Consider the following 56,698-nt stretch of genomic DNA (forward strand, 5'->3'; position numbering starts at 1 on the left):
GTGGTTGAGAAATCACCCCACCTCCCTCTGTGGTGTGCGTAGGTGTGGTAATCTTTTCAGGTGGAGGGAGTTGGTTCTGCCCGAAGGTGAAGTCTGTTCCGCCGCAGCACTGCTCTTCCCTGCAAGTATTGATGATGTGAGACCTTGGAGTAATCCATTATTTTCAGACAACTTGACTCTTTTTGAATGCAATGCACACACATTAACTTCACATACAAATAAAAGGTAAGAGTCTACTTTTTTATTAAAGCTAATAACAAAATTGTTATGAAAGTGAATTATTCTCTTCTTTTTTGTTACAATCTGCTGTGTATAGCGACTGTTGGTGTGACCCGAAGATGCAGAGAAGGTAGGCAAAGTGCAGGCAAGAGGATATTTTTATTAGGAACAAGACATGTGAAATAGCACAGAAGAAATACAGTATGCAGAACTGAAGCAAAATTATCCTCCCCCTCCTCTTGAAGCCTCCTGATTAGTGATCAATATGCGGGGGAGTCTTCTGATCAATAATCAGCACAGAAGGGGACGTGGCAGAAGAAGAACATAGGTAGTAAAAATCACACACAACTTTTGTTTTTGTTCCCATTTTTTCAGGAGTTGAAACTTTTACTGTATACACAAAAGACATATTCCTAAATATTGTTCACAAATCTGTCTAAATCTGTGTTAGTGAGCATTCCTTCTTTGCCAAAATAATCCTTCCCGCCCCTCACAGGTACGGAATATCAAGATGCTGATGAATCAGCATGATTATTGCAAAAATGTGCCTTAGGCTGGCAATAATCATGTTTTTACCATTTAGCTCACAATTAAGACATATTTTTTAGAGCCGATCCAAAGCGATTCTGTCAGCTGGCAGCAAACGTATATGAGAGTGACCGCGTTGTTTACAGCAATTTAATGTTCATATGTGACACAATCATGAAGTAAGAGCGCAGCAAAACGATGAAAGACACATACATCCATCCATTTTCTACCGCTTGTCCCTTTTGGGGTCGCGGGGGGTGCTGGGGCCTATCTCAGCTGCATACAAATAGAAATAGGTGTATTCATGTAGACTGCATACCTCGGTGTAAGAATCAATTCCATTCATTGTCAAACGCGGAAATGCAGCGTCGACGTGTTTGAGTGTCTAATTGTCTCAACACACCATCCACACTCACAAGTTTGAAGCTAACATTTCTTAACAATATGCAACTTTATTGGCATTATTTGTCATAAAGCATCTGTCATGTTTTCCTTCTACCGCAGTAAGAAAGGTGTAGGAGTGTCTGCACTGAGAGGCAGAGATATGGGTGCTGTTTTTGGCTGAGAGGCGTGGGATTAGTGGAATTTTGACATCCTATTAAATATTCATCGTTACACTTGGCGAGAGATTGAGCGCTCACATTTAGATTGAGATTTAAGACTTAGGTTTAGATTTAACATTTAGTGCTCACATTTAAGATTCATAAACATTTAGGTTTATACTTAAGATTTAGATTTAACATTTAGATATACCATATTTTTCAGAGTATAAGTCGCACCTGCCGAAAATGCATAATAAAGAAGGAAAAAAACATATATAAGTCGCACTGGAGTATAAGTCTCATTTTTGGGGGAAATTTATTTGATAAAAGCCAACACCAAGAATAGACATTTGAAAGGCAAATTAAAATAAATAGAGAATAGTGAACAACAGGCTGAATAAGTATACGTTATATGACGCATAAATAACCAACTGAGAACGTGCCTGGTATGTTAACGTAACATATTATGGTAAGAGTCGTTCAAATAACTATAACATATAGAACATGCTATACGTTTACCAAACAATCTGTCACTCCTAATCGCTAAATCCCATGAAATCTTATACGTCTAGTCTCTTACGTGAATGAGCTAAATAATATTATTTGATATTTTACGGTAATGTGATAATAATTTCACACATAAGTCGCTCCTGAGTATAAGTCCCACCCCCGGCCAAACTATGAAAAAAAACTGCGACTTATAGTCCGAAAAATACAGTAGTCAACATTTAATTTAAACTCAAATGTGATGAAAATTAGCTAAATCTGGGAAAAGTGAGTTAGGTATCTGCTAGAAAAGTGTGACTGAACTTTAACGTTCGACACCCCATTGGTGGATGGTGTTAAAGGAACTGGACAACATGCTCCTCCCACCATCCAGGTGAGATTGAGCACGATGCAGCAGGTAGTCGACAGTATCATCCACCCCAATATGAGGCTGATAGGCAAACTGTGGAGGGTCCAGAGAAGGGCCACAACGGTCTCACCTGAGCCAGCCAAAGTCGCTCTGGGCCCTTCTTGACGTAGTAAGCCAGGTCAACCGGTCTGTACTCATAAAAGCAAGTAGGTTTTTTTTTTTGATTGATTGAAACTTTTATTAGTAGATTGCACAGTTCAGTACATATTCTGTATAATTAACCACTAAATGGTAACACCCGAATAAGTTTTTCAACTTGTTTAAGTCAGGGTCCATGTATTCAATTCATGGTAAGGGATGGGCTTCTTCAGCACAGGCATTATGCAGGGTTTTATTTTGTGTTTGGGGTATTTGAATTCTCCTCTCTGAGATGCCAACTTGTTGTGGTCTGCGTGTCCCAATGATCCTAAGAGTTAAGTGGCAGGGTTTCCCAAGATAAACAAACCCATAGGAGTCAAGAAAACATGACACAGGTTTCCTTACCCTGTGGTGGTCACCAGGGGCCCCGCATGGAATAGTTCAAGTACCTTGGGGTTTTGCTCACGAGTGAGGGAAGAGTGGATCGTAGGATCGACAGGTGGAACGGCAGTGATGCGGACTCTGCACCGGTCCATCGTGGTGAGGAGGGAGCTAACCCTGAGGGCAAAACTCTCAATGTACCGGTCAAACTGTGTTCCTTTTATCACCTGTATCACAAGCTTTGGGTTGAGAAGCTCCGTCATTCGGAAGGGGCTCCGAGTAAAGTCGCTGCTCCTCTACATCAACAAGAGCCACACAAGGTGGCTCTTGTATCTCATTATGATGATGCCCCAAAGACACCTCCCTGTGTAGGTGTTCAGGGCACGCCTGACCGGTTGGAGGCCACGGGGAAGACACTTTGGGAGAGGCCGTCTCCCAGCTGGCCTGAGAACGCCCGGGTGGAGCTGGATGAAGTAGCTGGGGAGAGGGAAGACTAGGCTTCTTGCTTAGGCTGCTGCCTCCACAACCAGACCACAGATAAGCGGGATAAAATTAATGGATGGGTATTTATACGTTTTTCAAATGATGTCTTCTTTTTAATTAGTTCAGCATGTTAGTATACAAAATTAAAAGCAATATACTATACAAACCTAACCCAAACATACCTCCAAAAGTTGACCCCTAACTATTTTTAACAAGCTGAGCTTTAAAATGACTTAAATTGTACTGAACAGCTGTAGGAGATGCTCTAACGTGAGCATCCTAAGGTTGAGTGCTCTTGATTTGCTCAACCCTAGTCCATTGATCATAGATACGTATGCATTGTACCAGCAAGATGCCATCTTAGCAGGGGCCACTTTCTCATTTATGCACACTTTGTGTCCACATTGTATATTCTAAATAATTCACAACTTGGTTAGTTTGACTGATTTTCATACAGTTTACTTTATTGTCAAGTCGTGGGTCTTTAATACACATTTGATTAAAAAGAAACAAAGTGCCAGTGTCCTTTGACTGTACATCATATTTTGCAAGCGTATGCAGCACAATGTTGTCTTGTCTTCATTTCTGTGTTGTTTACAAAACAAAATACATTGCCACCTGACCTCTGCTTGCTTACTCACAGCCCAAAGGGGTGTGTCGTATCTTGGATTTATATCTGACACTAACCCACCTACTGCAGAGTACAGGTGATCTCACCTCTTCGGAGCGTTTTTTTTGTCATCCGATTTAACAGGCTGATATAGTACTTTTGTTGCCAGTTTAGACATACATGGATGTGGGGACTTATTTTGAGAACACATTTACAGTTATACAAGGTATATACTGACTACATTGTCTTCAAGTGTCATTCAATAACTTGTCCAATGAAAATATAGCGATGTCAGATTACAAATTGCCACATTAGTTACAAAGCAAACTTGGTTCAAATACTCAAACTTATATATTTTATTACAAAAGACAACAGAAATCGCAGCCATCAAAAATTCTCCCCATCGCTCTCTCACATACACCCCCACACACACACTGTCTCACACACACTCTCTCTCTTTCATATACATACACGCTGTCTCTCTCACACATACAAACTGTCTCTCTCACACACGCTCTCTCACAAACAGAATCAGCGACAAGAACCATTACTGCTGGTCTTCCTTCTTCCCACTGTCCGAGCTGCTGCTGCTGCTGCTGCTGCTACTACTACTACTACTACTGTCCCGTTCTGCTGCCATCTGCAGAAAGTGAGGAGAACATAACATTTTTCATTCTGGACATTTACATGTTCTATCCTACTTCAAGCCCTAAAAGTTGGCATCAAATAGTCCATTTAAAAGGGACTTAACAGTCATGAATTTCAGAAATTCTGTAATAATTTAGTCGCTCCAGAACTTCGCAGGGTTGCGACCTAAAATGTCTCCATTCACGACAGCTTTTTAAAAAAGTTTCAAGAAAAGTCGCAATGTTTGATAAAAATGTTCCAATAACTGTAATGTATTAAGTATACCTTGTAACCTCAAAAAGTACAAGATTTCAACACAAATTCTGTACTGACGTTTTACTCGTTTTTTACCATACACACTTAAGACACTAAATGGAAGCAAAAGCAGATACTCAGAGCTCATTGTCAAATTGCTGTACTGTTTTAATTCTTTATAACTAACAGTAATAATTCATTATAACAAAGATACATCACCAAAAGGTTTCCTTATTGTCCTCTGTCTGCTCTGTTGCAGATATTCTGTGTATGTTTTATGCTTGTCCATCTTAAACATTTATCTTTAAACACCTTTCACCCCGCACATTAAGTACATTTGTGAACTGTTGAATGATTTATAGCGCAAATTTTTGTTGGTAAATGAGACTATCATTGCCCATCAACATCTCAAACATGTAAATGCTGCCTCTTTGGTCGGACAGCATTGCAAATTATATGATAAATGGGTTGTACTTGTATAGCGCTTTTCTACCTTCAAGGTACTCAAAGCGCTTTGACACTACTTCCACATTTACCCATTCACACACACATTCACACACTGATGGAGGGAGCTGCCATGCAAGGCACTAACCAGCACCCATCAGGAGCAAGGGTGAAGTGTCTTGCTCAGGACACAACAGACATGACGAGGTTGGTACTAGGTGGGGATTGAACCAGGGACCCTTGGGTCGCGCACGGCCATTCCTCCACTGCGCCACGCCGTCCCCCAAATTAAATTTAAGTTCTTAATAGTCTTAATTTGGATAAACAAATTTAAGAAAAATTTAGAAATACATGTAAACTAGAAAGTAAACGTTTGTATACTACATTACCCAGAAGGCTTAGCGCTGTTGACAGGAACAGGAAGTAGGTCTGAGCTATGCGGGATCAAGACAATTGTGTCGTTTGAGCAATAAAAAGTTGATATTGCTACACGTAGTTCCTGCTTCATCTACACAAGAAACAAGTCTAAGTTTTAAATAGACAATGTGCACGTTGATGCGTCGCTCAGAGAAATTTGATTGGCCAAAATGACTCTGATTGGACAAAATGTGTGGACATGTGGGCATTGGACAAGTAACAAAGCCATGCATAATTAACGGGGATTAATTGTATTTGTGCGAGTTGGCAACATCACAAATTCCTGGAGGGACTAATTATAGTAGAATTCCTAATAACTATCTACTGTATCTAAACTAACTAAAAGTGTCAGTTGTGTAGCGGTGACGTCATCACACACACCTTCTTGTATGCCATTTCAAAGAGTTTGAGTGACGCCTGTTGCAGATTAGTGGCTGCCTGCTTGAGGTTCTCTCCTGTCTCTGAGTCCTTGTTGGCAAGAAGATCTCTGACCTTGGTGATTTCCTCTTTCAGCTTGGCACACTGCAAGTACAGGAAGGAGGTTTTTAAGTTGGCTCATGTAAGTTCACTAAGGCTATGTTATAACTGCAGGTCAATTCCATTTTGTGCCCATATGTCAGTGTAAACAAGAACAATTTCATTGCTTTCGAATCCAACACAGACCTCTTATGAAGGCATACATTTGATATGAATCCATAACTATTAGTGGCAAAAAGATGTTTTAAAACTCATCAATTCTTGCCCTCTTTTCTTGATGTCCTACGCTAAATAGTGTTAAAATGTTGATTCCAGTTGTACAAAATCCTTGAAATTGCCACAAATACACCAGGACTGAAACTAACTAGAATCAGAGCCATGTTAACTTCTGGAAACACACTGCAGCGTGTTTGACGTCATGCTTCGTAACTTCAAACAAGTTCTGTTCACATGAGACGTAAGATAATTTTTGTAAATGTGAACGACTACATAAAAAGATTGGATTTAAGAAAAATATGAATTGGGCATTATGCCCTGCAGTGTAACATAGTCAGTGCCCTTGAAAGTCAAGTAATTGGTTCATGGGTTAAATGCAAAAACGACTGCTTTTTGAGATAATCTTAGAGAGCTGTGGAGCAACAGAAGGTCAATTATGTTGACACTAATGACTGAACCAAGTCAGATGTGAAAGTACGGTAGTAATCATATTTGTGACCACACCTGAAATAAACAAAATGTGACTATACCTCATCAGCAGGAAGCTGTTCCTTAAATTCCTCCATCTTTGATTCAGTGTCATGAACAATGCCCTCTGCCATATTTACAGCCTCCACACGTTCCTAAAGGACACAGACACAGAAAGTACAGAAGTATGAAAAGCAGGACCTACAGACTAAAAAAAACCCGTTCTCCCCTTTGCCGTCAGACTCCGAAATAACTGGAGTGTTATAATCATGGACGTGTACTCTCACTACACCATTATAATATACTTGAGCCCAATGTTCCCTCTAATGTTTCATGTGGGTGAGCAAACGCACAAACACCCTGAGCATTCAGTGGAATACAGACGTGCACACTGTGGTCATACCAGCAGCACATTTGTCTCAAACCTGACATAACAATTTAAATGTCTTATTATTATAATCAAGTGACAGTAGTCAATTTCAAGAGATTATTTTCTAATATATGTGATTTGGCTCACTTAGATATTGTTTTTTTTAATCAGCTATGCACTATAGTATTTTATGCCTGGGTGGAGGTCCTGCTTTGGAAAGATTGTGTACCCTTTTCAGAGATCACATTTAGTTCCCCATAAAACATTCACATGTTGCATGAGATGAAGTGTTTATTAACTTTGTCCGTAAAATAAATAATTGTATTAGCAATTATGTAGTCCTGTAACATCATTTCATGATTAATATCCAAAAAATAACATTCTTAACAAATGACAGTAGAATAAGCACACTGATTGAGGAGTCATAGTAAAACGACCTGAAATTTACACTTTACGTGTAGTGTTGGAGTTGTCCAACTTTTTGTGTGGCCATAAACGCACAAGTGGCTAATTGCCATAGTGTATGTGTTGGTGCAGGTGAGAGAGAGAGCAAGCGGCTGCTGTTGATATAACAGATGACAAAGAGTTGCTTTTGGCTTGGTTTGTACAGACAACGACCAGTTTTGCTAGATAAAAGTATTTTACACATTGTTTTGGTGTGGTTATGGCCGACAAACAATTTCGCTAAATAAAGGGACCGATGGAATTCCTATCCTCCTTTAAGTGTCTCCACAGACGTTACAATAATTTAACAGTGTTGACAAACATTGTTTTATCTGTTGTGGCCGCCTTTTGTCACCTATTACTCACAGTTGCATTGCAAAATCATACAAAACAAACTATTTGTTTATTTTGTTTAGAGTGGGATTTGATTTTTTGCGCGGCATAGATTTGCTGTGCGCAAAGGACGCTTGAGCAGTACGCAATTGCGCAGGTGAGCACCTTAGAGGGAACGTTGCTTGAGCCATACTGCAATTTTGCACATGTTGAGTTTGCCCATTCAATTCTGTTCACATTTACACAATAAGCCCGTTGTCACATTATCCGCATATTTTTAGTACATAATATTTTTACAGTAATTTTATATACCTAACATGTTTCTTTTTCATTATAATATTACCTTCTTGCCTGTTTGAAAGTATAGGTTACTAATATACATTAACGGTCCTGAGATCTGTATGATTCCTGCTGATTTCGAATAGGATCGGTACCAGCCAATACTCAAAGCTCCAATACTGAAGATGAAGGGAAAAAGTTGTATTGGGAAACCCCTTTAATTTAGTAGTAAATTGTAATCATCAGTTGCAAGAAATTTAACAATCACTAGATCACATTTATTCATATATATATATATATATATATATATATTCATTCCATCCGTATCTCTAGCTACATAAAAAAACAATTTTGAAGCCCTCACCTTTTTCCTCCTGTCCTCCTCTGCATACTTCTCAGCATTTTTTATCATGTTCTCTATTTCATCCTTACTGAGACCTCCAGATGACTGGATGACGACTGCACACAAATGAGTACATATTGTGAATGCGGAGAAGTTAACTCCAATATTTCTGTAGGTAAATGCTCAACAAATTGAGCTGACAAACTAGCAGGGGAAGAAATACTTGTACATGGAATAAAAGCTTATACATGAACATGAACAATTGACACAGAACACACAGAAAAAAAAACAAAAAAAAACTTACTCTGCTGCTCCCGGCCTGTCCCTTTGTCCCGAGCAGACACGTGAACAATACCATTGGCATCAATGTCAAAAGCAACTTCGATCTGTGGAACACCTCGGGGGGCTGGGGGGATTCCCACCAAGGAGAACTGACCCAGCACCGTATTGTCTACTGCCATCTCTCTCTCCCCCTGACACACTTTGATCTCCACTTGAGTCTGCCCATCAGCTGCTGTAGAGAACACCTGCAGGGGGCATCCAGATACATTTAGTCACAGTAACAAGAAATGCATGTCAGAGACGAACATGCTGTACCTGGCTCTTCTTGGTTGGAATAGTTGTGTTCCTGTTGATGAGCTTGGTGAAAACTCCGCCCAGAGTCTCAATTCCCAGAGACAGTGGCGTTACATCCAATAGCAGCACATCAGTGACGTCTCCTGCCAGAACACCACCCTGGATGGCTGCTCCTATGGCAACAGCCTCATCTGGGTTGACGGACTTGCTGGGAGCACGACCAAACAGGTCCTGGACAGTCAGTTGGACCTACAGAGTGTACATTAGCTTAACGGTACTTTGACCACAGCATTGCAGGGATCAGGATAACCTAAAGTTGTATGGCACACTTTGTACCTTCGGCATGCGAGACATCCCTCCGACAAGAAGCACCTCTCCAATGTCTCCCTTGGACACCCCGGCGTCCTGCATGGCCTTCTGACAGGGAGCCACTGTGCGTCGTATCAAGTCGGCCACAATGTCTTCAAACTGAGCACGAGTTAGTTTTATGTTAAGATGCTTGGGACCAGAGGCGTCCATGGTCAGGTACGGAAGATTGATGTCTGTCTATAAAATAAAAAAACATTAATTCACCTGAGTCACTTCTGACAACAAAAGGATTTATTCATTTGTTTCCAAAATAGAGGCTGCAGAAACCTCATTCTTAAGCACTTCAAAGCTAACTGTTTATACCTGCAGTGCGGATGATAGCTCACACTTGGCCTTCTCAGCAGCCTCTCGGACCCTTTGAATGGCCATGTTGTCTTTCATCAGATCCACACCAGACTGGGTAGGCAACATAGAACACACATGAACACCTGGCAACAAAATCCAGAATGAGTCCGCCAATATGAACAGATTGTTAACCTCTCTTTTGAACTCCTTGACAAGGTATTTGAGGAGGTGTTGGTCAAAGTCCTCCCCTCCCAGAAAGGTGTCGCCGTTGGTGGATTTCACTTCAAAAACTCCCTTCTGTATCTCCAAGATGGAGACATCAAACGTGCCTCCACCAAGATCATACACTGCAATACTGAAAAATACAAGCATAGAATAAGTTGGCTTGGCTGAAGATGCTCAATTACAGATAAATAGATTTAAAACAGCTACCGTATTTTCCGCACTATTAGTCGCACCTAAAAACCACAAATTTACTCAAAAGCTGACAGTGCGGCTTTTAACCCGGTGCGCTTTATATATGGATTAATATTACGATTCATTTTCATAAAGTTTCGATCTCGCAACTTCGGTAAACAGCCGCCATCTTTTTTCCCGGTAGAACAGGAAGCGCTTCTTCTTCTACGCAAGCAACCGCCAAGGTAAGCACCCGCCCCCATAGAACAGGAAGCGCTTCTTCTTCTACTGTAAGCAACCACCCGCCCGCGTAGAAGAAGAAAAAGCGCGCGGATATCACCGTACGTTTCATTTCCTTTGTGTGTTTACATCTGTAAAGACCACAAAATGGCTCCTACTAAGCGTCAGGGATCCGGTTCATGAAAAGACGCAATCTCTCCATCCACACACGGATTACTATTTCACAGCAACTGATATTCCTGTGAAACGCACTGTGGATACAACGGGAGCACGTACGGTGAATATTCGCACCACAGGGAATGAGAAGTCATCCTTCACTGTGGTTCTAGCTTGCCATGCTAATGGCCAGAAACTTCCACCCATGGTGATATTCAAAAGGAAGACCTTGCCAAAAGAGACCTTTCCAGCCGGCGTCATCATAAAAAGCTAACTCGAAGGGATGGATGAAGAAAAGATGAGCGAGTGGTTAAGGTAAGTTTAAGTTTACGCGAAGAGGCCGGGTGGCTTTTTTCACGCAGCTCTGTCCATGTTGATATACATATGTTTGTGATTGCACATTTGCGTACATTTTGGGAGTGAACAGAGTTGTTAGAACGCTGGTTTTTAATATATTATTAAAGTTTGACTGACCTATCTGACTGTTTTTTTGACATTCCTTTAGCGCAGTTAGATGCGGCTTACAACACCGGGCGGCTTATAGGTGGACAAAGTTTTGAAATATGCCGTTCATTGAAGGCGCGGCTTTTAACCCAGGGCGCCTTATGGTGCGGAAAATACGGTATTAATGCTACTACATCTTATTTAGTGTTTTCTATACTTTTATTACATTGCATCCGAAAAGTATTGACAGCGCTACACTTTTTATTTCTGATTCAACATTTTGTATCATTGCAGCCTTATTCCAAAATTGAATAAATTGATATTCGTCCTCAAAATCTCACACACACAGAAAAAAAGGATTCATAGATGTTTGCAAACGCTTTTACAATTAAAATAAAAAAAATAAGAAATCACATGCACACAAGGATTCACAGCCTTTGCCCTGGAAATCCTTTTTCAACTGAACATCTTGAGATGTTCCTATAGCTTAATTTGAGTCCACCAGTGGTAAATTCAGTTGATTGGACATGATTTGGAAATGTACACACCTGTCTATATATAAAAAGGTCCCACACTTGACAGTGCATGGTAGAGCACAAACCAAGAATGAAGTCCAAGGAATTTAGTGAAGTTATTAATGATCTTGTTATTATAAGCGCTAATGCAGACAAACTATAGCGACGCTGTGATCACTAGTTTGGATGCATGTGTTGACAACTGGAGAGCTGGCGAGAACAACGCAAAAAGACGTTTGGTTCCACCCCCTTTTCTTGGCTAGGATTTTGAGTCATTAAATGGTAAATGGATTATACGCTACAGTCAAGGTACTCAAAGCGCTTTGACACTATTTCCACATTCACTCATTAATACACCCATTCACACACTGATGGTAGGAGCTGCCATGCAAGGCCTTGACCACGACCCATCAGGAGCGAGGGTGACCCTTCTACCTTCTAACCCAACGGTCATGAAATTTGATTACCGGTACCGTATTTTACAGACCAGAAGGGGCACGCACCGTATTAGAAGGCGTACGGCAGGCCGATTAAGGTCTATTTTCATATAAAAGGCGCACCGGACTAAAAAGAGCATTGAAAGGGGTCATATTATGATTTTTTTCTAAATTTAAAACCCTTCCTTGTGGTCTACATCAGTGGTTCCCAACCACCCGTCCGGGGGACTGGTACCGGTCCGTGACCGGGCCGCAGAGAAACAAATAATTTTTAAACGACTGCATTTTCTCCGACTTAATTTTTGCCTGTCCCACTAGACACACCAATAAGCTTGTTTATAGATGTACAATAAAACTCCTCATAGGAAGTTACCATTTGTTCTAGGGCTGGGCGATATGGCCTTTTTAATATCTTGATATTTTTAGGCCATATTGCGATACACGATATATATCTCGATATTTTGCCTTAGCCTTGAATTAACACTTGATACATATAATCACACCAGTATGATGATTCTATGTGTCTACATTAAAACATTCTTGTTCATACTGCATTAATATATGCTAATTTTAAACTTTTAGGCAGAGAAGGAAATCACAACTAAGTCAATTTACCAAAACTGTATCTATTAAACTGTTTTTAAGCAGTGGCACAAACAATGTAATTTCCAAAACAGAAAGTGCAAGATTGTCAGAGACATTTTAAAACAAGCTATTAGTGCACTTTTGTGCATGGTGTCACTAAGATGACTTATCAAAGCAACACTAAATTAAAGTGCACTTTTTGTACAGAAAGCCACTACAATAGTTTAAAAACATGATGTCACACAAGTTATTTCAATAAGTGTCAAATAAAAATGAGCTGCATAATAGGAAATCAAAAAGGTGTTTGTCCTTCGCTAAGTGGTAGGTTCCTGCAGACATTATCTCCTTTTGTTGTCGACTCTTTTTTTCATAAGATGTTGATGTGGAAATGTTTGCCTCGGCATTTTGATGGTGTGGCACTGAATGGAGATGTTGACATGCAGAGTAAGCACTCTTCATTCTCTAGCAGGTGACTTTTCAAACGATGCTACATATTAGCAGTAATGCTAATGCTACAACCGCTTTTAATGTCGGTTGCTGTATAAACTTGGAGAAAAGATTAGGCATGAGAAGCTGACCTGAAATTATTGGAACAAATAATAGACATAATATAAGAGAATTATGTTTTGTTTTTTATAGTTTTACTGCGGAGTACACTACTAGCACAGAGAAATGAGCGTGTGCTTACTTTATGTAATAGTATGATTTCACTACTAAACATCTCATATTGATCTCCGTCTGCAATTGGCGCCACTTAAACCACATAACACTCCTTTGGGGGCACTACGTTTATCTTTGTAAAGTTGTGCAAGTGTTTGTGGCATTTCAGAATCTTTTGACAGACTTATCCTGGCTTTTTGACTTTTACATTATTATTCCATTCACTTTTACCGCCATGTATGCAAACGCTTCCCTCCTCGATGGCTCCACATATGGGTAATAAACACTTTAAACGTTTCCATCCACTAGCATGCACTAAATTGATCGTTCAGGAGACAAATCGTTGAACTTTTACTTACCCATCTTATGCAAGTAATTTGGCTTTGCTGTGTGCTTTTGTTAAGTTTTCTCCGCTGCTATGCTAACTAAACTGTCAACAAAGCTGCACGCGCACAGCAATAGCTGGTGGTGTCCGAGCACAAAATCTTATTTAAGACCTTTTAGGAGAATTTTAGACATTATAAGGCCATAAATTGTAATTATTGGATTTAAGACTTTTTTTTTTTTTTAAAGACTTTTTAAGACCCCGCGGATACCCTGCCTGACAGATATAATCTTTTTGCATGTGTTTTACACTTTTCTCAACTATTTCTTTTTTAAAAAGCCTAACCAGGGACAAGGGTTGCAAATTAGCCTGTGGCTAGAAGTCCTATGTACTTTGACATCGGTTACCTATGGGTAACAATGTTTAATTGTACTGTCCCTGTCAAATACATAAATTTAAAAAAATAAACCATAAGTTAGAACTTTGCGCTACTTTAAATTAGAAATGGCAACAGCGGCAGAGGAATGCCCCATAACAAGAAGATAGAGGAAAAAGTAGAAGCTTATCGACTATGTCGTCGGCACAAACTACAATGGCGGACGGGCGCAACATTTTCAGGACTTATGCAGATCTCAAACACACATCAACAGGTACCAGAAGGTAAGAAAAGTTGGTTTTGAATATGTCTGCTAATAGGTGACACACACACACACACACACTTGCTTGCTTATGGTTGTCCATCGATTCGATGATGACCATCTTCTTTTATTTATGAGTCTGCTGATGTTTGAAAAGTCCGATCCTGGATCCACAGATGCGGTTACAGACCGGGCATGTGAAGGAGGTGCTGGGGGGAGCAGGGGTGACTTGGCGAGCATGCCTCTTCACGCGCTTTGCTGCACGGTGTTGTGTGCGCTGTTCCTCTATATAATCCACTCCCTGTGAGGAGTGGGAGCGCCAGAGGTCTCGGCAGGAAGCAAGTTCCTCCAGTGAAGAGGGGTTTATCTGGCATCTCTTCAGTGTGGTCTTCATTTGGTCTTTGAACCGCTTCTTCTGCCCACCAGCACTGCGTTGGCCTAGGTGTAACTGACCATAGAGGATTCTGCGTGGGAGTCTATGGCTGGGCATTCGGATGACATGCCCCAACCACCTGAGTTGATGTTGGGTCATGATGGACTCCACGCTGCAGGTGCCTGCCCTCTCCAGCACTTCTGTGTGCGGCACTCTGTCCTTCCATGTGATGCCAAGGATCTTCTGCAGACATCTTACATGGAAGGTCTCCAGGCTTCTCAGACGGCGGCTGTAGATAGTCCATGCCTCACATCCGTACAGTAATGCAGTGATGCATACTGCTCTGTAGACCAGCACTTTGGTGTGGAGTTTGAGGTTGCTGTTCTGAAAAACCCTTCTCCTTAGAAGACCAAAAGATGCTGATGCTTGCTTGAGGCGGTTCTGGATCTCGTCATCCATTGAGCAGGTGTCAGACATTATGCTCCCCAGGTATTTGAAGGTGGGCACCGTGAGCAGCTGTTGCCCTGCTGCTGTGAGGGTTATTGTGGGGTTTTGTGGGAGGTCAGCACTGGACTGACAAAGTACCTCCTCTGTCTTCTGGGTGTCGATCATCAGTCCCATTCTGGTATATGCAGTTACAGCTGCCGAGAGGATGTTTTGCAGAGCCTCTGGTGTATGGGAAACCAGGGCACAGTCATCGGCGTATTGCAGCTCAATGATGGTCTCCGAGGTCAGCTTGGTAGTTGCCTGTAGCCTCCTGATGTTAAACAGGTTACCATCAAGCATGAAGTCTATGGTAACTCCAGCCTGCTCCTCCATCCCCCTACGTAGCAGTGTTGTGACACAGACGAGGAAGATGTTGAAGAGAACTGGAGCCAGCACACAGCCCTGCCTCACTCCAGTTTTCACACCAAAGGGCTCTGAGTTGTGTCTTCCCACTACCACTCGGGCCATCATCCCAGAATGGAACTGTGCAAGGATGGTGAGAAACTTGGGTGGACATCCAAATCTCTTCAGGACTTGCCACAGTAGGTCCCTGCTCACTGTGTCAAATGCCTTTGAAAGGTCGACAAAGGCAATGTACAAGTCCTTGTGCTGCTCCCGGCATTTCTCTTGGAGCTGACGTGTCACAAAGATCATGTCAACTGTCCCCGTTCTTCCGAAAACCACACTGCGACTCTGGGGTGACCCGTTCTGATATTGCGGGGATGAGTCTGCGGACCTTTCCAGCAATGGCCAACAGAGAGATACCCCTACTATTGGAGCAGATGGATCTGTCTCCTTTGTTCTTGTAGATGGTCACAATGTTGGCATCTTTCCACTGTTGCGGGACACACTCTCGTCTCCACACCTCTGAAATGTAGAGATGCAGTGTCCGTGTACAGAGGTAGCCTCCTTCCTTGAGAAGTTCAGCCGGGATGCTGTCAGGTCCTGGGGATTTATTGTTTTTCAGGGTTTTGACTGCATGCAGGATTTCTTTGAAGGTTGGGGGGAGGTCGAGATCTGGCAAGCTAGGATGTTCAGGGAGCTCTGCAAGGACAGTTGGGTCCACTGGGGTGGGCTGGTTGAGCACGGTTTTAAAATGCTCAGCCCACCGCTCCACTATCATAGCCTGATCCTTGATTAAAGATGTTCCATCAGCAGATCTAACAGGTGCCAGGGAGCAGTTTCTGGGGCCGTAGATGGTTTTCACTGCATCATAGAAACTGTGCATATCATTTCTATCAGCGTGAGACTGGATTTCATTGGCCTTTGAGATCCACCACTCATCTTGCAGTTTTCTGAGAGTTGTTTGGGCCTCAGAACGAAGGGTTTGCCATTGCTTTTTATGGAATTGAGATTGTGGGTTGTTCAGGGTGGCTCTGTGTGCCTTGTGCATTCTGTACAGTAGGGTGGCGATCTCTCCAGCATTCTGGTCAAACCAGTCCTGGTGTTTGTTGGATTTGAAACCAATGACTTGGGCTGCAGTGTCAAAGAGGATGGTGGATAGAGAGGCCCACTTCTCATCCATCCCAGACTCTGAGGTGATCAGCAGCTCAATGTCTGCCAGCTTCTCAGCTAGGGAGCGACGGAAGTTGTCACGGGTGTCGCTGCTGGAGAGTCTGGCACAGTTGAGTGCTTTCCTCTTTGGTGCACCGTGACGTGTTAGGGGCCGAACATGCATTCTGACCATTCTTCACAGCTTACCAAAGGTGTACTAAAACATATTGTTAGATTTTTAAGCGCAGTGTGTAATGTTAAATATTCTCAATTGAACATTTAAAGTTTTGGTGTTGTATACTAGTGTCATCTTGCAGTCTACACGTATCTCTTGTGTGACTGCCATCTACTGGTCACACTTATTACACCATGTACCAAATAAAATAGCTTCTAAGTCGGTAAGCACAACAGGAATTATTCTGTCCATTGGGCGCACCAGGTTAAAAGGCGCACTGTCCATTTTTGAGAAAATGAAAGGATTTTAAGTGTGCCTTATAGATTTTAAGTGCGCCTTACAGTACGAACAATACAGTATAAAACATTGATAACCATTATGCCACATATAGAACAAATCTGATTAAAATATCGCATCACTTATTTTAGCAATATATTTTCCTTAAATTGTACAGAGACCATGTCCTGATGGTGTTTTGTGAAAAAAAGAGATCTTTAAATATTTCAACAAGAATAGGAACTGATGACACAAAATTAAAACATTTTTACTCACATCTTATCCTGGGTTTTGTCCAGGCCATAGGCCAGAGCAGCGGCCGTGGGCTCATTTATCACACGCAACACGTTCAAACCAGAAATTTGACCAGCATCTTTGGTTGCCTGAATTCAAAATGATAGAGAAATTAAAGGACTAGGTTTACAAACAACAAGTCAAAAACAATACATTATTAAAACATGCATGTTATCTGCTAGAATGTCAAACAATTTGACTGTTGATTGCATTACGTCAAAACAATACATAAATTAGACCTGGATGAAAAGACCTTAACGCCCTTGTCCAGTCTTCAGCTGACTGGTGATACAAAATGTATATAAAGTCAAGACAACATGTAAAATGTAAGAAATACTTATTTCGATTCAACTACCCCTACTGCCATTCCAATAAACTATTAATTTGATTGAGACAAATCCACAAACGTGCTGTGATGCACTAAATACTGACCAGTAGGGGTAAATACTTATGCAGTCATTCACTTTACATATTTTTGGATTGCATGACACCAGTTTGTAAAACGAGTTTTCTTTTTTACTTGAAAAGAAGTGAATTTAGCAAATTCTTGTCAAAATGTCAAACAACAATGACCATGATTTAATTTTTTAAAAAAGCAATGAACATTACAATTGGATTACCGGTAATACTTTTTACAGGTATTGTATACCTGTCTCTGAGAGTCGTTGAAGTAAGCCGGGACTGTGATTACAGCATTCTTCACTTTAGTTCCCAGGTAGTTCTCTGCAGAACACAAATCAGCACAATGTCAACATTTGTGTCTGTAACACACACACGCACTCGTCATACCTGCAGCCTCCTTCATCTTTATCAAGACAAAGGCACCAACTTGGCTGGGTGAGTACATTTTTCCATGAGCCTCCACCCAGGCATCACCATTGGAAGCACGCACAATATTGAAGGGCACATTCTTCCTGTTGAAAAACATTATGATCTTTCATCATGACAATAATTAAATTTCGCAACACGTTTTCATGATCTTAGTGCAGTTGTGCTTTTTAAAAATAGGCCACTATAGAAAGTTCAATTATTAGTGACATAGCGCAATGCCACTGTCTTTTTACAAGTGATGAGGGATACAATAGGCATACTCTTGGATTTATGGTATGAGCAGGTGTGTTATGGACAAAGTATACAAATACATTTTATTGATTACATTTTGATAGCACAGTAATACCATGACCAGATCCGGAAACCCATTCATCCAAGGCCGTAACGCACAGCCCTATATTACAGCATGGTAACGCATGACCTCTTGCTGCAGTGCGGTAATGCAATGCCCTATGTTGCAAGTATCTGTACACGATACCTGGAAGCTAAAAAACATCCAAGGTCTTGCGTGTCCAGCATCCTCAACACACGTCACCGGTGTAGCATGTTTTTAAGGCTTTGGATCGACGCATACGATATACAGTGCGAGGCAAATGGTGATCATACCAGATACTGACTATTTTCAGACACCGCTAGCCCACACCGTTAATTGTTGCATTCTGATTTTGCTTGAATGTATGCCAAATCCCTTCACTCACATGTCTTTCTGGACTTCTGGATCATCAAAGCGACGGCCGATTAGCCTCTTTGTGGCGTACAGTGTGTTCTGAGGATTGATGACGGCCTGGCGTTTAGCCGGAATGCCAACTAGACGCTCTCCATCACCAGAAAAGGCTACAACTGAAGGTGTCGTTCTGGCTCCCTCTGTGTTTTCCAACACCTGCAAAACCAAATCAACAGATGGATTCAAGGCCCTGATAATACAAGAACCTGGATAAATGAGAATAGACACAGGCTATGTTCCTGTAACATGCAGCAATGCCAGCACACTAGGAAAGTCTTGTATCACTGTATGTAATAGTATGATGTAACAGTAAATGGTATAAAGAAATGCCAGACGGTTAGTAAAGTTAAAAAGTTAAAGTACTAATGATTGTCACACACACACTAGGTGTGGCGAAATTATTCTCTGCATTTGACCCATCACCCTTGATCACCCCCTGGGAGGTGAGGGGAGCAGTGGGCAGCAGCGGTGGCTGCGCCCGGGAATCATTTTGGTGATTTAACCCCCAATTCCAACCCTTGATGCTGAGTGCCAAGCAGGGAGGTAATGGGTCCCATTTTTATAGTCTTTGGTATGACTCGGCCGGGATTTGAACTCCCAACCTACCGATCTCAGGACGGACACTCTAACCACTAGGCCACTGAGTAGGTCAAAAATAGTAATACCGTTTAAAAACGTTAAATATTGAAAAACTGTAATTGATTAATGCAGTTTAGGCAACACTGCTTATTTCCTGAATACGGAGTTGGTTGCTGCAGCCTAATAAATGTGGTGACATTTCAGCTCAAACTCTTAATAGATCTGTCCTAATACTGCATGTATATGTCAATATACATAACTTTTAAAAATACCTCTCTAAGTGTAAAAAAAATAGAGATAAAGGTATCATGTAATGAGAAAAAGCTGACAATTTGATACTATTAATGGACAAAAACAAATATTTGTCTTTAAATATATTGATAACGCTTATCTATAGCCTTTTTATTAGACATTACAAATTACACGATGGCGTCACGTTCACACCCCAACTCTGTTTTACATATCATGATTATTAATCATGATTTCAATCAGGATTATTATTTTGACCATAATCGTGCAGCCCTATGTGTAAGACTAGATATCATATATGAACACTGTTTTTAGCTATATGGACAAAAAGTGCAGTTACGTCTTATGGCCATCAGGTGCCATCTTGTAAAATTCTTACATTTGTTTTTATTTGTTTATCTCTTATGTCTATAAGGTGCTATCTTGCAAAATGTTCACATTCATTTATCTTATGTTTATTATTTTGTTTCTGCCATATTACTTTCTAGGGCTGGAGGATTATGACAAAAATAATAATCACAATTATTTTGATCACGATTAATTACACGATTATTCATTAAAAAACATGGGTATTTATTGTAAACCCAAAACTCAACTTTAACTGTAGTTTAAAAAACTTGGATATAAATTAGTAAGGAATAAACCACAACAAGTAAAATAACAGCAATAGCAATAACAATAAATTAAAAAAAACAATATCAATATAAAAAACAAAATTCAGTTTTTCCAGATTTTTTTTTAATTCCATTTTTTTTTTTACCTTTTACACTTATTTTACCACCATAGTGTGTGTGCTTTTTTGTGTCAAATAAAATGTTTGTTATTTAAATGCAAAAATCCTCACATTTATGGTGCAATACATCTTTGGACAATTTTGACCAGTATTTAGGTAAAAGCATAATTGTGTAAATGTATTAATAGGTACATTTTGCTTGTGTAAGGTACTTTTTTGAAACCTTTATTTTGTTAGCGCAGTCAGACAATTGTGATGGGGGAAATGTGCCGTGCTGTTCTCAGCTTGAGTAAAGAGGCGACTTGAGGCTGTTAAAAATTTAAAAAAATAAAATAAACAAAAAAAAGTGAGCCTCTCAAGTTGCGACCATTGTTTGTAGATTATTGTAACATCGATGCTGTCGTTACAACAACATAAGCAGATGAAATGTGTTGTAGGTGTATGGATTGTTTCTGCTAGTTTTAAGCTTCGTACATTAAAGCTGTTTCAAGTGGCTGTCTCCACATTGTTTAGATCAGGACGGCTGGCGTTTGAGTGTGTCAGGGATAAATGAGCATTTACGGACTGATTATTTTCCCAAATAATTGTCTCTTCTCCTAACAATGACAATATTTCACTTACCTTTATGTCAATTTCCCTGATATTACTATGCTTTTATCAGCGGATTCCATTGTATCTGCCAAGTATGTACTCTGTCCGCAGTTACGTGAACCCGGAAATCATCTGCCTTACTTTTTCTATTGAGTTTGATTATGCATACTAGCGCTGTGTCAAATAAAAATAGCAACCATGGTGAGATCTTAAACGTCTAGTAGACATGCTCTTTTTTTCACTCATTCGCTCCTCATCCGTTTCAGTCACAAGCTTCGTTCCTTGCATGCACATTGCACGGCCCATTAATTGTTGTTTTTCCCACTTATATTTTCATGATATGATCGTGACAAGCCATAATTGAAATCGACAAAAAATTAATTATTGTGCAGGCCTGTTACTTTGTTTATAATGCTTGAGTTGCTTTCATATAGACATTAAATTTATACTTGAGATACATGAAACAGTGTTCTTATGTTTTTTCAACAAAAGGAAATGTTTTTAAATGTGGGTTTTTTTTGTTTTTTTTAAATAATAACTTGGTTAAAAGATTTCAGTAAAAGTACTTTTTCAAAATGTTGAACAAATTTTAAAATACCGCAATAAAACCGTGATAGGAAATTTTCATACCGTGACATTACTAATTGTAACATGATATAAATGACACATTGTGTTATCACCTTTGCTTGTTTACCCTCCATTACAGCAACACACGAGTTGGTGGTTCCCAGGTCAATTCCAACGACCGCACCCTTGACAGCTTCTGACCTACAAAAGGAACAGTTATTACTTAACGAAAATATGGCATATCCCGAATTAGGCCCTGCTTACACAAAACAGAAAAAACATTTCAATATGAGTTAACATTTGTTTTGTACAGAAAATAAGTGAGGGACTTTACATAATATAATAAAAACCATTGCGAATTTTGTTGGCAAAGATTTATGGCTGCACATGCCAAAGCATACTAACGATCATGCAACATTAACATCTGACTAAAACGGTTATTTTCATTCTATTTTGATGTTATGGTATGGTCTTTATTGTCATTGCACAAGTACAACAACATTGTTTTCAGCACGAACCCGTTCAAGATTAGACAAACAGTGTACAGGGTTACAGAACAAGAACGCTGATGGGTCGCTATCAGGCGCTCCATAAAAGATGTGAAAAAAGTAGATGCTGGGGGAGGATGAGTAAAAAAAAAAAAAGACTGGGCTACTAAGGGGCCCAGTCTGGAGTGGGAAAAAACTCCAAAGCAAAGCACATACATATTACAACATACAACTCGAGACTTGCAACAGAGGGGAGGGAGTGAGGGCTACGGAGGCAGGCTGCCGCTACAGAGTTTTGTAGTCACTGCTGAAGAAAGAACAGCAGCTGTACTTGGGATGTACTTTTGTGTACATATTCATCTCCAACTCACAGCTGTGTCAAGTGCGCCAGAAAAACTAAGCGCACACCATTTTCTTTCACTACAAAATTGCTGTACGCTGCACCCTTTCTCACTGTGCTAACAAAAAAAAGACTCACATTAAAAAGGCCTACACATTTATTGTTAATATTTTGCACTTAAACATAAAATGAGTGCAATTTGCAGAGATGGAATTTTGCAATACAATTAAGACTTTTTCACATAATATATTTTTCAAATCAGCACCTCTGAGACTTGAGTAAAAACCAAATGTCCAGTTTTTATGGGGAAGAGTAAAACAAAGTACATTTGTATTTTGAAAATATTTAAGTGTAGATCGGATTCAATTGTGATTAATTGATTTATAGCTTTATGAAAGGGACAAGCGCTAGAAAATGAAAGCTTGGAATTGAATTCAAATGATTTGGGAAATTAGCCATGACACCTGCCCTAATAGCAACTGTGCTTCTCATTGATTGACACAAAGATACTTACGCATAGTGTCTTCTGGACAAGGCTCTGTGAACGTCAGACTGGAGGCCGCTCCAGCAAGCCTGTGGACAGATCACAATCACGTTACCAAGACCTGTGAGGACAATAGCTCCTTTATAGTGGGGAAAAAAACACATTAAAAACATTACAGCGAAATATTGTTTTTCTTAAACCACACTTTCCGTATGTTTTGGGTAGAGGAACATTTTCACCAAAATTTCGCCATGGTTTTTGGAAGCAATCTCGGTTATTGTACATCCAAATAACTTATCAGTTTGCCTGCCTAACATTCAGCAGAATCGAGTTCACAAAGTGTTGATAACTCCGTTTATTTGCTTTTTGTGGGGCAGTACAACTGCAACAAAAGCTACAATGGGCCTAAAGATAATTGTGAGTACAAGCACTTTGAAGGTGAGAAACACTATTCATACCAGGTGCAAAAAGGGTGTAAGTGTGGCTTCCCCCACACCACCGTGGTCACCAAATGTGTTCAATAAGAAGATGAAAACCTATAATTTTTTGTGCGTTATTAGTTTAAGCAGACTGTATTTGTCTATTGCTGTGGCTTCGATGAAGATCACAACATGTATGCATATATACATACATAAATACATACATTCAGTTTAACGGCATGATGTATGTGTGTGATATAAATATATACACATTCATGTACAATGCTTTAGTCTTTGAAGGTTTTTCAGTCATTTCATCAGTTAAGACTAGACTTCCTTTTTATTGTCATTCAAATTTGAACTTTACAGTACAGATACGAACGAAATTTCGTTGCATTAGCTCATGTAGTGCAGGATAAAAAAAGCAATAAGGTGCATATATAAATAAATAGATTACTGTACAGATAAATATATTGCACTTTTTCATATGCATCCACGTATATGGATGCATGGTATATTGTCTTTTTATTCCAGCGAGTTAATCCATTTTGGGGGGGAATTGAGGGGATAGTTCAAGAGTCTTACGGCCAGATGGAAGAAGCTGTTACAGAACCTGGAGGTTCTGCTTCGGAGGCTGCGAAACCTCTTTCTAATTAAAGGTTACTCTGTCCCGTTTGTATTGTATCAATCAATCAATTAAAGTTTATTTATACAGCCCTCAATCACAAGTGTCTCAAAGGGCTGCACAAGCTACAACGACATCCTCAGCTCAGATCCCACATCAGGGCAATAAAAAAACTCAAAACAATGGGCAACAGGTGCAATGGATGCCAAGTAGATTCAGTTAATGTGAGAGTGACACAAAAGAATGGCATCTGTCAAGTTGGGTCTTTTCCTTTTCATACCTGCTATGGATATGAACTGTGCCTTTTGAGATGCTCGACCTTCTCAAATAAATCTAAGACAGACAATTTTGTTTGACTTTTTGAAAGAAAATGTTAAATTTATTCTTATGTGTCACACCTTTGGGGGGGGGTTTCGGCTGGCAAAGCGGCCGTGCCAGCAAAGTTGCGGGTTCTAGGATCGATCTCCGCTTCCGGCATCTTAGTCACTGCCGCTGTGTCCTTGAGCAATTCACTTTATTCACCTGCTCCCAGTGCCACCCACACTGGTTTAAATGTAGCTTTAAGATGTAGATAATGGGTTTCACGTAAAGTGCTTTGAATCTCTAGAGAAAAGCGCTATATAAATATAATTAATACACCTTGAGACAAAAAATAAGGTGACTGACAGTCTAAAAGCAATATGTCTTCCATCACTAGTTATGTTGCAGTTATATCCATTTTTATCTACAATGTATAAAAATATCAAGTTATTTTGGAGTGAAAAATCTCAATTAGGTTTTTCTCAAAATCGTGCAACCCTCGGTAGGAGTATATATGGTTTGTTGTCATTACAGGCTACGCTCACAGGATATACTCCACATGTTGGTTCCTAGAGCCAACACAGAACTTGGAAAAAATAATTAAGTTATGCTGCTCCCTGGTCATGGAATGTTCTATTCTATATAACAGAATTCTATTCTGTGGTATGTGTTTTATGTTGCACGATTGCGCCAAGTAAAATTCCTAGTTTGTGAACCCGTTCTCAAACAATGGCAATAAAAACTATTCTGATTCTGACATCCAGAAAGATCTGAGGCTACCAGAATTATTCACTGTGGGGGAGTTTATGTCCATTTTAAAAGATCAAGGAACCAGTTCTCTTGGGAAATGTACTTGCTTTTAAATTGATATATTACTTACCGCATATTTCGGACTATAAGTCGCAGTTTTTTTTTCATAGTTTGGCCGAGGGTGCGACTTATACTCAGGAGCGACTTATGTGTGAAATTAACACATTACCGTAAAATATCAAATAATATTATTTAGCTCATTCACATCAGAGACTAGACATAAGATTTCATGGGATTTAGCAATTAGGAGTGACAGATTGTTTGGTAAACGTATAGCATGTTCTATATGTTATAGTTATGTGTGTGAATGTGAGTGTGAATGTTGTCTGTCTATCTGTGTTGGCCCTGTGATGAGGTGGCGACTTGTCCAGGGTGTACCCCGCCTTCCGCCTGATTGTAGCTGAGATAGGCTCCAGCGCCCCCCGCGACCCCGAAGGGAATAAGCAGTAGAAAATGGATGGATGGACATAAGAGACTAGACGTATAAGATTTCATGGGATTTAGCGATTAGGAGTGACAGATTGTTTGGTATACGTATAACATGTTCTATGTTATAGTTATTTGAATGACTCTTACCATAATATGTTACGTTAACATACCAGGCACGTTCTTAGTTGGTTATTTATGCGTCATATAACGTACACTTATTCAGCCTGTTGTTCACTATTCTTTATTTATTTTAAATTGCCTTTCACATGTCTATTCTTGGTGTTGGGTTTTATCAAATAAATTTCCCCCAAAAAATGCGACTTATACTCCAGTGTGACTTATATATGTTTTTTTCCTTCATTATTATGCATTTTCGGCCGGTGCGACTTATACCCAGAAAAATACGGTAATCGTTTTAAATTATTTTTGACCTGTTGTGGTATGACTGCTGCTGTTCTGTTGTATTGTCTTTTTGTAATTATTATTGTAACTTTGCTTGTGCCACCCTCTTTGTCAGGTCCCTCTTGAAAGACGTTTTGTCTCAGTGAGTCTTTACCTGGTTAAATAAAGGAAATTGATTGATGTGTTCACAACACATTTATGGAATGAAACTATCAGAAAGCATGCATTTGATGTTTAGTGTTACCGTATTTTCCGCACTATAAGGCGCACCTAAAAACCACAATTTTTCTCAAAAGCTGACAGTGCGCCTTATAACCCGGTGCGCTTTATTACGATTCATTTTCATAAAGTTTCGATCTCGCAACTTCGGTAAACAGCCGCCATCTTTTTTCCCGGTAGAACAGGAAGCGCTTCTTCTTCTACGCAAGCAACCGCCAAGGAAAGCACCCGCCCCCATAGAACAGGAAGCGCTTCTTCTTCTACTGTAAGCAACCACCCGCCCCCGGAAGAAGAAGAAAAAACGCGCGGATATCACCGTACGTTTCATTTCCTGTTTACATCTGTAAAGACCACAAAATGGCTCCTACTAAGCGATCCGGTTCATAAAAAGACGCAATCTCTCCATCCGCACACGGATTACTACCGTATTTCACAGCAACTGATATTCCTGTGAACCGCACTGTGGAACGGGAGCACGTACGGTGAATATTCGCACCACAGGGAATGAGAAGTCATCCTTCACTGTGGTTCTAGCTTGCCATGCTAACTTCCACCCATGGTGATATTCAAAAGGAAGACCTTGCCAAAAGAGACCTTTCCAGCCGGCGTCATCATAAAAGCTAACTCGAAGGGATGGATGGATGAAGAAAAGATGAGCGAGTGGTTAAGGGAAGTTTACGCGAAGAGGCCGGGTGGCTTTTTTCACACAGCTCCGAAGGCGAACACACCTTCACTAAGACGGGCAGACAGCGCCGGACGACATACGCCAACATCTGCCAGTGGATCGTAAATGCCTGGGCAGATATTTCGGTCACAACTGTGGTCCGAGCTTTCCGGAAGGCAGGATTCACAGAACTGCTGGACAACAGTGACACTGACTCCGGTGACTTCGACGAGACGGAACCGGCCATTTTGGATCCCGTATTCGCCCAACTTTTCAATTCGGACACCGAAGACGAAGAATTTACGAATGAAGAATAACTTCAGAAGGTGAGCGCTATGTTTATTTTGTGTGTTGTGACATTAACGTTCGAGCAACATTATGTTGCTATTGTTCTACACCATTTTGAATTTTACTATGTTTGTGATTGCACATTTGCGTACATTTTGGGACAGAGTTGTTAGAACGCTGGTTTTCAATATATTATTAAAGTTTGACTGAACTATCTGACTGTTTTTTTGACATTCCCTTTAGCGCAGCGTAGGCGCGGCTTATAATCCGGGGCGGCTTATTGGTGGACAAAGTTATGAAATATGTAATTCATTGAAGGTGCGGCTAATAATCCGGTGCGCCTTATAGTGCGGAAAATACGGTAGGTTAAAATATACAATGAAGACGTGAGCAGAATCATGACACATCTGAGTTATGTAGCAGCATCGAGGGGGAAGGACATCAGTTTGAAGGTCACATCAACGACATTATTGTGAAGAAACCCCATCACACACATGCCACATACTTAGGGCACACAAGTACGTTTATTAGGCGACTACGCAACAAATTAATTTGTCATGCGTTAGCATTTAAACTGCTAGCCCATTCGAAGAAAGCCCTACTCAAAACATGAATTGGTTTCATTTCACTTGAGTACAAGCGAACTTCATGAAGACAAATCTCTTGTATTTCTTCCAAGAGTCACGTGACAGCGCAAAGGAGAAATTGCGTAGTAAGTCACGACTGATTAAGTTAGCTACAAGCTAACCGCTACCACCCCGTGTGCTCATACCGTGTACCGCATTCGACAATGACGCATGCTCATGTATATGTGTAACAAAGGTGTAAAGCATATGAGAATGATTTATTTCATTTAAATGTGCGACAAACCAACCTTTGTGAGCCGGGACGACACATTCCGTGTACCGTTGTTTGTCCAGAGAGTCCTTGAAACGCTGCTAGCAAAGCTTAACATTCTGACAGCTCGGCTAATAGAATCTAATCAAACGAGTGGAATTATCTTGAAGTCAGGAACCAATTCGTGCTTCGAATGTCCCAGATAGCGAGTCCTCGGTTGGAATTAAGACTTGAGTGCGGCGACGCTCCCCGGAGTTCGACAGTAGATAAAGTGCGACGCTGCTTCTGGAATGATCCAACACATGTTACACCATGCAGCACCGAAGGACCCCTGAAATAGGTTGCACACGCAGTGCCTGACTCTTGCTTTACAGTTTAGGGAAGGCAAACAAGGTTTTTAAAAGAAGAAACAAAATGTTGCATTAATTTGGAGTTTATAGTATGGTATAAATGTTTTGAAAGAAAATGTATTAACAACTTGCGTTATTTTAAGGGTGTTTATGATTAGGATTAGAACTGGGCACCTACACGTTGTGGCAATGTGAAGGTCATGATGTAAGGAGTACCTGTGACGGTTTCACTTGTGTTACATCAGGGATGCATTTTAGAGGGGGATCACTTACGGTTAACAACTGCTCTGTTTGTAATGTTGACATAGAAAATGCGAATAATGTATTTTTGGAATGTAACAGTAAACAAAATAAATTAACAAATTAAAAAGATGGTTTCACAAAAACAGACTATCTTTGAATCTCAGTAGGGGTGTGGGAAAAAATCTATTTGAATTCGAATCGCGATTCTCACGATTCTAATTTTTTAAAAATCCACCCATCCATCCATCCATTTTCTACCGCTTATTCCCTTTGGGTCGTGGGGGTGCTGGAGCCTATCTCAGCTACAATCGGGCGGAAGGCGGGGTACACCCTGGACAAGTCGCCACCTCATCACAGGGCCAACACAGATAGACAGACATCATTCACACTCACATTAACACACTAGGGCCAATTTAGTTTTGCCAATTAACCTATCCCCAGGTGCATGTCTTTGGAGGTGGGAGGAAGCCGGACTACCCAGAGGGAACCCACGCAGTCACGGGGAGAACATGCAAACTCCACACAGAAAGATCCCGAGCCCGAGATTGAAGTCAGGACTACTCAGGACCTTCATTTTGTGAGGCAGACGCACTAACCCCTCTTCCACCGTGCTGCCCTTTTTTTTTTCTTTTTTTTCTTTTTTTAATGAATCAATCCAACAAAACAATACACAACAATACCATAACAATGCAATCCAATTCCAAAACCAAACCTGACCCAGCAACACTCAGAACTGCAATAAACAGAGCAATTGAGAGGAGACACACACACGACACAGAACAAACCAAAAGTAGTGAAACAAAAATGAATATTATCAACAACAGTATCAATATTAGTTACAATTTCAACATAGCAGTGATTAAAAATTCCTCATTGATAATATCATTAGACATTTATAAAAAACAAACAAAAAAAACAATAGTGTCACAGTGGCTTACACTTGCATCACATCTCATAAGCTTGACAACACACTATGTCCAATATTTTCACAAAAATAAAATAAGTAATATTTTTGGTTCATTTAATAGTTAAAACCAATTTACATTATTGCAATCAGTTGATAAAACATTGTCCTTTACAATTATAAAAGCTTTTTACAAAAATCTTCTACTCTGCTTGCATGTCAGCAGACTGGGGTAGATCCTGCTGAAATCCTATGTATTGAATGAAAAGAGAATCGTTTTGAATCGGGGAAAAATCATTTTTGAATCGAGAATCGTGTTGAATTGAAAAAAAACAAAACTATTTTGAATCGAATCGAATCGTGACCCCAAGAATCGATATTGAATCGAATCGTGGGACACCCAAAGATTCACAGCCCTAAATCTCAGTAAAGCAAAAATAATGCTATTTAGTAACAGTAGAAAAGAGCATCATACACAAATACAAATAGACGGAGTGGACATTGAAAGGGTAAAAGAAACAAGATTTTTGAGAGTATTAACAGATGATCAAATGAACTGGAAATCTCATATACAAAACATACAACATAAGGTGGCAAAAAACATTTCAATAATGAATAAAGAAAAATACGTCCTGGGCCAAAAATCACTTCATATTCTCTACTGCTCGCTAGTGTTACCATATCTGAGTTATTATGTAGAAATATGGAAAAATAACTACAAATGTGCACTACATTCGCTAACCGTGTTACAAAAAAGATCAGTTAGAATAATACATAATGTTGGATATAGAGAACATACAAACCCTTTGTTTATTGAGTCAAAAATATTAAGTTTGGTGATTTGGTAAAATTGCAAACAGCTAAAATGATGTACAAAGCAAACTATAACCTCCTACCAAAGAATGTACAACAATTCTTCTCAACTAAAGAGGAGAAATATAACCTTAGAGGAAAAAATAATTTGAAACATTTGTATGCACGTACAACACTTAGAACCTTTAGCATATCAGTATGTGGAATTAAATTATGGAATGGATTAAGTAAAGAAGTTAAACATTGTACTGATATGATCCAGTTTAAGATGTTGTTCAAAATAATAGTGCTTACAAAGTACAAAGAAGAAGAATTATGAGAAATACTTTCAACCTTATTGAAAATAAGATATTCTTCATTTCAGTATGTTAATAATGACTGAATTAATTAATTACATATTACAAAACTGTTGTGTATACTAATTCACAGATGTTATTTTATTATATAAAAAGGTCAGTAAATTATTCTATATTTGTAAACGCTCTGAAGTGGGAAAGGGGTAGGATTAAATAAGCTTTGCTTCTTCCTACTCCTTTTCGGACATGATGTAAACTGAAATGATATGAAATTGTGTGATGTATTATACTGTAAGTGTGTTCATGTTCAAAATAAATGAAAGAAAGAAAGAAACGTATTTTGGAAGGAGCAAAGAGGCATATTTGTAAAAGATAGCCACATAGAAATAGTTGTTAATATTAAAAAAAACAATTATAAATAAAATATTTTTTTTAAGTGACATGCATTCTTCTCATTGGATTTAGAATTTTAAAATATTAGTTAAAACTTGAAACATGTGTAATGATAGGAGAGCCCTAAGTTATTGTCTTGTTTTGGATAAATGTAATTAATTTTAGATAATGTTGCGTTTTGGACCAGTTGTTCCTCCCAGGGAATTCAAGTCATTATTCGCTCCCAAGTTCTTTCCGACACTTAAAGCTGAGTTGAAAAACCACCAGAGACAGAATAGTTATTTTGTTGTATATTCTCAAAGCTTTGCCAATATACATTTTTATTGAGACCAGTCTAACCCTAGAACATTCTATTGTGCCTCTCCAAAATGCAAAAAGCTTTGAGAATATACAACAAAATACCTATTCTGTCTCTGGTGGTTTTTCAACTCAGCTTTAAGTGTCGGAAAGAACTTGGGAGCGAATTGTGACTTGAATTCCCTGGGAGGAACAACTGGTCCAAAACGCAACAATAACCCCAGTTAGTTTTTTTTGCCTCTTTTATTTTGTACAGTCTCTATCAGTTTTACTTTTATTTTCTGATTATTTTTGTATGTTGATTGTGTTTGTTTTGTTTTGATGTGTAAATTGCTCAACCTGTTGTTAATCGATTAATTGGATTGGAAGTGCTTTATTTTATTTGTTTGTTCAAATAAAAAAATATATATCGGGGATGTAGTGGAAATAGCTACCGAATACCTTATCCTTATTTAAAAGTCGGAATGCAGTGATTGAGATTATAAATATATAAACAGCTTGGCGATGACCAGTATGTTTTCATTTTTTTTGTTCAGTAAAAATGTATATGTAAGACATTTACAATGGAATTGTTCCATTTGGAATATTCACTGCAATTCAGGGGTCAGTTTTACGTTGTCAGTTTCCGTTTTCCATGAACGCAACACTTAATCTCGCGAGATTTTGACCTCAGTAACGCTGTACGTGGCTGGGTGGTTCAGGAATAAAAACAATCATAATCAGGTTTTAAAATATATCCATCGTTAATGACCGCAAACAAAAGGCAGAGTTAATGACGTATGGAGATATATGTTTTTAGAGTAATAGTGTTTGTGTTGTAATGTTTATTTAGAATTGTTTGGCCAGCCGGCTGTAATAGCAGCTGTAAAAGGAGAGTTTGTTGCAGCCTGCCAGCGAGTAATGGCGGAGAGTATTTCTTCTGGTGACTTCTCTGTCCTTCCTCCGCCAAGGACTCGTATCTTCAAGATCATCGTGATCGGGGACTCGGGGGTTGGGAAGACCTGCCTCACCTACCGCTTCTGTGCCGGCAAGTTCCCGGAGAAGACCGAGGCCACGATCGGGGTGGACTTCAGAGAGCGGCTGGTGGACATTGACGGCGAGAAGATCAAGGTAAATACTTAAATATTAATATTACATGTCAAATATTAACATTGTATTGCAGTTATTTTAACTATTTAATTAATTGTAGGAAATCAACAATATTATGAAATAAACAGCAGGTTCATGGAACATATAAATGTTATTCTTTTAGCAATGATTTTATGTTATTGTTAGTTGGGCGATACTAGAAATGTTGGTATCGAGCCAGTACCAAACCGAGACAGGGTCAGTATTGTTGTTCCGTATCATCGTTTCATATAACATGTTTCCTGCACAACCACATAGTCAATAAACTATTCCTTAATTTATTTTACACAATATTACAATATATTACTCATTCCCTCCATCCATCCATCCATTTCTACCGCTTGTCCCTTTCGGGATTGTGGGGGGTGCTGAAGCCTATCTCAGCTGCATTCGGGTGGAAGGCGGTGTACACCCTGGACAAGTCGCCACCTCATCGCAGGGCCAACACAGATAGAGACAACATTCACATTCACACACTAGGATTTTGCAATTTTGCCAGTTCACGAGTTCAACCAATCCCAGAAAATTATGTGCGTTCTCGCAACTTTGCCCAATGTCAAGTCAAGTCAACTTTATTGTCAATCAGACCATGCAACAGTACATTACACAGCAGACTGAAATTGTGTTTCTCCCATACTCCAATGTGCGATATTAAAACAAGATTTGACACACATTAAGCATAAACTACACATTAGACTAAACATAGGCCAGATATTTAACAGATAAACAAATGACAGACAGTGAGCTTACAGCTACCAACCTGTCATACTGTTCAAGAATATAGTCAGGATGAGGTATTTACTGTAGTGCAATACAAGGTGCAATATGGCAAAGATGCAGAGTAGCAGCATAGAGATGAATAGTTTCGTAAACTTATTACATTCTTGAGCAAGGGGATATTGGCCTATGTGCATAAGACAGTGGTTCTTAACCTTGTTGGAGGTACCGAACCCCACCAGTTTCATATGTGCATTCACAGAACCCTTCTTTAGAGAAAAATAAAATGTATTTTTTTCAAATTCAAGACAAAGTTATATGTTTTTGGTAACACTTTAGTATGGGGAACATATTCTAAGTAACAAAGACTTAATTTAGAGTTTTTTGGACACTAGGGGAACATATTCTAAGTAACAAAGACTTAATTCAGAGTTATTTGGTTAGGGTTAGGGTTAGAGGTTTAGGGCCAGGGTTAGAGGGTTAGGGTTATAATAAGGCCATGCTGTTTAGTACTTAATAATGACTAGTTAAGAGCCAATATGTTACTAATTTGCATGTTATTAAGCAACTCATTAATGATGAATATGTTCCCCATACTAAAGTGTTACCATGTTTTATTACTGGTGCACAAAATGAACCATGTATGAACATCACCTTGTTCAAAGAACAAAACCAACACAGTGCATAAACTCACAACAAATTACACACCTGCAAATCAGTCTGACTTCTGCTGTTGTCGTATCCGTAATACGCCGATAGGGAGAAGTTTGTATTTACACGATGAGTCGGGTGTGTCTTGACCTCCGCCGAACCCCTTAGCCCAACTCACCGAACCCCTAGGGTTCGATCGAACCCAGGTTAAGAACCACTGGCATAAGAGTATTTTGCAGACATTGCGTTTGTCTTTTTCACAGTTCCACAGGTCTTTGTGCGTGAGGGTTGTGGGGGGATTTGTAATCCAGTTTTCATAAATGAGTTGAGCAGTCTGGTGGCTTGTAGGAAAAAGCTATTGCTGAGTTTGGTAGTCTTGCAATGCGGACTGCTGTAGCACTTGCCAGATGGTGGGAGAGTGAACAGGTGGCTGGGGTCTTTGATGATGTTTGTGGCTCATTTGTGGCAGTGGGATGGGTATATGTCCTGGATGGATGGTTGGGCTGATCTGGTGATCTTCTCAGTTGACCTCACCACCCTCTGCAGAGCTTTCCGGTCAGCAGCAGAACAGCTACCATACCAGACTGAGAGACTGCTGGTGAGGATGCTCTCAATGGCACCCCTGTAGAAGGTGGTGAGTGACAGTGGAGGCGTAGGAATTGGAGGCGTTGCCGAGTGTTCTTGACAAGGGAGGTGGTGTTGGTAGACCATGACATGTCAACAGTGATGTGCACCCCCAGAAACTTGGTGTTTTTCACTGATTCTACAGCACTGCCATTGATGGTGAGGGGTGTGTGTGGGTTGTGATTTCTCCCGAAGTCCACAGTTATTTCCTTAGTTTTATTGACATTGAGATGAAAATTGTTGGTGTCACACCGGTTAATGAGTTGGAGTACCTCATCTCTGTAGGCTGAGTCGTCGTGGTTGCTGATGAGGCCCACCACTGTTGTGTCATCTGCAAAATTGATGATGTGGTTTGAGTTGTATCTGGCACAACAGTCGTGAGTCATCAGTGTAAACAGCAGAGGACTCAACACACATCCTTGAGGGACCCCGGTGTTCATGATGATGGTCTATGAAGAATTTTTGCCAACTCTTACTGTCTGTTGGTGAGAAAATCTAGTAACCAGTTGCAAAGTGGAGTGCTGATGTCTACAGCACAGAGTTTTTTCACCAGGTGTTGTGGGATGACTGTTTTGAAGTCAGAGCTGAAGTCGAAGTGCCCGCAACATCCTCTCACATTTTGGCCAATCAGCTAGGGATGGGTACCTTTGTCATTTGAACCGATACGGTACCATTTCCCGGTACCTGGGAAACGAAACCGGTATTTAACGGTACCAATATTCAGTACTTTTGTGTGTGTTAATAAGTATTGCTTGTAAAAAGAAAGTCACATTTTTTATCAGAACATTTTAAAATGAGCTGATTATAACGTACGTCCAGTTGTTAAATCTTGTTTTATTATTACATTTCTAAGTCACTTTATTTTTTATATTTTATTTTATTTCTATTTTTTTAAATTATTTCAAACAACATAAAAAAACACAAGATACATTTACCATTAGTGCATCAACCCCCCAAAAAACCTCCCTCCCCCATCCACACTCATTTACACAAAAGGGGCTGTCTCTTTCTGTTATTAAAAACTTCTGGTTCCTACAATATAGAATAATATAGTCTGCAAGGGATACAGTCCTCAAAGCACACATGATTGTGTGTGCTGCTGGTCCACTAACATTTTCATTAATTACTATTTTTTATGTAATTGTTTTTATATTGTTTTACTTTCTTTTTTATTCAAGAAAAAGTATATATATTTTTTTAATTTATTTATCTTATTTTATTCCATTTAAAAAAAAAAAAATAGAACAAATAAAGGACCTTATCTTCACCAGACCGGGTTGTCAATGAAATCAGATTGTTCAAAAGGGTTCTTAAAACCAGGTCCAGTTCAGATTATGTCCAGATCGGGCTCAGCAACACACACCTTCACCCATGTACACTGAAAACCAGCGAACACAACAGGTTGCATACAATCCACAAACAAAAATACATTTTCAAATTAAGTACCCATGTACAGTCCAGATCACATCCAAGTCGGACTCGGCAACACACACCTTCATTTATGTACACTTAAAATACGGAACACAACAACAGATTTTTCTTTGTTAGCATTGAAAATTGCAACATTGCCTGAGCTTTATTATAATCGCAATATTGCTGAACGTGCTCAAAAAGTATTTATAAACACACTGAAATCTTGAGATTTTTTCAATAACTAAAATTATTAGACACACTGTTAAAAACACACTATTTTGCATGTTTTCTATTTCTTATGCTTCACTGATAGTGTTTTAGTCTTAGTATTTAATCTGTTAATGGCTGAACTTTTAATGTTTAAATATAAGTTCATAGTTTTACACTTTAATATTTAGTCAAATTAAGTGCATTGAAAATAAAATGTATTATTATTTCTGGTGGGCAATACCTAAAAATTAGCCTCCAAAAAAGCACATTGTAAGAATAGAAGACAAGTGAAAAATATAGATTGGCCGACACTGACAATTTGTTGGCATTTTCTTGTCATCTTTGGCGTAGTGTTGTCCCGATACCAATATTTTGGTACCGGTACCAAAGTTATTTCGATACTTTTTGGTACTTTTCTAAATAAAGGGGATCACAAAAAATTGCATTATTGGCTTTATTTTAACAAAAAATCTTACGGTACATTAAACATATGTTTCTTATTGCAAGTTTGTCCATAAATAAAATAGTGAACATACTAGACAAATTGTCTTTTATTAGTAAGTAAGCAAACAAAGGCTCTTAATTTAGCTGCTGACGTCATTTATCATGCTATTATTTTGTCAAAATGATTAAGGAGAAGTGGTAGAAAATGAATTATTAATCTACTTGTTCATTTTACTGTTAATATCTGCTTACTTTCTCTTTTAACATGTTCTATCTACACTTCTGTAAAAATCTAATAATCACTTATTCTTCTGTTGTTTGAAGTTGATACTTTACATTAGTTTTGGATGATACCACAAATTTGGGTACAGTCGTTACAGGATCATACATTGGTCATATTCAAAGTCCTCATGTGTCCAGGGACATATTTCCTGAGTTTATAAACATAATATAAATTTAAAAAAACAAAATATGTTGTGATGCCAAAAAATATCGACGTAATCATAGTAGCATCGACTAGATACGCTACTGTACTTGGTATCTTTACAGTGGATGTCAGGTGTCGATCCACTAATGGCGTTTGTTTACAGCGTGTAGTGAAGCATGTTTAGCTATTTCTATTTAGCTATTCCCCCCCACGCCCCCGGGTGGATTGTGGCAGACCGGTACTTTTTAGAGGCGGTATAGTACCGAATATGATTCATTAGTATCGCGGTACTATACTAATACTGGTATACCGTACAACACTACTTTGGTGTGAGTCTATGTAATACATGTAAATGTGTGTAATAAAATATATTTTTTTCTACAGATCCAGCTGTGGGACACAGCGGGCCAGGAGCGTTTCAGGAAGTCCATGGTGCAGCACTACTACCGCAACGTGCACGCAGTAGTCTTCGTATACGACATCACCAATGCTGCTAGTTTCCGCAGCCTCCCAGCGTGGATTGAGGAGTGCAAGCAGCATGCTTTGGGAACAGAGGTGCCCAGGATCCTGGTGGGGAACAAGTGCGATCTCCGAGACGGCGTTCAAGTGGGAACAGACGTGGCCCAACAGTTTGCAGACTCTCACTCCATGCCGTTGTTCGAGACCTCGGCTAAGAACCCCAACAGCCAAGGGGGCTTGAGCACCGGAAACAGTGACCACGTGGAGGCCATATTCATGACGGTGGCTCACAAGCTGAAGTCTCAGAAGCCTCTGGTGTTGAGCCAGCCTCCTGTGGGATCAGGAAGCAGCATCAAACTGAGCTGCAGAAGGGAGGACGGAGCTGATTTGTCGCAAGGATGGACCTGCAGCAGCTGCTGATTTGATGGACACGACTCAACAAGACAATCATGAGGACGTAGACTTCTTCTTTAAAGCCATAAAAACATGGCGGACATTGTGTTGTCGTATGGGTAGAACTGGTTTGTGTTGAAGTGAGAAGAGTGTGACAACGTGGTCATAAATCAATTCAAACTGTGACTTGTGCTCTTTGGCCTCTGACAAGCTTTAAAACATTCACTTCTTCCTCCTTTCTGACCGGACTGTAAGACACATTACACGTCAGCCAACCATCTTCTGCTTCTTACTAAAAAAGTGCCCACAGAGGTTGGATTCCACCACAGTAATTAACAAAACGTACACATTTAATTTCCTTTTTATATTGTTAGTCCAAAGATAGTTTTCTCATCACTGTAGTCAAGACAAAGCCTTCCAATTAAGTGCCAGAAGTTATCGGTTTGCATGCTAGTTTGTCTTCAGTTTTAAGATTTTGTTTATCTTGATTGAAGGGAGCTTCAGTTTGTTTACACCAGTTATTCCTGCATCATACAGATTGATGCAACAATGTTTTTTATTGGCATGTGGTTATTTATTATAAGAACAAAAGCTTTATTTTTTCAGTTTTGTTGCTCTGCATTGCTGTATATATATTTTATGTAAATGATTTGTAATTAACATTGAGGAATAAATGCAAGAATCCCAAGTAATTTAAAATAATAAAATAAAAACTGTTAAATAATGAGGTGCAAATACACTGAGTAGCCTGAAAGTGCTGTTTGCAACCTTTACATGGCTGCCTAAAGGGCGCTCATTTTCCAAAGTGTTGTAAGCATTATATTTTGCCTTCTTCCGGCTTTAAGCACCTTTACTATGTTCCACGTAACACACACACACACACACACACACACACACACACACACACACTAGTAGGGCCCTAGGCTTTGTATGATTCTAAACAGGATTTTGTGTGTGGCCCCATTTCAGTCTTAATATAACTAGTATAACACATTAGGTCAGGGATTCTCAAACTGTGGTATATTTGACACTAGTGGTACGCGGGCTCCAAAGAGTGGCACGCCAAAGAATCACTTGATTGAATATAGGAAAATAAAACACTGTACTTTAAACACAGTGTTACTGTTCAAACTGTGTGTAATGTTACAGTGGCCTAAAATAATAAGTATACTTATTAAATAAAGCCTCGCCTTGTTTTTAATGCATACTTACGCTATTGTATTTTAATGTTGGTCATTATGGTGATATTTGGAGAGCAAAGTTTTTTCTAAGGTGGTACTTGGTGAAAAAAGTTTGAGAACTACTTGCACTAGGGGCTGTATGGCTGACTGCAGCCTATAGTGAGTAATGTAATACAGTGGTCCTTCTCCACATTGTGTTTCAAAGTTTATAGCTTGTGACTATGTGGGCTTTACTGTACCTCATGTATAGATGGTTTTAATGATGCAAAACATATTTAGAAAGTCGTAAACAGATTTTTTTAATGCTTTAGCTACAAAGATATTCCATTTATAATTAATCCCTACTTTGCAGAAATTAATTTACTACGGTAAACAAGGGTTTTGCTCTTAGTGACCAGAAGTAGATTTGGCTATGGCAGGGGTCGGCAACCCGCGGCTCTTTGATCACTCTGATGTGGCTCAGCTGCATACTCGCTGACCCTCCCGATTTTTCCTGGAGACTTCCGAATTTCAGTGCCTCTCCTGAAAATCTCCCGGGGCAACAATTTTGAGGGCGTGCCTTTAGCGTCCGATTTTACACTATCTGCGTGCCGGCCCATTCACATGTTGTATGCGGGCTCTGCCCTTCACACGTAAGTGACTGCAATGCATACTTGGTCAACAGCCATACAGGTCACACTGAGGGTGGCCGTATAAAACAACTTTAACACTGTTACTAATATGCGCCACACTGTCAACCCACACCAAACAAGAATGACAAACACATTTTTGGAGAATATCCGCACCGTAACACAACATAAACACAACAGAACAAATACCCAGAATCCCAAGCAGCACTAACTCTTCCGGGCTACATTGTACACCCCCGCTACCATCAAACCCCGCCCCCCCCAACCCCGCCCACCTCAACCGACGCACGGAGGGGGGAGGGGGGGTTGATGTGTGGGGGGGAGCGGGGTTTGGTGGTAGTGGGGGTGTATAATGTAGCCCGGAAGAGTTAGTGCTGCATGGGATTCTGGGTATTTGTTCTGTTGTGTCACGGTGCGGATGTTCTCCAGAAATGTGTTTGTCCTTCTTGTTTGGTGTGGGTTCACAGTGTGGCACATATTTGTAACAGTGTTAAAGTTGTTTTATACGGCCACCCTCAGTGCAACCTGTATGTATATTGACTAAGTATGCATTGCAGTCACTTATGTGTGTCTGCAGAAGCCGCATACAACATGTAACTGGGCTGGCACGCTGTTAATACAGCCTGTAGAGGGCGTTAAAGACAGTACCATCACGGCACTCCCTTATTATTGTTGTTTGGGTGAAAATCAGCAGACATTCGAGAGAATACCGGTAGTTGCCCTGAATTTCGGGAGTCTCCCAGAAGAATTGGGAGGGTTGGCAAGTATGACGCTGTCAAGCGCCATTCGTACAGAACTCGCAAAATAACGTCTCGCGGGCCGCGTGTCTGGTTTATAGATAGCACAAATAAAAAATAAAAAAACTATGCAGTGTTATTTCATTTTAAATTTCAAGAGTTTTGTGGCTCCCATTGTTTTCTTGAATTTGTGAAACGGGTCAAAATGGCTCTTTTGAGTGGTAAAGGTTGCCGACCACTGGGCTATGGGAACCTAAAGTGTGTGCATAAAAAACACAACCAACAAAAATGCAGCACAGATACTGTATGTTTGTAATTAGATATTAAGAAACAATGTATTATTGTTTCACAAAATATGTAAAGATTTGTATTTGTATTGGCATCACTAATTTGACCCTAGTGTGTGAATGTTGTCTGTCTATCTGTGTTGGCCCTGCGATGAGGTAATGACCTGTTCAGGCTGTACCCCGCCTTCCGCCTGAATGCAGCTGGGATAGGCTCCCCGAAAGGGACGCGGTAAAAATGGATGGATGGGTAAATAATCATGTATGAACAATAAACAAAAAGACTACATTGACAACTACAATTCAGTTAAATTCAATATGTTCAATAGTCACATGTTTATAAAAATGTTTACTGTATGAAAAGGTACAATAATAGTTCAATCATATCGCCTTCCGCAGTATTCAGTATCATTGAATGTATATTCTATCGGAACAACAACATGACTGCAAATTATTTGTTGCTGCTCTTGGACTGATTTTGTGTATGTGCGCGCTGTGTGTGTGTGTACGAGACGGCGGTGAGTGACAAGCCTGATACAAGACATTGATACAACGTTGATTATACATACAGGTCCTTTAAAATTAATTTGAAACAGTGTTGTAAAATAGTTGTATTTGTAAATTGAGTTGTCGATGAGCTTCATCAGTTGGTGCTCATAGACTTAGATTGGTCAGATCAGTCTGACTAGATGAAGCCTACTCGGATGAGCGGCGAAACGTCTTGTAAGAAATACCTAACAGTCCAGTTGCGATCGATCGAATGCCCTGAGGTAAATTGAGTTGATGTCAAACGTTGGATTCACGTTTTTGGTTGGAAAATGACCAAAATTCAATGGTCAAATCAATGTCAGAACCCAACATTGATTAAACATTGTCAAAAAGCATGTTGTTTCAAAGTTAGGTTTGAGCTGCTCAATGTCAGGACCTAATTCAACAAGTTCTCAACGTTTTAAAGTCTCGTGCCTGCTGGGATTTGTCAGACCAACAAACAATTTTTAATCCCTCTAATTGTCAAACATACAGTATACACATTTAGAAAGTATCTGTTAAACTACCAATTGTAACAAACTAGCAGGTGGTGTTCTGTTGTATATTTTTTTGGTTTGAAAAATGTATCTTCCAGCAAGCTGCAAACAGCCTCTCTAAGTACTAACAGAAATACAAAGAATGAGTAAAGAAAAATAATTATGAATACAGGAATAAAAGATAACAGCCATTAAAACTCCCCTTTGGTTCATTTATAAAAGTCAGGCAAAAGTGCTTAAATATGATTAAAGTCCTCTTTTTTGACTTAAGCATGTTGTCATGAAGTTTGATACTCGTGTTAAACAATGTCAAAGTATCAAATCATGACGTTCCTTTAGGCGTGAGCTTGCATGCAGTTTTGGATGCTTCTTTTTGCAGGATTTTGTAGTGGCTACAAGACAAAAAAAGGTAAGATAAAGTATTATTGTCATATAGACTCAGCATGCACAAAGAGCGACAGTAAATTATGCCAAAGCAGCTTTTTTTAATTCAGTTAATTTCATGCTTGATCGTGTGCGGGTGTACTTAATGATATAACCAATACATATTATATACATACATACAATGTTTTTGAAGTTTGTTTTTGACTGTGTCTGGGAAAAATGGTGGTGTCAACTTTAAGATACATATTTAAAAAGTGCAAATTTTTTAAAAGATAAATTCGATACTTTTTAAGAGTGGGTCTTGGTTTCAATCGCAATCTGCAAACAGCCAGCTTGCTGACAGACTCAAAAAACTGGTTAAAAAGGGACTGTGGAGCAAAATTAAAACTCAAAGCTTATATTAAACATGTTTCATACACCACAAGGAATGGTTTTAAATGTCCATCCATCCATCTTCTTCCGCTTATCCGAGGTCGGGTCGCGGGGGCAGCAGCCTAAGCAGGGAAGCCCAGACTTCCCTCTCCCCAGCCACTTCGTCCAGCTCCTCCCGGTGGATCCCGAGGCGTTCCCAGGCCAGCCGGGAGACATAGTCTTCCCAACGTGTCCTGGGTCTTCCCCGTGGCCTCCTACCGGTCGGACGTGCCCGAAACACCTCCCGAGGGAGGCGTTCGGGTGGCATCCTGACCAGATGCCCGAACCACCTCATCTGGCTCCTCTCGATATGGAGGAGCAGCGGCTTTACTTTGAGCTCCCCCCGGATGGCAGAGCTTCTCACCCTATCTCTAAGGGAGAGCCCCGCCACCCGGCGGAGGAAACTCATTTCGGCCGCTTGTACCCGTGATCTTGTCCTTTCGGTCATGACCCAAAGCTCATGACCATAGGTGAGGATGGGAACGTAGATCGACCGGTAAATCGAGAGCTTTGCCTTCTGGCTCAGCTCCTTCTTCACCACAACGGATCGATACAGCGTCCGCATTACTGAAGATGCCGCACCGATCCGCCTGTCGATCTCACGATCCACTCTTCCCTCACTCGTGAACAAGACTCCGAGGTACTTGAACTCCTCCACTTGGGGCAAGATCTCCTCCCCAACCCGGAGATGGCACTCCACCCTTTTCCGGGCGAGAACCATGGACTCGGATTTGGAGGTGCTGATTCTCATCCCAGTCGCTTCACACTCGGCTGCGAACCGATCCAGTGAGAGCTGAAGATCTTGGCCAGATGAAGCCATCAGGACCACATCATCTGCAAAAAGCAGAGACCTAATCCTGCAGCCACCAAACCAGATACCCTCAACGCCCTGACTGCGCCTAGAAATTCTGTCCATAAAGGTTATGAACAGAATCGGTGACAAAGGGCAGCCCTGGCGGAGTCCAACCCTCACTGGAAACGTGTCCGACTTACTGCCGGCAATGCGGACCAAGCTCTGACACCGATTATACAGGGAGCGAACCGCCACAATAAGACAGTCCGTTACCCCATACTCTCTGAGCACTCCCCACAGGACTTCCCGGGGTACACGGTCGAATGCCTTCTCCAAGTCCACAAAGCACATGTAGACTGGTTGGGCAAACTCCCATGCACCCTCAAGGACCCTGCCGAGAGTATAGAGCTGGTCCACAGTTCCACGACCAGGACGAAAACCACACTGTTCCTCCTGAATCCGAGGTTCGACTATCCGGCGTAGCCTCCTCTCCAGTACACCTGAATAGACCTTACCGGGAAGGCTGAGGAGTGTGATCCCACGATAGTTGGAACACACCCTCCGGTTCCCCTTCTTAAAGAGAGGAACCACCACCCCGGTCTGCCAATCCAGAGGTACCGCCCCCGATGTCCACGCGATGTTGCAGAGTCTTGTCAACCAAGACAGCCCCACAACATCCAGAGCCTTAAGGAACTCCGGGCGGATCTCATCCACCCCCGGGGCCTTGCCACCGAGGAGCTTTTTAACTACCTCGGCAACCTCAGCCCCAGAAATAGGAGAGCCCACCACAGATTCCCCAGGCCCTGCTTCCTCATAGGAAGACGTGCTGGTAGGATTGAGGAGGTCTTCGAAGTATTCTCTCCACCGATCCACAACATCCGCAGTCGAGGTCAACAGAGCACCATCCCCACCATACACGGTGTTGACACTGCACTGCTTCCCCTTCCTGAGGCGGCGGATGGTGGTCCAGAATTGCTTCGAAGCCGTCCGGAAGTCTTTTTCCATGGCCTCACCGAACTCCTCCCATGTCCGAGTTTTTGCCTCCGCGACCGCTGAAGCCGCACACCGTTTTAAATGTAAAAAAATAAAAAATAATCATAGGTCCCCCTTAGGTCTGGAATGAAGACGTACTCATTGCTAATTAATTACATGACACCTTTTTATTTGGTTGTGAAAAAAAGACGGAACCTGAAGCTTTACTAACTTGTGAATGTCATTGAAATCCATTAAAAAAAAGAGAACACTTTTTAAATTTAAAAAGATCGTATCAATGCAGGCACATTGTGTTGTCATGGTGATGACAACACAATTATTTGTGTTTGCACGCTACAACAGCTTCTTCTTCCTAGCTGGGTGTGAATAATAATCTGTAGATAAAATTTTATTCCGCGTATTATTAAAGAAATCTGATGTTATTTTGATTCTGTGAAGCCGTGAGGTGTCACAGGGGGAATAGACAACTGTGTGTTTGTCAGAGAGTCACGGCTGACAGTATGACATTAACTGTCAAAAATCAACTGAATGAATTGATAAACGCTACATTACAGGTGAAACTCAAAAAATTAGAGTATGGTGCAAAAACTCATTCGTGTCAATTCAACTTTAAATGGGAAACTAATATGTGATGTGTCATTATATATCAAGCCTTCGATATAATTTTGATAATCATACCTTACAGTTTTTGATAACCCCTTCTCTCCATCAAATACACCATCAGTAGCTTTTCCATATTTTCATGGATAAATGTCCGCTGTTTGGACACTCTGGCTGGCACTAGACTCATTCTCTATCAGTATGGTGCAGACTTGCAGTGCTTTGCTCCAACTGCTTCACCCAGTTAGTTAGCCCCTCATAATTTTTGATGATTTATTTCGCTAATTCATCACCCACTTACTTTTCTCAGCACTGTCCTTCACACCCACTCTCTTTCTTCCCATGCGTAGAAAAACAAAGTTATGTCTATTTCTAGCTAGAAACTGTGAGCAAGACTGTATGTTTTGGTCAGATTTTAGAGGGTTTACTGTGTCATTTGCTACAACAAATGGTGGGGAGAATGCTAAACCCAATTTTTGCTTGCAACCTAAAGCATACCAAATAGCCAAAAGCTTGTATCCCGAAAAACTTGACGTATTCCAAGGTACCATAAAATAAACAATCCATACATGCCTTTAAGTCAGGGGTGTCAAACGTACCAGATCAGGCCGGCGTACAGGTTTTATCCGGAGTTTGCTAAGTATAAAAATGAGCCGAAATTTTTGAATGAAAGAAACTGCTGTTCTAAATGTGTCCACTAGATGTCGCAATAGCAATTATTTGTATCTATGTAGATCATGCTACATATGTAAAAAATAAAAATAAAAACACATGTTAGTACATCAGTCAAGGAAAATGAGTAAACTGCATAAATAACATACTGTAATTTGATTTTGTTGTATTTTTTTTATCTTGATAGATTAACACCAATGAGTTGACTGATGAACATTATCACATAATTTATTCAGAAAGTATAAATAACGACAAATAAAGGTAGAATACTATTAACCGCAACATGTTAGTTTAAACAAAACAAGATTATGATTTGTACATTTTCAGAATGTGCTTGTTCTATTTTTTAACAAAGAAAACAATCTGAAGTTGTCTTTATTTTTAAGTTATCGTGCCGTGATTTTACCAGTCCGGCCCACTTGGGAGTAGATTTTTCTCCATGTGGCCCCTGATCGAAAATGAGTTTGTCACCCCTGCTTTAGGTAGAACCCCAGAATAAAAAGTAAACATTCCTATCAGAGCTCGGTGGTTACATATTTACTTGTTAAAAACAATCTCACGTCATCAAGTCACAAGATCAGTCTCAGGACAGTCTGCTGTACGGCGGCAGGTTAGAGGATGCTCCCAAATCCTCCTGTGTTTTCCCACAGTCTGGAGGAGACTGAAAAGGGGAGTTGAAGAGCCTGTCATCACCACCGGCTGTAAGAAGAACAGCATGACAGACTAATGGTTGACATCCTGGCTTCAAAACAATGGAGGTGACCTTACCTTGCCAGGTGCACACCATCTCAGTGTCGCCTGGGTCACACTGTGGAACCAGCGTCTCCTGTAATGCATACTAGAAGTGAGCACATGAACGAGGCCTACATCAAGACTACAAAAAAATAGAAATAAGCCTGAGAGTATTGTTATTGTTACGGTACATGACAGTGACTACAATAGAGACGGTATTTGTTCCTACAAGTCCGGTCCTAGCGTCGTAGCATCCACAGCGGGGGAGACTACAGCAACCCACATAGGCGATGAGAGAAGAAATGAGCAGGCTGACGAAGCAGCTCAGCAGTATGGTGGCGTTGGCGCCCTTCACCATCCTATGCAGCACGAACGTCTGTGCCGAGACAACACGCCTGTTTGTCGTTTGCTTAACTTAAAACAACAACAAGATTATTTTTGTTTTTACCACTTCAAGACTGTCGTGGTGGTGGAAGACCTCTTTATCTTCCTCTCCGTAGGTCAGTGTTAGACAAGCGTAGCCCAAAACAAACACAGTACCCACGCAAGACAGCACCGCTGCCGCCACCATCACGCTCACCTGCAGCAACACAGTCAGGAAAATGATGCATATATGCAATATTGATATGACTAAAAAAACAATCCTAGTCCAAAGTGCACTGATAATTTACATGACTGCATTTTACAATTGCTCCTAGAGATCATATCATATTTTATGGGTTACCAATGTGGGTTATAAACTGCTATTAACATTGTTGATCCTACTACTATGGTATTCACATTAAAATTTGTTTTTTTTGTATGTATTTTAAAAGTACACTCCCATGGCTATATGAACATACTTTTCAAATGTTGTTATAGTCAAACAATATTTTCAGAATATTAGATGGAATTTTTAACTGACATATTTCGACTGTCATCTGCAGTATTCTTCATTATTTTAGGCGTGGCCTACCAGGCAGAGCTGTCAAGTCTATCTGATTGGTTGGTACTGATCGGTAATAACGCGATCTGGATTTTATGGACCCCAACGACCGCATTATATAGTACTTTAAGTGGATTAGCCCCACATATATACCAGTACGGTGTGAAATTAGATATTTACATAGAAAGATTTTGTAAATGTTTATTTACAGAGCTAAATTGTTTCCAAATGGTGCCTGTAACATGGCGGAAAAACGGCTGATCAAGTCAAGTCATTGATGTGTTTAATCATCCTTAATGAGATGGATTTTTAGCCTACTTTATACCTGCATTATCCTTTCCATCCTTTGTAACTGAGCTACTGTGTGGAACAATTTCCCTTGTGGATCAATAAAGTTTGTCCAAGTGTAAGGATAAGACTTACTCCTTTTTTGATAAAGTTTTGATGTTTATCAGAATACTTCTTCCTTGTACTTTGTAAACAGTTTGGGTTGGAACAGTTTCTTAAAGTGGATCATTTTAATACATTGTTCGATTTTTCTGCTTAATCCATTCCATAATTTAGCCGTTAGCGAAGACAAATTCATAGATTAGTTGCACCTTTGTATAAACTGCAGGGTTCAAAGCTTGGATAAAAAGTAGCGGCTTACAGTCCGGAAAATACGGTTATATATTGTGAGAATCAGTTTGAATTGAGAATTGTGTTGAATGAAGAATCGATTCGGAATCAAATCATTTCAAGAATCTGAAAGAAATTGAATTGTGAGCAGTTCAGCGTTTCTCAAAGTGTGGGGCGCGCCCCACTGGTGGGGAATAGAGACATGACAGGTGGGGCGCGAGGAACGGGAGGGAATTTCACTTTAATTTTTTTTTTTTTTAGATTTTTTTTTTTTACTATGCTTTCATTTTCTATACACACTGTAAATCACTTTGTGATTCTGTCTGTGAAATCCGCTTTATAAATAAATGTAAATTACTTATTTTTCCCGTAGGCTTTACATTTCTAGGTAGGAGCAAAAGTTTGACAGACATAGCAACAGTAACTAATGGGGGCAGGGCTAAGCGGAACAAACTTGACGAGACAAGCGCAGCAAAATGAAAAGCTGTCCCACTGTCAAACGAAACAGTTGTGAGACGTATATGCGACATTGCAAGTGATCTTGAGGAACAACTCGGAGACAAATGAAAATAAAGTCGTTTTGCTTTACAAGTGGACGAAGCTACTGACAGCAATAAAGACTGCCTGTTCATCGCATACGTCCGCTTTGTGAATGGCGAGTCACTGTGCGAGGATTTGCTGTTTTGCAAATACATCAAAAATAGAGCCTCTGCTGATGAGCTGTTCAGGATAATGGACAGTTTCCTCAAAGAACACGACCTTAAATGGGAAAACTGTGTGGGCTTTTGCTCTGATGGCGCAATGACCATGGCAGGGTCAAGAAACAAGCTGCAGGCTCTAATAAAGAGGGTTGCGCCAAATGCGCATTGGACACACTGTGTCATTCACTGGGAAGCACTCGCGTCAAGGCAGCTCAGCCCCGAACTCAATGAGGTTTTAACAGATGTGAGCGCGGTAAATATGATCAAAACACGACCACTGAAAGCGCGACTATTCTCTGCACTGTGTGAGGAAATGGGAGCTGATCATACAGCCGTGCTGTTTCACCATACTTGCCAACCTTGAGACCTCCGATTTCGGGAGGTGGGGGGCGCGGTTGGGGGTGGGGGCGTGGTTAAGAGGGGAGGAGTATATTTACAGCTAGAATTCACCAAGTCAAGTATTTCACACACACACACACATGTATATATATATATATATATATATATATATATATATATATATATATATATATATATATATATATATATAAAAGAAATACTTGACTTTCAGTGAATTCTAGCTACCGGTATATATATATATATATATATATATATATATATATATATATATATATATATATATATATATATATAAATAAGAGAAATACTTGAATTTCAGTGTTCATTTATTTACACATATACACACACATAACACTCATCTACTCATTGTTGAGTTAAGGGTTGAATTGTCCATCCTTGTTCTATTCTCTGTCATTATTTTTCTAATTATGCTGAACACCCTCTCTGATGATGAATTCTGCTTCGTCTCCTTGTTGTGTGCGCAGTTGTGCACTGCACTCTCTAAAAGCCCTAGATGTTAATGTCACATATGCATGTACATTAGATGGCAGTATTGCCCTGTTTAAGAGTGTCACAACATTGCTGTTTACGGCAGACGAACTGCTTTACGGTAGACGAAAACGTGACTGCTGTTGTTGTGTGTTGTTGCCATGCTGGGAGGACGTTAATGAAACTGCCTAACAATAAACCCACATAAGAAACCAAGAACTCGCCCTCGATCATTCTACAGTTATAACGTGATTGGGCAGGCACGCTGTTTATATTGTGGGAAAGCAGACGTGAAAACATGCTGTCGACACGTCACTCAGGTACGCCTGAATTTCGGGAGATTTTCGGGAGAAAATATGTCCCGGGAGGTTTTCGGGAGAAGCGCTGAATTTCGGGAGTCTACCGGAAAATCCGGGAGGGTTGGCAAGTATGTGTTTCACAGTGAAGCAAGGTGGCTCTCCCGGGGCAAAGTGCTGTCACTTGCCCTGTCTTCCCAAATGCATAGCTCCTCCTTTTTTTTTGCAAAGATTGCAAAGTGGCACTTTTATTTTATTTATTTTGAACTTGATGCAAGTTATATGATTTATTATTGAACTTGATGCAAGTTATAACACTTTTATTTGATTTATTATTGAACTTGATGCAAGTTATAACACTTTTTTTGATTTATTATTGAACTTGATGCAAGTTATAACACTTTTTTTGATTTATTATTGAACTTGATGCAAGTTATAACACTTTTGTTTTATTTATTATTGAACTTGACGCAAGTTATTTTATTTATTATTGAACTTGATGCAAGTTATACCAGGCAGCACGGTGGTAGAGGGGTTAGTGCATCTGCCTCACAATACGAAGGTCCTGAGTAGTCTTGGGTTCAATCCCGGGCTCGGGATCTTTCTGCGTGGAGTTTGTATGTTCTCCCCGTGACTGCGTGGGTTCCCTCCGGGTACTCCGGCTTCCTCCCACCTCCAAAGACATGCACCTGGGGATAGGTTGATTGGCAACACTAAATTGGCCCTAGTGTGTGGATGTGAGTGTGAATGTTGTCTGTCTATCTGTGTTGGCCCTGCGATGAGGTGGCGACTTGTCCAGGGTGTACCCCGCCTTCCGCCCGATTGTAGCTGAGATAGGCTCCAGCGCCCCCCGCGACCACAAAGGGAATAAGCGGTAGAAAATGGATGGATGGGCAAGTTATACCACAGCTGCACAGTTATTTTATTTATTTTTGAACTTGATGTTATTTTATGTTATTGAGTTTGAATGTATACAACTTGATGTTACTTGATGTTCAATAAATTTGAAAATGTTAAGCTTGGCGTTAGCGTTCTGTTGGGGCGATGGGGGCAGGTGGGGCTTGAAAACTCGCCCTTGTCCAAAGTGGGGGATGACAAAAAAAGTTTGAGAACCACTGGAGTAGTCAGTAGATTCACATCACTAATGTTTATACAAGTTTAGATTAGGGAATAACATTTGTAATGAAGGAATGACATTAATGTGTCTTGTAAATAGTAAAACATCCTCAGCACCGGGGCCCCCTTTAGGTTAAGGCGGACCTGGCCGTGTCACCAGTCCGTGATCATTAATACAGATAATCGTTACATCCCTAATGCTTTGCAATGATAACTTTTGAGCTGCCAGTTACAGATGACTTGGTTCTACCTACTGAACAGGACACTTACCAGTATCGAGTTTTTTCTTTGAGAAGCAAATAAAGCCAGAACAGCAGGACAAGCCATGATCTGAAAAAAAGTTCACAACCAGGAGTAAGATGGCAAACAGACTAAGACTACCGGTACACAAAGTAATTTAATGACCCCAAAATGTTGTTTTATTAATTAATTTTAACGGCTGTCATTTTGCATCACAATAGAGTGAAACCTATCTTTTCTGGTCATGCCCCCTCCTGTAGAGGATAAATACTTTGGATCGTGAACAGTCAGCTGTCATATCCAAGTCTGTGACCATTAATTGATGAAGCCTGCTTGGATAAGAGGCAAAACCTTTTTTTACTATAAGACAAGCCAAACAGTCCAGTTGGGATTGATTCTGGGAATACAATGCCCATCCATCCATTTTCTACCGCTTATTCCCTTTGGGGTCGCGGGGAGCGCTGGAGCCTATCTCAGCTACAATCGGGCGGAAGGCGGGGTACACCCTGGACAAGTCGCCACCTCATCGCAGGGCCAACACAGATAGACAGACAACATTCACACTCACATCCACACACTAGGGCCAATTTAGTGTTGCCAATCAACTTATCCCCAGGTGCATGTCTTTGGAGGTGGGAGGAAGCCGGAGTACCCGGAGGGAACCCACGCAGTCACGGGGAGAACATGCAAACTCCACACAGAAAGATCCCGAGCCCGGGATTGAACCCAAGACTACTCAGGACCTTCGTATTGTGAGGCAGATGCACTAACCCCTCTGCCACCATGATCTAATAATAATGGAATATTGACAGACACATTTAACAGTACTGTACTGTAACACATTATGCACAACTGGAGCAGAAATTGATAGATGCACAATTGTGTTGTTATTCTTGCGGTACAAAAGGTGTTTGCTAGTTTCTTCCATGCAAGTCATGTATTAACTGAGCAAATAACACTTACAGGATGCTACTTGCCAAATATAGCTTCAAGCACTTATGGCAGGTGTTGAGTCTGCATCTTTTAAACATGAAGTACAACCCAACTTTCCAGTGTTTCGGCCTGACCCTTTTATCTAGATCAAGGGTCTCCAAACTACGTCCCGCGGCCAGATCCTGCCAGCATACACAATCTGGCCCCTTGGGACGTCCCAAATTAAAAAAAGAAAAATAATTATTTTTTCATTTTCTTTTTTTAATCTGTCCTGTCCAGTCGCTATGTATACATATATTACATGTATGTGTATACATTTGTTTCATCTGACCAAAGAACTTTCCTCCAGAAGGTCTTATCTTTGTCCATGTGATGTCAGATGAAACAAAAATTGAGCTGTTTGGCCACAATACCCAGCAATATGTTTGGAGGAGAAAAGATGAGGCTTTTAATCCCAGGAACCCCGCACCTACCGTTAAGCATGGTGGTGGTAGTATTTTGCTCTGGGCCTGTTTTGCTGCCAATGAAACTGGTGCTTTACAGAGGGTAAATGGTACAATTAAAAAAAGAGGATTACCTCCAAATTCTTCAGGACAACCTAAAATCATCAGCCCGGAGGTTGGGTGTTGGGCGCAGTTGGGTGTTCCAACAGGACAATGACCCCCAACACACGTCAAAAGTGGTAAAGGAATGGCTAAATCAGGCTAGAATTAAGGTTTTAGAATGGCCTTCCCAAAGTCCTGACTTAAACGTGTGGACAATGCTGAAGAAACAAGTCCATGTCAGAAAACCAACAAATTTAGCTGAACTGCACCAATTTTGTCAAGAGGAGTGGTCAAAAATTCAACCAGAAGCTTGCCAGAAGCTTGTGGGTGGTAACCAAAAGCGCCTTTTTGCAGTGAAACTTGCCAAGGGACATGTAACCAAATATTAACATTGCTGTATGTATACTTTTGACCCAGCAGATTTGGTCACATTTTCAGTAGACCCATAATAAATTCATAAAATAACGAAACATCATGAATGTTTTTTGTGACCAACAAGTATGTGCTCCAATCACTTTTATCACAAAAAAATAAGAGTTGTAGAAATGATTGGAAACTCAAGACAGCCATGAGATTATGTTCTTTACAAGTGTACGACTGTGTGTGTGTGCGTGTGTAAGTATATATATATATATATATATATATATATATATATATATATATATATATATATACATACACACAGTTGTGTGTATATATATATATATATATATATATATATATATATATATATATATATATATATATATATATATATATATATATATTTATATATATATATATATACATACACACAGTTGTGTATATATATATATATATATATATATATATATACATACATATACACAGTTGTGCTCATAAGTGGCCAAAAAGTTCAATTTTGGTCTAATCACTCCAAATTACTTTGTTCCAGAAGTTTTGAGGCTTGTCTCTGTGCTGTTTGGCGTAATGTAAGCGGGATACTTTGTGACATTTGCGCAGAAATGGCTTTCTTCTGGCGACTCGACCATGCAGCACATTCTTCTTCAAGTGCCTCCTTATTGTGCATCTTGAAACAGCCACACCACAATTTTTCAGAGAGTCCTGTATTTCAGCTGAAGTTATTTGTGGATTTTTCTTTGCATCTCGAACAATTTTCCTGGCAAAAGTATAGCAAGATCTCGCTACACTTTTTGCGAGATCTCGCTACACTTTTTGCGAGATCTCGCAACACTTTTTGCGAGATCTCGCAACACTTTTTGCGAGATCTCGCAACACTTTTTGCGAGATCTCGCAACACTTTTTGCGAGATCTCGCAACACTTTTTGCGAGATCTCGCAACACTTTTTGCGAGATCTCGCAATACTTTTTGCGAGATCTCGCAATACTTTTTGCGAGATCTCGCTACACTTTTTGCGAGATCTCGCTACACTTTTTGCGAGATCTCGCTACACTTTTTGCGAGATCTCGCAATACTTTTTGCGAGATCTCGCAATACTTTTTGCGAGATCTCGCTATACTTTTAGCGAGATTTCGCTATACTTTTAGCGAGATCTCGCTATACTTTTTGCGAGATCTCGCAATACTTTTTGAGAGATCTCGCAATACTTTTTGAGAGATCTCGCAAATGTTTTTTTTCCTATGTCAGTGAACCGGAAGTAAAACAGACACAGCAATGGTGAACTGGAAGTGAAACAGACAAAGAGATGGAGGAGCCTACCAATCATCCGTGGAAGAAGTTTACTGATTTCTATTTTAGTATTGGCCTAACATCTAAAGACATCAAATCGTATTACGGTCCCACAATAGAGCACAGATGTTGGGTACGCTCCCGCATGCTCCCACTCCTCCATTACTGTGTCTGTTTTACTTCTGGTTCACTGACATAGGAAAAAAAACCTTTTGCGAGATCTCTCAAAAAGTATTGCGAGATCTCGCAAAAAGTATTGCGAGATCTCGCAAAACATCCATGTCCCTTTAGGGGCTCCGTAATTTGTTGTATTATTGTGTAATAATAAAAGATATGCAACTGCATGTTGAACATGTAATTTGTTTCTGCCATAATGGAAAGAAGAAATTATACTTTGTTGACACATTATTTTCAGACTTTTTGACACCTGTGTTTGCTAGTTGAAAGTGATCAAAACCAGCTAAAATAGTTCAGGATAAATCACGATTATTGTTCAGTTTGTAACCTTATGATGTTATTACTATAAACAACACAATGAACAGATTCCGGTACTCACCATTGCGCCCCACACCGGCGTCCTGGTGGTGCTCAGCGGGGTATCTTTGCGGAAGACGGCGTCCATGAAGCCGCAGATGAGGCAGAGAGCGGCACAAGCCACTTGGAGCACGCCGAGGACGAGCACATTCTTCTGGTTGAACATGAAGTATTTGTGTCGGTCCATCTTCAACACGATATTCGCCCGCTCCAAAAAACAATTACGTTATGCTATAAAAACATACTAAATACGATACCGGCCTCTAAAGTTAAACATATGTTATGTCTACTTTTAACGCCAACAAGGAAGTTGAAGGGCAGTTAGGAAAGCGTAAAGTAAAATAAAAGTCGTTTCAGTCTGTTGGAAGTTTAATCATTCACCTGCCTTCCAGTCACGTGACAATGAGACATGGGCCCTGGTTTTAGACTGTCAGGATTTCACGCCGCACTCCCATTTGGCTAACAAAACAAAACCATTTAATTTGCAATATTGGGTGAATAGAAAATAAAGTCTGTAAACACACGTAATGAAATAAAGCAGTTAGTTTCCTGTAACTTAGAAATAATACATACTGAGTAAATTTATATTAAAATAGGCTTGCAATAGTGCAGTCTTTCACAAAAAAAATCCTGCCCTGAATCCCCCCAGAATTGAATTAATATTGAGAACTTGATCATGCACTTCCTTTCAAATAGGGGCTACAAACTTGATAGTTACTTTTAACTTTTGTTCAGTGTTAAGTGTGACCTATACTTTGTTTTTATTGCAACAACATACATCTCACAGAGATTGGGTGCTGCAAAGTGTTCAGGATGGTATAAAAGCAGACACGAGTCTTTATTAATTCCCTATTGTTGTTAAGGTGGATCCAAAGTTAATGTTACATGTACACACGTGTCCTGAGTACCTACCGGTACTACTCCTACTAGGTAGAACACCTGTTGATTGGACCGTGTGCCTCTGCCATCTAGCTGCAGGCTTGTGTATCATTCTAACATGAATACTCGAGTGTTGACACAAATAATAGAAAAAACTTCTCGGCTGCTTGCGACACCTCATCTGTTCCAAATTGCAATTTATGTATTATTAACTTTATTAATAGAAAATAATCCTGATTAAAATGTGTATAGTCCAGAATTGCACATATGTGAAGTGATGTAAAGGCATCAGACAAAAATGGTAGTCCAATTTTCACATGGTTTTCAGTGTATACCTGGGGGGCTACGATGAGTAACCAGAGTGAGTTCCATGTCTCTAGGACCTTCCTAGCCAGAGATAGATGGGGGGTGCATTTTATGGCAGGTGGGAAATGCACCCCCCCCCATAACTCCAGTTCTGGTAGTCCGATCATCACATGGTTTTCAGTGTATACCGGGGGGGCTACGATGAGTAACCAGAGTGAGTTCCATGTCTCTAGGACCTTCCTAGCCAGAGATAGATGGGGGGTGCATTTTATGGCAGGTGGGAAATGCACCCCCCCCCCCATAACTCCAGTTCTGGTAGTCCGATCATCACATGGTTTTCAGTGTATACCGGGGGGGCTATGATGAGTAACCAGGGTGAGTTTCATGTCTCTAGGACATTCCTAGCCAGAGATAGATGGGGGGTGCATTTTATGGCAGGTGGGAAATGCACCCCCCCCATAACTCCAGTTCTGGTAGTCCGATCATCACATGGTTTTCAGTGTATACCGGGGGGGCTATGATGAGTAACCAGGGTGAGTTTCATGTCTCTAGGACATTCCTAGCCAGAGATAGATGGGGGGTGCATTCTGTGGCAGGTGGGAAATGCACCCCCCCATAACTCCACTTCTGGTAGTCCAATTTTCACATGGTTTTCAGTGTATACCTGGGGGGCTACGATGAGTAACCAGAGTGAGTTCCATGTCTCTAGGACCTTCCTAGCCAGAGATAGATGGGGGGTGCATTTTATGGCAGGTGGGAAATGCACCCCCCCATAACTCCAGTTCTGGTAGTCCGATCATCACATGGTTTTCAGTGTATACCGGGGGCGCTATGATGAGTAACCAGGGTGAGTTTCATGTCTCTAGGACCTTCCTAGCCAGAGATAGATGGGGGGTGCATTTTATGGCAGGTGGGAAATGCACCCCCCCCATAACTCCAGTTCTGGTAGTCCAATTTTCACATGGTTTTCAGTGTATACCTGGGGGGCTATGATGAGTAACCAGAGTGAGTTCCATGTCTCTAGGACCTTCCTAGCCAGAGATAGATGGGGGGTGCATTTTATGGCAGGTGGGAAATGCACCCCCCCATAACTCCACTTCTGGTAGTCCAATTTTCACATGGTTTTCAGTGTATACCTGGGGGGCTACGAT

The 56,698-nt window shown here is 40.3% G+C and overlaps 3 protein-coding genes across 8 annotated transcripts; 1 reads left to right on the forward strand and 2 right to left on the reverse strand.

Moving 5' to 3' along the window:
• Positions 1 to 3,580: 3,580 nt before the first annotated feature.
• hspa9 (heat shock protein 9) lies at positions 3,581 to 28,053 on the reverse strand. Its single transcript, XM_061979598.2, has 16 exons — positions 27,771 to 28,053; positions 22,771 to 22,829; positions 21,542 to 21,629; positions 18,684 to 18,865; positions 17,944 to 18,068; positions 17,804 to 17,877; positions 17,137 to 17,243; positions 9,853 to 10,015; positions 9,679 to 9,771; positions 9,343 to 9,552; positions 9,028 to 9,255; positions 8,735 to 8,957; positions 8,452 to 8,546; positions 6,724 to 6,816; positions 5,882 to 6,022; positions 3,581 to 4,397 (listed from the first exon to the last, which is right to left on the reverse strand). The coding sequence occupies exons 1-16, from the start codon at positions 27,849 to 27,851 to the stop codon at positions 4,305 to 4,307; spliced, it is 2,055 nt and encodes a 684-aa protein (XP_061835582.1). The 5' UTR covers positions 27,852 to 28,053; the 3' UTR covers positions 3,581 to 4,304.
• A 3,643-nt stretch (positions 28,054 to 31,696) lies between these two features.
• On the forward strand, positions 31,697 to 38,755 carry rab33ba (RAB33B, member RAS oncogene family a). The gene is made up of 2 exons (XM_061979586.2): positions 31,697 to 32,139; positions 37,028 to 38,755. The coding sequence occupies exons 1-2, from the start codon at positions 31,930 to 31,932 to the stop codon at positions 37,520 to 37,522; spliced, it is 705 nt and encodes a 234-aa protein (XP_061835570.1). The 5' UTR covers positions 31,697 to 31,929; the 3' UTR covers positions 37,523 to 38,755.
• Positions 32,703 to 55,423, reverse strand: LOC133618843 (uncharacterized). Of its 6 annotated transcripts, none has more exons than XM_061979591.2 (7): positions 54,385 to 55,423; positions 50,712 to 50,771; positions 46,385 to 46,516; positions 46,166 to 46,312; positions 45,973 to 46,030; positions 45,765 to 45,903; positions 32,703 to 34,480 (listed from the first exon to the last, which is right to left on the reverse strand). In XM_061979591.2, the coding sequence occupies exons 1-6, from the start codon at positions 54,547 to 54,549 to the stop codon at positions 45,788 to 45,790; spliced, it is 678 nt and encodes a 225-aa protein (XP_061835575.1). In that variant the 5' UTR covers positions 54,550 to 55,423; the 3' UTR covers positions 32,703 to 34,480; positions 45,765 to 45,787. The 6 variants fall into 6 exon arrangements, with proteins under 6 accessions (XP_061835575.1, XP_061835572.1, XP_061835573.1 ...); XM_061979588.2 differs by lacking the exon at positions 32,703 to 34,480 and adding an exon at positions 37,131 to 37,433; XM_061979589.2 differs by lacking the exon at positions 32,703 to 34,480 and adding an exon at positions 37,131 to 37,433 and having other exon boundaries at positions 45,746 to 45,903.
• Positions 55,424 to 56,698: the final 1,275 nt, after the last annotated feature.

Source organism: Nerophis lumbriciformis, linkage group LG19 (assembly GCF_033978685.3).
Source record: "Nerophis lumbriciformis linkage group LG19, RoL_Nlum_v2.1, whole genome shotgun sequence".
Classification (NCBI taxonomy): domain Eukaryota; kingdom Metazoa; phylum Chordata; class Actinopteri; order Syngnathiformes; family Syngnathidae; genus Nerophis; species Nerophis lumbriciformis.

What these genes read in the sequence shown, in the direction of transcription:
- hspa9 (XM_061979598.2), bottom strand. Translation starts at nt 27,851, where the DNA reads ATGTTAAGCTTTGCTAGCAGCGTTTCAAGGACTCTCTGGACAAACAAC. An exon ending in GACAAAACCCAGGATAAGAT is followed by an intron (nt 10,016 to 17,136) that starts GTGAGTAAAAAT and finishes TGTATTTTTCAG; the next exon opens with TATTGCAGTGTATGATCTTG. An exon ending in TTCCAACCAAGAAGAGCCAG is followed by an intron (nt 8,958 to 9,027) that starts GTACAGCATGTT and finishes TGCCCCCTGCAG; the next exon opens with GTGTTCTCTACAGCAGCTGA.
- rab33ba (XM_061979586.2), top strand. Translation starts at nt 31,930, where the DNA reads ATGGCGGAGAGTATTTCTTCTGGTGACTTCTCTGTCCTTCCTCCGCCA. An exon ending in TTGACGGCGAGAAGATCAAG is followed by an intron (nt 32,140 to 37,027) that starts GTAAATACTTAA and finishes TTTTTTCTACAG; the next exon opens with ATCCAGCTGTGGGACACAGC.
- LOC133618843 (XM_061979591.2), bottom strand. Translation starts at nt 54,549, where the DNA reads ATGGACCGACACAAATACTTCATGTTCAACCAGAAGAATGTGCTCGTC. An exon ending in ACCACGACAGTCTTGAAGTG is followed by an intron (nt 46,313 to 46,384) that starts GTAAAAACAAAA and finishes GTCTCGGCACAG; the next exon opens with ACGTTCGTGCTGCATAGGAT. An exon ending in ACGACGCTAGGACCGGACTT is followed by an intron (nt 46,031 to 46,165) that starts GTAGGAACAAAT and finishes TATGCATTACAG; the next exon opens with GAGACGCTGGTTCCACAGTG.